Source organism: Sapajus apella, unplaced genomic scaffold (assembly GCF_009761245.1).
Source record: "Sapajus apella isolate SASKATOON/1434 unplaced genomic scaffold, GSC_monkey_1.0 scaffold494, whole genome shotgun sequence".
Taxonomy (NCBI): Eukaryota; Metazoa; Chordata; class Mammalia; order Primates; family Cebidae; genus Sapajus; species Sapajus apella.
This window is the reverse complement of record NW_022437424.1, coordinates 1-54,112: the sequence shown is the minus strand read 5'-3', so window position 1 is coordinate 54,112 and position 54,112 is coordinate 1. Positions and strand designations below refer to the sequence as shown.

The 54,112-nt window shown below is 41.9% G+C and overlaps 1 protein-coding gene and 1 long non-coding RNA gene across 2 annotated transcripts; one reads left to right on the top strand and one right to left on the bottom strand.

The window, feature by feature from the left end:
* Window positions 1-1,043: 1,043 nt before the first annotated feature.
* Window positions 1,044-12,791, bottom strand: LOC116546004. Its single transcript, XR_004266550.1, has 4 exons — window positions 12,781-12,791; window positions 8,627-8,631; window positions 1,654-1,663; window positions 1,044-1,505 (listed from the first exon to the last, which is right to left on the bottom strand). It is a non-coding gene; the product is annotated as an uncharacterized LOC116546004 (long non-coding RNA).
* A 3,952-nt stretch (window positions 12,792-16,743) lies between these two features.
* On the top strand, window positions 16,744-38,302 carry LOC116546003 (serine/threonine-protein phosphatase with EF-hands 1-like). Its single transcript, XM_032272376.1, has 7 exons — window positions 16,744-16,890; window positions 17,995-18,204; window positions 20,510-20,652; window positions 29,823-29,929; window positions 34,147-34,310; window positions 36,316-36,400; window positions 37,652-38,302. Exons 1-7 carry the CDS (start codon window positions 16,744-16,746, stop codon window positions 37,897-37,899), a joined length of 1,104 nt encoding a protein of 367 aa, XP_032128267.1. The 3' UTR covers window positions 37,900-38,302.
* Window positions 38,303-54,112: the final 15,810 nt, after the last annotated feature.

Here is a 54,112-nt window from a genome sequence, read left to right as displayed (position 1 = left end):
TCTTTATTTATCAAAATATAAGGGTATCCATGTATAAGGCTGGCTGCAAACTCCTTCACAAATAAAAATACACCCCATAAGTACACATAACAGACCCCTTTTCCACTTCTATTGTTCATAGAGGCATAAGCAAGAAAAAATAATTCTAAGATGAGAATTTCATGATAGTAGAAATTTTAATCTGTAAATTTGGGAAAAGCTATTCACATAAAAGATGCCATTTTCTTCTTGGGAGATATTTCCCTGGTTAGTTTTACCCCATGGGTTCCAATGGGTACATAGTTCTAAAAGTGCAGAGGGACCCTTTTCGGTTGCGAGACCATGAATCCAAAGCCCAGGGTCTTGAAGTTTTGTTTTAGTGTGGATGCCAAGGACAGTCTTTCTTTGATGTTTCCAGAAGATCCAAACCATGAAAAGCTTTTTTACCTCATGAAAATACACTGTAGCATAACAATATACTGTTATAACATCAGCCCTCTTGCATGGGAAAGCTTTTAAACAACCAGAAAACATGCATTGAAAATAACAATTTAATCAAATCCCTTTATAAAATGTTTAAATAGCCCATCAGGTGACCAAATGTACCTGAAGCTTTGTTTTCCCAGGAGTATGGAATCAAGTATTGGTTATAAACTATTTTAAACAATTTGTAAGTCATTACACCAATGTATTCAATTTGGATTATTTTATTTTTGTCATGATGATTTCCATGGAATGCAGATTTTTTTGAGATGGAGTTTTGCTTTTGTTGTCCAGGCTGGAGTGCAATGGCGTGATCTCAGCTTACTGCAACGTCCGCCTCCCGGGTTCAAGCAATTCTCCTGCCTCAGCCTCCCGAGTAGTTGGTATTACAGGGATGTGCCACCATGCCAGGCTAATTTTTTGTATTTTTAGTAGAGATGGGATTTCACCATGTTGGCCAGGATGGTCTTGAACTTCTGACCTCAGTGATCCACCTGCCTTGGGCTCCCAAAGTGCTGGGATTATACAAGCTTGGGAGAAAAGAAAAAAAAAAAAAAAAGAACTCAGGAAGGATGAGGTGGCCATCTTGGTTCTCCATGAGTCCATGCTTCATTAACATTAGACTTATATCTTCTTGTATACCAGTTGTTTTTCCAAATTAGGTGCATAGCACTGACAAGAAAATTTCGTTATTTTTGTGGTTTACAATAACTTAGCATAATAACCATAATTATAATTGATAGCATATAGACATTAGAATTTTATAAATTCCATACAATTTAGGAATATATATATTAATATTACTCACAAAAATATAACCTGAAGAAGGTTGAACACATTTTGGCAATCCCATGTACCTGAAGATGTCAAATAATCCTGCTTACCTCCTTTTTGGACGTTTTCAGGAGCCCTCTGATTCATTAAAAAAGCCAGTCATTAGGAAAGACAATTTTGAAACTGAAGTTTGATTTTGGAATTCCAGATTACCATAAATTACTTACTTTGCCAAAATGATGACTGAGAAATTTTAAAGAAGTAAAAACCTAGGCCGGGTGCAGTGGTTCACGCCTGTAATCCCACACTTTGGGAGGCTGAGATGGGTGGATCACCTGAGGTCAGAAGTTCAAGACCACCAGCCTGGCCAACATGGTGAAAACCCCATCTCTTAAAAAAAAAAAAAAAAGTAAAAACCTTTTATAACCTTTTACCAAAAACAAAACAACAACAAAAAAAAAACCTCACATTCTACTGTTGTCACACATCTTGCACATACCCAGCACTTTGGGAGGCCGAGATGGGTGGATCACCTGAAGTCAGGAGTTTGAGACCAGCCTGGCCAACATGGTGACACCCCATCTCTAAAAAAAAAAAAAACTGTTTCTAGTAGTCTTAATTGCATGTTACAATGAGGACTCTTAGCAGTTTTAACTTTAATGTAAAACCTGGTGAATTGTGTTCTGATAAGGTTTGACTGTTTCCAGCATAGCTTAGGGGCGTGGCCAACTCCACACATCCCCAGGCCTTACCTGGCTGGAAAGCAGGCAAGTTAAACAATTTCAAAAGTCAAAGAAGCAGTTTATAACCTTAAAGTATTTGGCAAACTTAATATTTGAACATAATTTAAATCACATGTTTACATTTGGAAGACAATTGTATTTCACCAATGATCTTTAAAACCATCTTTATTTCCCAAAGATTACTCAAGTCACATGAACTAAATAAAATGCATTACGTTTTTCACTTTTCTGACTAAATATTGGACTTAGGCTCTTATTATTATTAAGCCAATTAATTAAAAAAAAAACTTTACAGAGGAGATATACAGTGACTTTTACTTTATATTTAACCAGTTTGTGCAGAGAGAAAGAGGCCAGAGACTGGTAAAAAGTTTTTACCCTTGGCCAGGCATGGTGGCTCACACCTGTAATCCAAGCACTTTGGAGGCCAAGGCAGGCAGATCACCTGAGGTTGGGAGTTTGAGACCAGCCTGACCAACATGGAGAAACCCCATTTCTACTAAAAATACAAAATTAGCCGGGTGTGATGGCGCATGCCTGTAATCCCAGCTACTCAGAAGGCTAAGGCAGGAGAATCACTTGAACCTGGGAGGTGGAGGTTGGGGTGAGCTAAGATGGAGCCATTGCACTCCAGCCTGGGCAACAAGAGTGAAATTTCATCTCAAAAAAAAAAAAAAGCTGGTGTGCTCCATTAATTCCTGTAGGCCCAAGAAAGTTAGCTTAGGAGTTCCAGGTAAATGGAATGAATGATGACTTGCTGGAAGTGAACATAGAACAAAATAAAAGCCTTACACTAGGAACTAAAAAACATCATGGTTTTATATATGTATCCACACACAAGCAAAGCCACAAGAGAATAAACAGCAAACAAAAACAAGCAAGAAACCAACCCGAAATTTTCCTACTCAATTTATCCTGGAGGTTATAGTGTTACCTAGGGCCCCCAAAAACCCACATAATGAATATTTCATCCCTGATGTAAAATTAAGTATCCTTAAGTTCACTAATATTATTATACATTCTGTACAATTAAGAAACTCACTTTAGACACATGACCAATAAGCACTCCAGCACCATCCACAAGAAACAGTAAACAGTGTGAAGCAGTGCAGGCATGTATGTGAAATGTAGCTCCACACTAAATCCAGCTTCATGCTTAACTCTATTAAAAAAAAAAAAGAATTGCCAAACTGCTGGTGCATTTTTACAATACTTCTTATTTTACTTTAATCAAGACTAAAAGCTTTAACTATGGGCCAGGCATGGTGGCTCATGCCTGTAATCCCAGCACTTTGGGAGGCTGAGGAGGGCGGATCACGTGGTCAAGAGAGCGAGACCATCCTGGCCAACATGATGAAATCCCATCTCTACTAAAAATACAAAAATTAGCTGGGCGTGGCGGTGCATGCCTGTAGTCCCAGCTACTCCGGAGACTGAGGCAGGGGAATCATGTGAACCTGGGAGGTGGAGGCTGCAGTGAGTTGAGATTGCATCACTGCACTCCAGCCCGGGCAACAGAGCAAGACTCGTCTCAAAATTAAAAAAAAAAAAAAAAAAAAAAAGAGCTTTAACTATGAAAATGTAAATTACCCAAATGCCTCCAATTCTCTATCAGGTTTTAAAGGATATTTTATTATTTAAACTTTTCCACATCTTTCTCCCCTACTTAATGATTCCTTACTACATTGTTTCCTAAATAACGTTTTTAAATCTGTAATTTGAACTTTTAGATAACTTCTGGATTACACAAAATTATTTATTTTTTTCACTAATAACCCTTTCTGGCACATTTTGTATACTGAATCACATGTTAACTAGAATTTTATCCTTGGTAATCTAAAACTCTAGTGAAACCTTAAAAGGCAAGAAATCCTGAACTATTAGATATGGGCATTTATAGATAAGAACAATTCCACATTTTAGAAACATATTTCCCCATATTACAACCCTTTCTTAATTGGAAATGACCCAGAAATTAAATGAGTGTCAAAAATAACTTTAAGATTTTAATTTACACAAAACATTTACCTAAAACATTTATCTCATTCACTGTAAGCATGATTTTTACTTTTTTTTTTTTTTTTTTGAGACAGAGTCTTGCTCTTGTTGCCCAGGCTGGAGTGCAATGGTGCAATCTCAGCTCACTGCAACCTCCGCCTCCTGGGTTCAAGCGATTCTCCTGCCTCAGTCCCCCAAGTAGCTGGGATTACAGGCATGTGCCACCACGCCTGACTAATTTTGTATTTTTAGTAGCGGTGGGGTTTCTCCATTGTTGACCAGGCTGGTCTTGAGCTCCCAATCTCAGGTGATCTGCCCACCTTGGCTTCCCAAAGGGCTGGGATTACAGGCATGAGCCACCCGCACCTGGCCAACTTTTACTTTTAACAAGGGAGACAGTAGACATCAATCAACATATGTAAAATGAACATTGGTTTGGCTTAGATCACAGGTGGGAGACAAACTGTTGCCTTATTTTGAGTTTCTGATTAGCCTTTCCAAAGGAAGCAATCAGTTATGAGACTTTGAATAGAATGGGAGCCAGGCTGGCCCTCAGCAACTCCCAGCTTGAATTAACACTGACATTTTAAAATATCTAGCAAAGACAAACATAAAATTTAGACAAAATGTATGCTGACAATTCTGAAGGCCTATTTTTATTCCACCAATAATTTTAAAGCTAGATTCTTTAGTAAAGTTATACTTAAGTCACATGAACTTGAAGTGCTTAGACTTACCTAATTTATGAGTGCACTTTTACTTATAAGCCAATTTAGTAGACACAACACATTACAATAAGAGTACATACAAATAAACACATTTAGACATGTATACACCCACATAACAAAGATCCAGTAGCTTGGAACCTTAGCCATGAGACAGCAATATAGCTTGCTGGTTTTACTTTGCCCCAATAGATAATTCAAGGAAGGCTGTGAACCAAAATTTCGGGTAAAGCAGTTTCCATGGCAGTTTGATTTTTTTAAAACCTTCCCAGACTCCTAGGAGCACTGGGGCCAAGCAGTACCAAAGGAGGGCACCACACGTTAACCAGGCCCCTTGCTTAGAACAGCAGCACAAAAGCCTGGATACATGCAATGCCACCTCACTTTCCCATTAGACCGGTACACTTCAGATTCTAAACAATTTTGGGCCAAGCAGCATTGCAACTGCAAGAGAAGAGTCTAAGGAGGGTTTAATACGAGACTCAGGGCCAGACACGGTGGCTCACACCTGTAATCCCAGCGTTTTGGGAGGCTGAGGCGGGTGGATCCTAAGGTCAGAGATTCAAGACCAGCCTGGCCAAAATGTTGAAACCCCATCTCTACTAAAAAGAAACTATAAAAATTAGCCAGGTGCGGTGGCAGGCTCCTGTATTCCCAGCTACTTGGGAGGCTGAGGCAGGAGAATTGCTTGAACCCAGGTGGCAGAGGTTGCAGTGAGCTGAGATCCTGCCACTACACTCCAGCCTTGGCCACAGAATAAGACTCCATCTCAAAAAAAAAAAAAAATACTACATCTCAGAACCTCTGCCAAGGGCATCCCCTTTGGGCAGGTTGAGGTCCTCAGGATCCCCGGGAGCGCCCTCCTGTGGAGTCCAACCTTAGAGTTCCAGACATCTCTGGCACTACTTAGGTGGGCACTGGTGCCACTTTGCATGTGTTCCCTCCAGAGCCTGCTATGAACGTTGTAAGAATAGCCATGAACTGTGGTAAGAACTGGATGCTGGATAGGCCTTTTTGTTCCTTAGCCAGTAGACTATGATTAGGGAAGAATTAAGAATAGGAAAAGAAGGTTTAAGTCTCCTGAATCAAGTGTGAGTTTGCTCTGAGCTGCAATGCAGGTAAGAATGAGGGACTATGTGCAGAAAATATTTTTTAAAAAGAAAAAAAAGTCCTTCTCCCTTCCAGGCAAGGCAGTTATTCCCATTCCTTCAGGCAGTATGGCAGTACTGGGGAGTGACCCTTGCCAGTTGCCCTTAATTTGCAAGGAACTATTAAGAAACAGCTGCTCAAAGACTGAAATACAATGAGAGAAATAAAAAAATGAAAAGACCCTGGTCCCTTAAGCAGACCAGCAGTGGCAGTCAGGCCTCTCCACGTAGACACCCCTTAGTTTCACTGACTTCCATGAGTCCCGGGTTGGAAAGGAAGAGAGAGAGAGAGAGAGAGAGGGAGAAAAGAAAATGAGTCCCAAACTTTGGGCTTACCTCCTCTTCCTGGCTGGCTCACCAAAATATATTAACTGTGATGGGTGTCCAGATTCTTAGTGTTCTTGAACAAGGAATTGGACAAAACACACAAACAAAGCAAGGAAGGAATGAGGGGTTTTATTGAAATGACGGTACACTCCACAGTGCTGGGAGCAGACCAAGCACAGGAGCTCAAAGTCCCAGTTACTGAATTCTGGGGAGTTTAAATATCCCCTAGAGGATTCCATTGGTTACTTGGGGTACACCCTATGTAAATGGAGAGGATGAAGTAAAGTTACAAAGTGATTTGCAGTGTAAGCCCTATTGAGAAGAGGTTTCCTGTTATAGCAGAAGTGTGAATTGGCCTTGTGTTCCCTGCCTCCAGACCCTATTTTCATGCCTCGTAATCTTTATCATTTCCTTCCTTCTGCTTGTTTTAGGTTTACTTTGCTCTTCTTTTTTTAGTTTCTTTAGGAGGTAATATTATTGATTTAAGATCTTTTTTATTTTTTAATAAAGATACAAATTTCCCTCTAAGTACTGCTTTAGCTCCATCCCTTAAGTTTGCGATGTTATTAAACAATTGCTGCTGACTTAAAAAAGAGTTTTGCTATGTTGGGCTTTTATTTTCAATAGTATATTCTAAATATCCTTGTGATTTCTTTAACTTATCTGTTATTTAGTAGTGTTATTTAATTTCTACATATTTATGAATTCCCCATATTTCTTTCTTTTATTGATTTCAAATTTAATTTGATTGTGGTCAGGGAACACATGCTTTGCCTGATTCAAATTCCTTTTAAACTTTTTTCTTTTTTTGGTAAATCCTTTTAAAATTTGTTGAGGCTTTTTTTGTGGCCTAGCATATGGTTTATCCTGGAGAATGCTCCATGTGCACTTTAGAAGACTATATATTTCACTCTTATTGGGTGGAGTGTTTTATATATGTCTCTGAACATATTTATAATAGTTGCTTTGAAATCTTTGTCTGCTAAGTCAACGTCTAGTCCCTTCAAAAGCAGTTTTTATTGCCTGCTTCCCCCATATGAGTCAGTTTTTTCTTTGCTTGTCTTGTAATCTTACATTGTAGTAACCCTAGGTAGTTAATCCCATGCCCCTCTGGGGCTTGTTGTTATTGTTTTTTGTTTGTTTGCTGAGTGACTTGTCTGGACTAGTTCAGTGAAATCTATTCCCCTTCAGCGTGCCGCCTCTGATGTCACTCTTCACAGAGTGTTGCCTTGGGCATGCATGCATGCCCACCAGGACCACCAGGGTTGCTGTGGTTTTAATTGGGCTCTCTTTGACCTTCTCTTTCCCTGATCTCTCCTTTAAGCTTCTGACCCATCTGCCTCCATTGAAGTAGTCCCAGCTGTTAGCCTTCCCTAATTGCTAGCTGATTGCTCGATTGTTTTTTATCAATGCCCTGGCCCACAGATTGCTCTACAGTCGGATCAAATAAAGTTAGACCCCTTAGCAGGGGCAGGGCTTTGACCATGTTGGAGGCTTACTCCGACCTCCCCGAAGGCTCTTTTCTCATCTCTCCTTTCCCTGATTCAGTCTGTTAAATTTCTTTTAGCTGGTGTACTGTTGTTACTAGCATCTCAGCGGGACCATCCTCCTCATAAATGCTTACTCCCAACATCTCCATTGTTTTCAATAGTGCCTTTATGCATGAACTTCCTTATACTCAGTGCCCAATAAGGCCAGTCCCCTTTAGGCAGAGTGGCAGTGCTCTGTTCTTGACCTGCCTTTGCCCCTGGGCCAAACCTCTGTGCCGTTGCACTGCAGCTTGGAGCAGGGGCAGTGGCCCACTTCTACTCAAGTGACCGCCTCGTTCCACAAGTGGGGTGGTGGGCAGGGATAATAGCCCCTGGTCTTCTTGGCTGGACCTTCCTGGCATGACACCTCCTCATGGCTGCACAAGCATGGATGCAGTTGGGGTCTAGCATTTGCAGGCTGCCATACCTACCATAGGGCTGCTGCCCAATGAGTGAGGGAAGTGAACCCCAGTCCTTTCTGTTGTGCTTGCCTGGAATCCAGCTTCTGTAATGCAGAGCTGGGGGGCATGAGGGATGACCATCAGCTTGCTCCTTCTGAGGCAAAACCGTAGCCCTCTGCTGGGAGCTGGGGGAAGGAGGAGACCCGTCTTGGATGCGTCCACTTGAAGTAGAGCATCCTTCACACTGATCCATGAAGGGAGTTAGAGTAGATCACGGCTCACATGCCACAGACTCTCTCTGTTGGTATCAAAATTTAGTAAGTTTTCTTAAATGTTTCTCCACATGCTGTATGCCATTAGGACAATGTCCAGTGGCTTTAACAGTTTTTAATTTTTTTAAGTGATGTTCTGCTAGGTGTGGTGGCTCACGCCTGTAATCCCAGCACTTTAGGAGGCTGAGGTGGGTGGATTGTTTGAGCCCAGGAGTTGGAGACCAGCCTTGGCAACCTGACGAAACACCATCTCTACAAAAAGTACAAAAATAGGGCCAGGCACGGTGGCTCACGCCTGTAATCCCAGCTACTCGGGAGGCTGAGGCAGGAGAATCGCTTGAAGCCAGGAGGCAGACGTTGCAGTGACTTGAGATCGTGTCATTGCACTCCAGCCTGGGCAACAAGAGCGAAAGTCCGTATAAAAAAAAAAAAAAAGCACAAAAATTAGCTGGGCTTGGTGGTGCATGCCTGTAGTCCCAGCTACTCGGGAGGCCAAAGCAGGAGCATGGCTTGAACCCAGGAGGCGGAGGCTGCAGTGAACTGAGATCACACCACTGCACTCCAGCCTGGGCAGCACAGTGGGACTCTGTCTTAAAAAAAAAAGATGTTCACAAGTTAAATAGTTATTTCACTGGAGAGAGGGTCTGCCAAGCCCCTAAGACTGCCGTTCCTGTCATTACGTTTGTCATTTTGAGAACGGTACTGAGTACATCTATAAACAAGGATGTAAAGGCAATAAGCCATGTACTCATCTTTGTGACAGTGTGCATATCCTGGAGCTGCGTGTCTGGAGCCTCTGGCAGCTTCGGGCATGTAGTAAGATCTATAAATATTCCTCCCATTCATTCATCCATTATGTATTGATCACTCCTGAGTACTCTTGCTCATTTATCTTGGTGAAATTTGGCGTTTTTCTAAATTTCCAGTCCTACATTTTAACTGCTTTCCTGTCAGTTTTTACCCCATATGGCAGGGATGAGTTCTTAAGAATAACAGCATGTGTATTATCTCATTAAATCCTCAAAGCAACCTGATGACGTGGGCAATATTATTCCTTTTTCCTAAGAGAGGCCACTGAAGCTCACATAAGTTGAATAACTTGCTAAATGATGGGTCTGGATTTGATTCCAAATTTGTTGGACTCTAAACTTCTCACTGTTAAACTGCTAGGTCATACCATGTTTCCCACTGTAGGAAAAGATGTTACAGAACACTGGGGCTTTTTTTTCGTTTTTTTGTTTGTTTTTTGGAGATGGAGTCTCGTTTGTTGCCCAGGTGGGAGTGCAATAGTGCAATCTTGGCTCACCACAACTTCCACCTCCCAGGTTCAAGCAATTCTTCTGTCTCAGCCTCCAGAGTAGCTGGGATTACAGGCACATGCCACCACGCCCTGCTAATTTTTGTATTTTCAGTAGAGATTCAATTTCACCCTATTGGTCAGGCTGGCCTTGAACTCCTGATCTCCACTCCAGGGTGTGGTGGTGCATGCCTATAGTCAGCCTGCCTCAGCCTCCCAAAGTGCTGGGATTATAGGCATGAGCCACCACGCCTGGCCCAGAACACTGTTTTTCAACTTTTTAGATAAGAATGTTATGACCTCTTAGAAAGGTCTTTTGTAGACTTTTCTTCAGGTTTCCAGTTCTGAAAGAGTTGAAATAAGATTATTGGAAATGGACTAATGCTTAATGATAAAATTGTTCTTCCTGTAGATAGAATCATAACCATAATAAGTAGCTTTCTTTTTCAGATATAAATACTCATACTTACATTTTCATACCTGTGCTCACAAGTACACATAGACACATGCCCACATGATGTCGGTTACATCTGTAGCTGGAAAACGTAATTAACAATTACCAAACAGTGGTGAATTTCTTCCTTCCCTTCAGTAACGGTTAAAGAAATCTCTGTTTCTTGATTTGGCACCCTTATACCTTGATTGCTGAAAATGTTGACTAAAATGTGATTTCTGGTATAAAACATACCTTAATCAATGAGGACAGAGAGAGGCGGGGAGAGGGACAGAGGGAGAAATGGAATTCATCATTGGCTGTGCATCCAAAATATTTAAAAAGCAAGTAAGCATGAGAGGCAAGCAAGTAGGAAAGTATGCCTCCTTAAACCTTGGGATTTGGCATCCAAATCCCAAAGACTGAAGGTTAGAACAAGCTCTTCTAGGATCATGGTGAATAAAGAAAATAATGCTAAAGAAATTGGAGTTGCACAAAAAAAAAATTGTGGCCTCTGGAAGCCTAGATGAGGTAGAGCATTAAGAAGTGGGAGAGAAATAAATAAATATAAATATAAATAAATAAAAGAAAAGAAGTGGGAAAGAGGAGACTGGGGCTCGTTATTCTGCAGTGGAACCTCCCGCTCCCACAACGATAGAGACACAGCAACTTGCAGACCCCACATACATGATTGGAGTTGGCGTTGGGTAAAATGGGCCAGAGCCTCATTTCTGATGTTTAATCATTTCAGTTGTGCCCCTAATTTTCTTTCCTCAGCTCCTGGTACATAGTGGATAAACACACACATAAGTTATGCTACAGCAGAAATTTCCAGATAAAAAGAGAGCTCATAATTACTTTCATTTCTTAATATCTGTGAGCTATTTTGTATAAAGATCATATACTCTTTATTTTGTCTTGTAGTCATGGAAATTCATCATTCTTGGCAGAGTGCTATAGTTTAAATTTTCCCTTATGTTCACTGAAATGTGGGGATATATTTAATCAGAGTTAAGTCACTGTACAGAGATGAATAGTCTTTAAGACAGACTTACAAGGCGAGAGAGGCCAGAGAGGTTTCAAAAATAATTTTAATTATTTATAGCCTGAATGACTCCCTTCTCTTTATTCATTCATTTAACATGTATTTATTGAGCACCTATTATGTATCAGACACTGTTCTAGACTTCTGGGAAATGTCAATGACCAAATAAAGATGTCAATGACCAAATTACCTTGCAGAGCTTACATTTGAGGGGGAGGAGTTAGATGATAAACAATATGATAATAAGTAAATGATATGATAAGTGATAAGTTCTGTGGGAAAAATCAAAACTAGAGCAGAGTTAGGGAGAACAGGAAAACTGGATTTGGGAACAAAATTGCAATTTTTTATTTTTTTGAGACAGGGTCTCACTCCTGTAGACCAGGTGGGAGTGCAGTAGTACAATTATGGCTCATTGCAACCCTGACCCCTGGGCTCAAGTGATTCTCCCACCTCATTTTTTGATTTTTTGTAGAGACGAGGTCTCACTATATTGCCCAGACTGGTGTTGAACTCCTGGGCTCAAGGGATCCTTCCGCCTCTGCCTCCCAAAGTGCTGGGATTATAGGCATGAGCCATGGCGCCCAGCCAAAATTTCAATTTTAAGTAACTCAGTCAGCTGCATTGAGGAGGCTCCCAAGAGGGAAATGACTTGATTGAGGTCTCTTGGCTAGTCAGGGAGCAGTAGAGTAGGATTTGATCCTGAAGTTGAATCGAATGTCCTTGCCTTTTCTGAAGGGATACATGAGAGTGTTAGGCGGTCTCAGGAAGGACTTGACCTACTTTAGTTAGCCCTCATTCAATGAGGCCTAGAGGGTAGACAGGGAGCAGGAGGAAGGCATCTAAAGAAATCTGGCTGGGCACGGTGGCTCATACCTGTAATCCCAGCACTTTGGGAGACCAAGGCGGGTGGATCACGAGGTCAGGAGTTCAAGACCAGCCTGGCCAACATGGTGAAACCCCGACTCTACTAAAAATACAAAAAAATAGCTGGGCGTGGTGGCAGGCCCCAGTAATCCCAGCTACTGTGGAGGCAGAGAATTGCTTGAACCCAGGAGGAAGAGGTTGCAGTGATCCGAGATTGCACCACTGCACTCCAGCCTGTGTGACAGAGTGAGACTCTGTCTCAGAAAAGAAGAAAAGAAAGAAAGAAATCTAAGAAATCGAGGTACTTGGCTGGAAGGTTTGGGCTGAGCATAGCTTATAAAATGACATGGTCTAGCTGGGCATGGTGGCACTTGCCTGTAATCCCAGCTACTCAGGAGGCTAAAGCAGGAGAATTGCTCGAACCCAGGAGGCGTAAGTTGCAGTGAGCTGAGATCGCACCATTGCACTCCAGCCTGGGTGACAATGAACGAAACTCCGTCTCAAAAAATTAATTTATTTAAATAAAATGACATTGTCAAAAGCTGGAAGGGAGGACATATAACTAAGGGAAAATACTAAAGGATAGTGAGTCTATAGTATTGTTTTAGAAGAAAATCATTCGGATACACCTTCCAGAGCTATTAACTCTCCCTCAAAGCACACTTTTGGAGACTGGATTACTTAGAACTGCAGACGTGCACAAGGTACTTCTTGAAGGATTTATTTTAGATTGAGGAGATTTAAAAGGCTGACACACACATAGATTTTTGTTGACCAGGTTATATAAAAGCTGTAATTCAGTAAAACGTTCCCATTTTTTGGTTTGAAAATTTTCAGGAAAGACTGCTGTAAAGAATTAATTAGTTACTTGGTATATTCTCTGTAGTTTTTGGCAAAAAAAAGAAAAAAAAACTAAACAAAAAAAAGAATTAGTCTTTCATGCAGTGATCACCCCAAGGCACCTGCAGTTCAGAGGATAATGTGTAGCTGAGATGAAAGAGATGGTTTCTACTGAGGAATTTGTCTGACCAACAAAGGGGCCTTTATGCACGTTTGTGAGATTTGGAATTAATCTTACAGTACCACTACGATCTAGGTAAACCTAGCCAAGTAAATGATTTCTAGACAGAAAAAAGAAATCCAGAACTCATGGAATACATTCTGAAGGACAAGGTCAGTTCTTAAAAACTGTTACGCCTTATGACTTAGAATCAAATAAAAATGAGTGTTAGATATCTCTTCCTCATTTCTTTGATGATGACTAAGGCCTGAATGTGTTAAGCAATTTGACCAAGGTGACTTGGGTAATTACTTAAAGTGCGAACTCCTTGGCCAGTGCTTATTGTAGTTTAACAGAGTCCCATCATACATACATTGAATTTCTGTAAATTTCAATTATTGCATATGGCAAAAAAGGAGAAAAATACTAGAAAATTTTATTTTCATATAGTTTATCACATATATAAAATATTCATATATCCATATTATCTATATAATATATATAAAATATTCACATATCCATATGATTTTTTTTTTGTTTTCTTTACACATGTCCTTTAAACCAATGCAGTACACATATCCATATGATTGTATAGGGTTGTATACATACAATCATGTACAGTCAACCCTCCGTATCCACGCATTCTGTGTTGTGGATTCAACCAACCACAGACTGAAAATATTTGGAAAAAAAACCCAAGAAAACAATATAACAATACAATATAATATAAATTTTAAAATATGGTATAACAGCTATTTACATAGCACTTGCATTATAGTAGGCATTATAAGTAATTTAGAGGTGATTTAAAGTACACATGCTCTTTGACTTATGGGTTTATCTGGACATGATTCCATCATGTCAAGGAGCTTATTGAATGCTGGTTGCTTTTGCACCATTGTGAAACTGAAAATCAGGGACAGTTTGTAGACAGGAGGATGTGTGTGGGTTATATGCAAATACTATGCCATTTTATACAAGGGACTTAAGCATCCACAGACTTTAGCATCCTGGATGTAGGAGGTGGTCCTGGAACCAGTCCCCCTTGGATACTGAGGGGTGACTGTATACATTAAGTGTAACTTAAGAGGTTTCCTAGGGGTAATTTTGGCTATAAATGATTTGCATCCCATGTAGAAATTGAAAACTTAATCCCCTCCTAATAAAGCACAATACCTTGATTTCCATATTCCGTCCATCATTATATTACAGGTCAAACCATGTCCCTCAAACATGACATCATGTTGTAAGAGCCAGATTTGACTCAGTTTAAAATGCATGTGTGATTTTTGTCATAAACACCAGCAAAGTAAAGGGGTTCCATCATATTTATTCATAGAGTAGGGTTGTGCTAATTTTGAATTCAGTGGGGAGAAAGGAGCCCCCTGGGCTGACCCTTATTTGGGTGATTTTAACTGTCACTTCAATCATCAAAAGCTCTGCAGGTGTCTGATGCGGGGCCTGTGCAAGGTTTCTCTTTTCTCTAGCTCTGACCAGGTGCTTACCATTCCAGGATAGCTCTCCTGCCAGTTCTGCTCTCCTCTCCACCTCACTGCCCTTTTCCTCACTTATTTCTAGCTCCTCTTCCATACCAGTCTTATAAATGGGCATACAATCATGTGCAGCAGTTTCTGGTCCTCTTCTCCGACCTGAGTAGGACCCACTAGAATAACGGCACAACTTCACATGCATGCTTTTTCATGCACTCAAAAGAAACGTGGAAAATATAGACCATTAGAATCAGTCTGTTAGAACTTTGAGATACTTTACAGGTCAGCTGGCCCAAATGCCTGGTTCTAAAGATCTCAAAAGTGAGACCCAGAGAGGATTTTCAAGGTAGTATAACTTTAATGGCAGAGAGAGTTTCTCTCACTACTCTTTTAGCTCTTACAGAAGTTTCAATAAAGAAACATTAAAGCCTGGTGTGGTGGCTCACATCTGTAATGCCAGCACTTTGGGAGGCCCAGGTGGGAGGATCACCTGAGGTCAGGAGTTCGAGACCAGCCTGGCCACCATGTGAAACCCTGTCTCTACCAAAAGTACAAAAAATTAGCTAGATGTTGTGGCACGCTTTTTCTTTTTCTTTTTATTATTTTTGTTATTTATTATTTTTTTTATTGCATTTTAGGTTTTGGGGTACATGCAAGGTTGTTGCATAGGTACACACATGACAGTGTGATGTGCTGCCTTCCTCCCCATCACCTATATCTGGCATTTCTCCCCATACTATCTCTCCCCAACTCTCCACCCCCCACTGTCCCTCCCCTATTTCCCCCCAGCAGACCCCAGTGTGTGATGCTCCCCTCCCTGTGTCCATGTGTTCTCATTGTTCCACACCCACCTATGAGTGAGAACATGCGGTGTTTGATTTTCTGTTCTTGTGTCAGTTTGCTGAGAATGATGATTTCCAGGTTCATCCATGTCCCTACAAAGGACACGAACTCATCATTTTTTATGGGCTGCATAGTATTGCATGGTGTATATGTGCCACATTTTCCCTGTCCAGTCTATCATCGATGGGCATTTGGGTTGCTTCCAGGTCTTTGCTATTGTAAACAGTGCTGCAATGAACATTCGGGTGCATGTGTCCTTATAGTAGAACAATTGATAATCCTTTAGATATATACCCAGTAATGGGATTGCTGGGTCAAATGGAATTTCTATTTCTAGGTCCTTGAGGAATCGCCACACTGTCTTCCACAATGGTTGAACTAATTTACACTCCCACCAACAGTGTAAAAGTGTTCCTATTTCTCCACATCCTCTCCAGCATCTGTTGTCTCCAGGTTTTTTAATGATCGCCATTCTAACTGGCATGAGATGGTATCTCAATGTAGTCTTGATTTGCATTTCTCTGATGACCAGCGATGATGAGCATTTTTTCATATTTGTTGGCCTCATGTATGTCTTCTTTTGTAAAGTGTCTGTTCATGTCCTTTACCCACTTTTGAATGGGCTTGTTTGTTTTTTTTCTTGTAAATCTGTTTTAGTTCTTTGTAGATTCTAGATATCAGCCCTTTGTTGGATGGGTACATTACAAAAAATTTTTCCCATTCTGTTGGTTGCCGATTCACTCTAATGACTGTTTCTTTTGCTGTGCAGAAGCTGTGGAGTTTGATTAGGTCCCATTTGTCTATTTTGGCTTTTGTTGCCAATTGTAGCACGCCTTTTCAATCACAGCTATTTGGGAGGCTGAGGCAGGAAAACCACTTGAACCTGGGAGGGAGAGGTTGCAGTGAGCTGAGATCATGCCACTGCACTCCAGTCTGGGCAACAGAGCGAGACTCTGTCACAAAAAATAAAAGAAGAAACATTACAGATAAATGAGAACCACAAAGAGGAAGCTTCCAATTTTTATGAAAAATATTATTTTGGTTTTTTTTTTTTTGAGATGGTGTCTTGCTCTGTTACCCAGGCTGCAGTGCAGTGGCATGAACATGGCTCACTGCAGCCTCAACATCCTGGGCTCAAGCAGTCCTCTCACCTCAGCCTCCCAAGTAGCTGGGAACACATGTGTGCACCACCACACCTGGCTAATGTTTATTTTTTAATTTTTTGTAGAGATAGGGTTTCGCCATGTTTACCCAGGCTGCTCTTGAACTCCTGGGCTCAAGTAATCCTCGTGACTCAGCTCCGAAAGTGCTGGGATTACAGGCATAAGCCACTGTAATATGGTGGCAGAAAAATGTTCTTAAAAATTTGGATCTTTAGTCCTGGACATCATGTCACCTGCATTTGCCTCTCCGGGGCCCCAAAGGAAATGTTACACTAATACAACACTTGTGGATTTAGAACACATTGTGGAAACTAGTCAGTTGCTAAATGTATTGCTGAAGCTGAGAATGTACTTATCATGGAGGGGGCAAAAGGTGAAGGAGATGCTTTAGGAGACACCCTCAGATGAACAGGTTTCCACATTTGTGTTGGGAAACAGCAAGGGCTTCCTCAGGCTTGTGCTTGAGAGGACAAAAATCTGGCTGAGAGCCACAGCAGGAGCTCTACCTTACCTCTTTGAATATGTTAAGACACTTCTAATGTGTGGTCATTGTGGAGAGTTAATTTCTCCCCTGAATGTGACAGTGAAGTTCTTATTTATTTATTTATTTATTTATTCATTTTGAGATCGAGTCTTGGTTGCCCAGGCTGGAGTACAATAGCGCGATTTCGGCTCACTGCAACCTCTGCCTCCTGGGTTCAAACAATTCTCCTGCCTCAGCCTCCTAAGCAGCAGGGATTGCAGACGTGTGCTACCACGCCTGGCTAATTCTTTGTATTTTTAGTAGAGATGGGGTTTCACCATGTTGGTCAGGCCCGTCTCAAAGTTTTGACCTCGTGGTCTGCCAATCTTTGCCTCCCAAAGTACTGTGATTACAGGCATTAGCCACCGCGCCCAGCATGGCAATTAAGTTCTTTTAAGAGAAAAGAACCTTGTAGCTTCCACAATTGTCAAACAATTGTGATGGAATTTTTAAAGCGGGGGACAAGAGCTGATTCTTGGTTATTGCTATTGCTGTATTGACTGTTCATGGAGGAGATGAGTATGAAACAGTGCTGTTTTTTGTTTTTTGTTTTGTTTTTTTTTTGAGACAGGGTCTCCATCTGTCACCCAGGCTGGAGTGCAGTGGAGTGATCATGGCTCACTGCAGCCTTGACCTCCCAGGCTCAAGCGATGCTCCCAGCTCATCTCCCTACTAGCTGAGACTACAGGCGTGTACCACCATGCCCGCCTAAGTTTTGTATTTTTTGTAGAGATGAAGTCTCACCATGTTGCCCGGGGTGGGGTTGAACTCCTGGCCTCAAGTAATCCTCCCACCCTGGCCTCCCAAAGTGCTGGGATTACAGATGTGAGCCACCATGCCAAGCCTGAAACAATTTTTAAGGAAGAATGAGAAGTACTTTGGGATACCTTGGGTTAATATTTCTGGCAAATAAGTTGGAATCTAGAAAGATATACTCTCATTTGTAAGTTATAGCCAAATCTGGTTTCTTGTTCCAAGGTTATTGATATTCTGTGGAGTGATCCCAGAGGCAAAAAAGGCTGTTTTCCAAATACGGGTCGAGGAGGGGGCTGCTATTTTGGACCAGATGTTACTTCCAAGATTCTTAATAAATTCCAGTTGAAGATGATCATCAGGTCTCATGAATGTAAGCCCGAAGGGTATGAAATCTGTCATGGTGGGAAGGTAAGCTAGAATTGTTGCTGACATTCCAATGGACATCCTTCCCCCAAGCACAGTCTTTCCTTCACAGAGTATGTCTGACCTAGAAGCCCTTGAGAAAATGTCTCCCCTAGCACCAAACAGAAACCAGAGAAGGCGGGGTCCATCTAGGTTGTCTGAAGGGGCCTTACTGTCCCTTGTCCTAAAAGATATTTGGTTCATTTCCCTGATCTTCCATAATCCCAGAAATTCTTTTTTTGAGGCAGAGTCTCGCTCTGTCACCCAGGCTGGAGTGCAGTGGCATGATCTCGGCTCACTGCAACCTCTGCCTCCTGGGTTCACATGACTCTTGTGCCTCAGCCACCCAAATAGCTGGAATTACAGGTATGCGCCACTATGCCCAGCTAATTTTTATAATTTTAGTAGAGACTAGGTTTCACCGTGTTAGCCAGGTTGGTCTTGAACTCCTGACCTCAGGTGATCTGCCCACCTCAGCCTCCCAAAGTGCTGGGATTACAGGCATGAGCCACTGTGCCCGGTCCCAAAAACAGAAATTCTGATACATGGCAGTAAGAAGACACACAGAAAGGCTTGGTTCTTTACTACTTGTAAGGCAGCTGTCCCATACAGTGCGGTTGAGAATGTCCTTTTCCTCACAGAGTGCATAAAAGGCAGCAGTGAATCCAGTTTGCTCTTGCACTTTTTACATGTTCTCTGTGCTGGGCCCAAAACACAAAACACACTTGCCTTCAGCTCCCTGAGTAGGGACCTCCAACAGGTTGCTCACTGTAGTCAGTTTAGCTGCAGCCGCTAAAATGGAATGTGTGGTGTTCCTTCCTGGTGTCTGATAAGGCTAAAAGAGGTGAGGACCAAGGAGTTGGTTTCTTATTTCAAGTTTTTCTGGGATGCACTCTTTTCTTTTTCTTTTTTTTCCTTTTTTTTTTGTTTGATATGGGAATCTCACTCTGTCGTCCAGGCTAGAGTGCAATGATGTGATCTCGGCTCACTGCAACCTCCGCCTCCCACATTCAAGTGATTCTCATGCCTCATGCTCCCAAGTAGCTGGGATTGCAGGTGCCTGACACCACGTCCAGCTAATTTTTGTATTTTTGGTAGGGACAAGGTTTCATCATGTTGGCCAGGGTGGTCTCAAACTCCTGAGCTCAGGTGATCTGTCTCAGCCTCCCAAAGTGCTGGGATTACAGGTGTGAGCCACAACACCCGGCCTGGGATGTACCTTTTTCTATAGTGAACAGCAATAAAGAAAAATGGATACCAAGTTATGTGGCATTTCCTGCTGTGTCAGCACTTTGCTTTTCTGAACTCTATTAATTCATTTTCAGCTCATACTAACATTGCAAGATGAGTAAGGCAAGTATCATTTAGCGTTTCTTTGTAATAAGAAAATAGAAAACAGCAGTGGCTTGTCTGAAGTGACATTCTCATTGGGATAGAACGGGGCCTAAGCCAGGTTCCCCATAACCCACAAATATTGTCCTCCCATATTCTACCATAGCCCCAAGGCTGGTTCCTTCACAAGATAGTGGTTATGGTCCCTTATTCTAATCACTGCACCTCTGCCCTTAAAGCACTGACTTTCTGGGGCCCTGAACCCTCTAAATCACTCAGCTCCAACCAGAAGAAAAAAACTGATACTAGACAAATTTTGTTCTGAATACTCAAGTATTACAAGGCAAGAAGATAGGGGATTTATCCCTTGGAAAAAGAATTTGCAAAATCAGGCCGGGTGCAGTGGCTCACACCTGTAATCCTAGCACTTTGGGAGACTGAGGCAGGCAGATCACAAGGTCAGGAGTTTGAAACCAGTCTGATCAACATGGTGAAACCCTGTCTCTACTGAAAATACAAAAATTAGCCGGGCATGGTAGGGCACGCCTGTAATCCCAGCTACTCAGGAGGCTGAGGCAAGAGAATCGCTTGATCCCAGGAGGCGGAGATTGCAATGAGCTGAGATCGCACCACTGCACTCCAGCCTGTGTGACAGAGCGAGACTGCGTCTCAAAAAAAAAAGCAAACTCAGACATTAAAGAGGATTCTGAGATTTGGCACTAAAATTGTACACAGGATTACAGGGCATGCACTGAGGGTGTTGGTTGAGTGGCCAGGCATCAGTGCTCCTGGGGACACAGTAGTAGCCTTGCTTTCCTCCGATTCAGTCACAGGAAATCACATCAGACGTGGATGATTTGCAGAGATTATGAACTTTCTTTGATGTTTACTTTTTAAGAATTGAGCTATTTCTGACTTTTTTGAATGACCTTTTGAGAATTAATTTTGCATGAACCTGACCCTCTTTTTCTTTAACCAGGTTGTGACTATATTTTCTGCTTCTAATTATTACGAAGAAGACAGCAATCGAGGAGCTTACGTCAAACTATGTTCTGGTACAAATCCTCGATTTTTCCAGTACCAAGTAACTGATGCAACGTGCTTTCAACCTCTTCACCAAAGGTGGGTATACTCTACAGAGAATACCGAGCACTGGTATCATGGACCCATTAGAACCAGTCCCAAATCACTAAGAGCAGCCACATGAGTGAAGACAGCCATTTATAGGTTGCTCATTAGTATCAACAAAATGGAAATTGTTTCAGACACCAAGGGGTGAATGCACTCATATTTGAAACAAAAAGGAGCAATTTTAAATTCATACATCCTTTTTTTTTTCTGAGACTGAGTCTCACTGTCGCCACGCTGGAGTGCAGTGGCGCGATCTCGGCTCACTGCAACGTCCCGTCTCCTGGGTTCAAGTGATTCTCCTGTGTCAACCTCCTGAGTAGCTGGGACTACAGGCAGGTGCCACCACACTAGCTAATTTTTTGTATTTTTAGTAAAGATCGAGTTTCACCATGTTAGCCAGCATGGTCTCGATCTTCTGACCTTGTGATCCGCCTGCCTCGGCCTCCCAAAGTGCTGGGATTACAGGCATGATCCACCGCACCCAGCCCATACATCTTTTTAGATAGATAAGGCAGTTAGTCCCCAGAAACATAACTGAATGCAAAGAAAAGAAGATTCCCACACCCACTCAGTCCCCTAACCTACAACCTTCTCTTACCCACAAAGAGCCCTGTCTGGTTTTGCCCCAGAAGTATGTGACTCTAATAGTGTCTCTCTCCATGTGATGGCATTCATAGCTTATCTTCCTATCTTCCGTTTCTCCTTTTAACATTATCTTTTTAAGATTTTTTTTTTTGAGACAGAGTCTCACTCTGTGGCCCAGGCTAGAGTGCAGTAGCGTGATGTTGGCTCACTGCAACTTCCTCCTCCCCAGTTCAAGCAATTCTTCTGTCTCAGCCTCCCCAGTGGCTGGGATTACAGAAGTGTGCCACCACGCCCAGCTGATTTTGGTATTTTTAGTAGAGACAGGGTTTCACCATGTTGGCCAGGCTGGTATTGAACTCCTGACCCCATGTGATCAGCCCGCCTCAGCCTCCCAAAGTGCTGGGATTACAGGTGTGAGCCACTGCGCCTGGCCTAAGATTTTTTACATTATAAAACTAACGTGTTAGTTAACAACTGGAAAAAAAAAAAAAAAAGCAAAGAAGAATAAAGAAAACATTAATGATCTCCTCTCCCTTCTCAATTATCCTTTTCCCCAGAGGTAATTAAAACTAGCAGCTAACTAGTTTTAATTACTAGACTAAAACTAGACCTAACTCATTCATTAGAATTGTCCCTTCCATCCTCTTATTGCTCCTACAAAAATAGACAAGCAATTATTCAGTCATTGAATTTAAAAAACCTTTGAGTACTACCATGTGTCAGGTACTGTTCTAGGCATATATAATACAAGATAGGCCAAAGTCCCCTCATTGAACACATATCTCAGAGTGAAGAGAAAGATGATAAACAATGTATATACTTTTTTGTTTTTTGAGAAGGAGTCTTCCTCTGTCACCCAGGCTGGAGTGCAATGGCATGATCTTGGCTCACTGCAACCTCTGCCTCCTGGGTTCAATCCTCCTGGATTCTCCTCCCTCAGCCTCTCGAGTAGCTGGGACTATAGGAGTGTGCCACTATGCTCGGCTAATTTTTGTATTTTTAGTAGAGATGGAGTTTCCCCTTGTTGGCCAGGCTGATCTTGAACTCTTGACCTCAGGTGATTTGCCCACCTCAGCCTCTCAAAGTGCTGAGATTACAGGTGTGAGCCACTGCGCCCAGCCTGTACATATACATTTTTTTAAAAGAAAGATAGAATCACACTGCACACTGTATTCTGCACCTGAATTTTCCCCTAAAAATTATATCATGAACATCACCCCAAGTTAGTAAAGATAGACCTAACTCATTCTTTTTAGTACATGCATAATATTCTGTAGTATACATGTACCATAACAATTATGGAGCAACTAAATCTTGTCCAGTTGCTAGACATCCAGATTGGTTCCAGGGTTCTGCATTTAAAAACAAGGCTATAACTAGCATTCCTACATATAAGGAACGCATACAACTTAACAGCAAAAAAAACAAATAATCCAATTTTTAAAATGGGCAAAGAACCTGAATAGACATTTTCCCAAAAAAGACATACAAATGGCCAACAGGTTTATGAAAAGGTGCTCAGTGTCACTCATCATCAGGGAAATGCAAATCAAAACCACAATGAGATACCATCTCACACCGGTTAGAATGGCTGTTAAGAAAAAGGTAAGTGTTGGCCAGAGTGCGGAGAAAGGGAACGCTTGTACTCTCTTGCTAGGAATGTGGATTATTACAGCCATTATAGAAAACAGTACAGAGATTCCTCAAAAAGTTAAAAATAGAAGTACCACATGGTCCAGCAATCCCACTACTGGGATTATGTATGCAAAGGAAATGAAATCAGTATCTCGAAGAGATATTTGCACTCCCATGCTCAGTGTGGCATTATTCATGATAGTCAAGATATGGTAACAACCCAAGTGTCTAGCAAGACAGAGAAAGAAAATGTGACTGATGTAGGTGAGTGGATTTATATATTATATTTACACTATATATATTGTATATATCACATCTGCCTATCTATCTATCTATCTATCTATCATCTATCTATCTAATCATTCCTTGATATTTGTAGGGAATTGGTTCCAGAAGCCCTCTCGGATACCAAAATCCCTACAGGCTCAAGTCCTTTATATAAAAATAGCATAAAGCCTATGCGGATCCTTCCATATACTTTAAATCATCTCTACATTACTTATAACACTGAATGCAATGTAAATACTCTGTCAATAGTTGTTATACTGTATTGTTTAGGGAATAATGACAAGAAAAAGTCTGTACGTGTTAAGTATAGGCACAACCATCTGTTTAAAAAATAAAATTGGCCAAGCACAGTGGCTCATGCTTGTAGTCCCAGCACTTTGGGAGGCCGAGGCAGGAGGATCACCTGAGCCCAGGAGTTCAAGACTACCTGGGCAACATGGTAAGAACCCGTCTCTACAAAAAAATACAAAAATTAGCTGGACGTGGTGGTGCACTCCTGTAATCCCAGCTACTCTGGAGGCTGAGGCAGGAGAACCGCTTGAGCCTGGGTGGTCAAGGTTGCAGTGAGCCAAGATCATGCCACCGTACTCCAGGCTGGGCAACAGAGTGAGATCCTGTCTCAAAAAAAAAAAAAAAATCCATGGATGAGAAACCCACAGATACAGAGGACTGATGGTACATGCACAATGGAATATTATTCCAACATAAAAAAGAAATCCTGACATTTATGACAACATGGGTGAACCTGGAAGGCATTTTGCTAAGTGAAATAAGTCAGACAAATACTGTATGACATCACTTATATATGGAATCTAAAAAAGTTGAACTCATAGAAACAGAGAGTAGTATGTGGTTGCCAGAGGCTGAGAGGTGGAGGATAGCTGGAGACGTTGGTCAAAGAGCACAAACTTTCAGTTATAAGATGAATAAGTTCTGGGGATCTAACATACTGCATGGAGACCATAGCTAATAGGAATGTACTGTATACCTGAGGGGTCGGGGGAGAAGAGAACAAAAATAAAAACAAAAAAACAAATGGATCAGGTGCAGTGGCTCACGCCTGTAATCCCAGCACTTTGGGAGGCCAAGGCGGGCGGATCACGAGGTCAAGAGATCAAGACCATCCTGGCCAACATGGTGAAACCCCATCTCTACTAAAAACAGATTAGCCCGGCGTTGTGGCGCACACCTATAGTCCCAGCTACTTGGGAGGCTGAGGCAGGAGAATCACTTGAACCCAGGAGGTGAAGGTTGCAGTGAGTCGAGATCGTGCCATTGTACTCCAACCTGGCAACAGAGTGAGACTCTGTCTCAAAAAAACAAAAATAAAAACAAATGAACAAAAAAAGAATGTATTGTACACCTAAAATTTGCTAGGAGAGTAGATCTCAAATGTTCTCACTATACGTACACGTTAACTATGTTAGGTGACAGATGTATTAACTGACTCGATTGTGGTAATCATTCCATAATATATATTTCTGTATATCAAATCATCACATTGTATACCTTAAATATATATAATTTTATTTGCCAGTTATAAATGTGTTATAGTTTTATGTCAATAAAGCTGAAAGAAATTCCTCTCTGTGTGTACGTATATCCATAAGTTTTAGTGACTTTTTAAATATAAGATTTTAAAATGTAGAATTTATGAAATTTATATGTTTAAAATCTTAATAGCTACTTCAAAAAGGTTATAACAGTGGGCAATCTGAAAATAACATACCATATTTATTTATAATTTTATTATAATTTTTGGAGTTTTACCTTTGTTTAGAAAATTTCTCTGTCTCTGTCTCTCACACACACATACCTCAAATTCTGAAATTTAACAGCTACATTGAGATGTAATTTACATATCACAAAGTTTACTCATTTACAATTCAATGACAGTATATTTACAGAGTTGTGCAGCTATCACCATTATTTAACTTTTGAACATTTTTCCCATCCCAAAAAGAAAACTTATAGCCATTGAATAGTCATTTCCCAGTCACCTCCTCCCATCACAGCCCTAGGCAACCACTAATCTATTTTCTGTCTCTGTGGATTTGCCTATTCTTGGCATTTCATATAAATGAGATCACACAACATGTGGTCTTTTATGGCTGGCTTCTTTCACTCAGCATAATGTTTTTGAGGTTATTCATGCTGTATTCTATATCAGTACTTCATTCCTTTTTTATGGGTGAATAATATTCCATTTTATGGATAGACCACATTTTGTTTATTCTTGAGTTGAAAGACATTTAGGGTGTTTTCACTTTTTGGCTATTATAAACAACGGTGTTATGAACATTCATAGGCAAGTTTTTGTGTGTACATGTTTCAGTTCTCTTGAGTAAATACTTGATCATGGAATTGCTGGGTTATATGGTAACTCTGTGTTTAACATTTTGAGGAACTTGTAAACTTTTTTCCCAAGGGGCTGAATAATTTACCATTTTCAGCATCAGTGTGTGAGGATTCCAAGTGTTCTACATCATTGCCGGCCCTTGTGATGATCTCTCTCTCTCTCTCTTTTTTTTTTTGAGACAGAGTTTCACTCTTGTTGCCAGGTTGGAGTGTAGTGGCGTAATCTTGGCTCACTGCAACCTCCACCTCCCAGGTTCAAGAGATTCTCCTGCCTCAGCCTCCTGAGTAGCTAAGATTACAGGTGTCCACCACCACGCCCAGCTAATTTTTGCATTTTTAGTACAGATGGGGTTTCACCATGTTGGCCAGGCTGGTCTCAAACTCCTGACCTCAGGTGATCCACCCACTTTGGCCTCCCAGAGTACTGGGATTACAGGCATGAGCTACTGCGCCCAGCCAAGCTAATTTTTGTGCATTGTGTGATGGAAGGGTTCGGCTTTATTATTTTACATGTGGATATCCAGTTGTCCCAGAACCATGACTTGAAGACTATTCTTTCCCTCTTGGCACTATTGTCAAAAATCTGTTGACCATAATGTACAGGTTTGTTTCTGGCCTTTAAATTGTATGATATTTGTCTATGTCTATGTCTATCCTATTGTGAGTACCACACTGTCCTAATTATTGTAACTTTACAAACTTACTACAGTTTTAAAACTGGTAAATGTGAGTTAAACTTTGTACTTTTTTTTTTTTTTTTTTTGAGATGGAATTTCACTCTTGTTACCCAGACTGGAGTGCAATGGTGCAATCTCGGCTCACTGCAACCTCCGCCTCCTGGGTTCAAGCAATTCTCCTGGTGTCCCCTCTTTCACTCTTGATTTTAGAAATTTAAGTCTTTTTTCTTTTTTTCTTGGACATTATTAAGGTTTGACAATTTTGTTGATTTTTCAAAGAACCAATTTTTATTTTGTTGATTTTTCTTTATTATCTTTCCGTTCTCTATTTCATTTCTTAACTGCTCTTTTCTTTATTATTTCCTTTTATCTGCTTATGTTGGGTTCAGCTTACTCTTTTTTCCAATTTTTTATTTTATTATTATTATTTTTATTTTTGAGATGGAGTTTTGCTCTTGTTGTCCAGGCCGGAGTGCAATGGCACGATCTCGGCTCACTGCAACCTCTGCCTCTTGGGTTCAAGCGATTCTCCTGCTTCAGCCTCCCGAGTAGCTGGGATTACATGCCCAGCTAATTTTGTATTTTTAGTAGAGATGGGGTTTCACCATGTTGGTCAGGCTGGCCTCAAGTGATCCACCCAGCTCGGTCTCCCAGAGATTACAGGCGTGAGCCACCGTATCCAGCCTTTTTCTACTTTTTTTAAAGTGGAAGATTATGTTATTGATTAGAGATCTTTTTTCTTTTTTAATATAGGCATCTACAGCTATACATTTTCCTCTAAGCACTACTTTAGTGTATGCCATATGTTTTGGTATGTCGTATTTTCATTTTCACTCATCTTAAAGTATTTTCTGATTTCTCCTCTGATTTCTTCTTTGACCTATTGGTTAAGATTTTGCTGTTTAATTTCCTTATATTTGTGACTTGCTCAAATTTCTTTCTGTTGTTAATTTTTAATTTATTTCTTTTTTTTTTTTTTTTTTTTTTTTTTTAAAAGGGGTTTTCACTTTTTTTACCCAGGTTGGGGGCAATTGGGGGGTTTCCGGCCCACCGCACCCCCCCCCCCTTGGGTTCAGGCAATTCTCCTGCCTCAGCCTCCTGAGTCGCTGGGATTACAGGCACGTGCCACCATGCCCAGCTAATTTTTTGTAGTTTTAGTAGAGACGGGGTTTCACCGTGTTGACCAGGATGGTCTCGATCTCTCGACCTCGTGATCCACCCGCCTCGGCCTCCCAAAGTGCTGGGATTACAGGCTTGAGCCACCGCGCCCGGCCAAATTTTAATTTATTTCTTTCCCAAATTACTTTCTGTTATTAATATACTTCTTTCAATAAATTCCTATTTTTTTCAAAGTAAAGATACTTTGATCTTAATCCTTTTAAACCTATTAAGGCTTATATTATGGCCTAGCATAAAGTCTACTGTGGAGAATGTTTCACATATACTATAGAAGAATATAATTCTCAGGCCAGGCACAGTGGCTCACACCTGTAATCCCAGCATTTTGTGAGCCCAAGTCAGGAGGATCACAAGATCAGGAGTTCAAGACCAGCCTGGCCAATATAATGAAACCCTATCTCTACTAAAAATACAAAAATTAGCTGGGCATGATGGTGCATGCTTATAGTCCCAGCTACTCAGGAGGCTGAGGCAGGAGAATCGCTTGAACCCGGGAGGCGGAGGTTGCAGGGAGACAAGATAGTGCTACTGCACTCCAGCCTGGGTGACAGAGTGAAGACTTCATCTCAAAAAAAAAAAAAATGTAATTCTCTTGTTGTTGGGTAGAATGTTTTAAATACATCTGTGAGGTCTAGTTAATTTGAGTGCTGTTCAAGTCTTCTAAGTCCGTGTTGATTTTCTACCTAGTTGTTTCATCCATTACTGAAAGTCGACTATCGAAGCCTCTATATTATTGTTGAATTGTCTGTGTCTCCCTTCAGTTCTGTCCATTTTTGCTTCATGTAGTTTTGGGCTCTGTTTTTAGGTTCTCGTGTGTTTATAATTATTTTATCTTCTTTTTTTTTTTTTTTTTTTTTTTTTTTTTTTTGAGATGGAGTTTCGCTCTTGTTGCCCAGGCTGGAGGGCAATGGCATGATCTCGGCTCACCACAACCTCCACCTTCCAGGTTCAAGAGATTTTCCTGCCTCACCATGTCCGACTAATTTTGTATTTTTAGTAGAGACGAGGTTTCTCCATGCTGGTCATGTTGGTCTCGAACTCCCAACCTCAGGTGATCCACCTGCCTTGGCCTCCCAAAGTGCTGGGATTACAGGCATGAGCCACCAAGTCCGACTGTTTTATCTTCTTGATGGACTGTTTTATCATTATAAGATATCCCTCCTTGTCTCTGGTAACAATTTTTGTCTTTTTTTTTTTTTTTTTTTTTTTGATATGGAGTTTCACTCTTGTTGCCCAGGCTGGAGGCTGGAGTGCAATGGCACAATCTCGGCTCACTGCAACCTCTGCCTCCCGGGTTCAAGCGATTCTCCTGCCTCAGCCTCCCAAGTAGCTGGGATTACAGGTATGTGCTACCACGCCTGGCTAATTTTGTATTTTTGGTAGAGACAGGGTTTTTCCATGTTGGTCAGGCTGGTGTTGAACTCCTGACCTCAGGTGATCTGCCCGCCTCAGCCTCCCAAAGTGCTGGGGTTACAGGTGTGAGCCACCACGCCTGGCAACAATTTTTGTCTTAAAGTCCATTTTGTCGCTATTGGTATGGCCGCTCCAAGTTGTCATGCTTGCTGTTTGCATGGTATTTTTTTTGCATCCTTTTCCTTTTAAACTCTTTGTATCTTTAAAACTGAAGTGTTCTCCTGTAGACAACGTATAGTTGGATCTTGTTTTGTTGTTTTTATGCAGTTTCACAATCTCTGCCTCTTAATTTGATTATTTAATCCATTCTCATATGATTTTATTACTGATATGCTTGAATTTACTACATCTACCATTTTGCCATATGTGTGTGTGTGTTTGTGTGTGTGTACACAAAAAAAATAAAAAGAGGAACAAAATAGTCATTATGTATGTGTGTGTATGATTACTTTGTTCCTCTGTTCCTCCTTTATTTGAAAATTTATTTTTGTAAATGATCTGAGGTGGAGGTTGAAGTCCAGGTTGTTAGCTAACTATGCTAGCGCTCTTTTTAAAAACTGTCATTTTCTACTGAATTGCAATACCTCTGTATTATATATGTTATTCTCATACATAGTTTGATATATTTATGAAATTTCTATTATGTTCTATTCATGTATCAGTCTTCTCTTGTCAATATCTGTTGTTTTATCTCAGTAATTTAATGATACATTTAAATATCTGGTATAGTAAGTTCTTCTTTATTTTCCTTCTTTTCAAATGATTGTTCATGTGAATTTTTGGCATTCAAAAGAAAATACTATTTGTAATCCTTTTAAAACTTCACAAAATGCATGTGTGCATGCACACATACATATACATTCACATATAGATACATATGCATATGTTTACCATCTAGTAGTGATATGTGTGAATCTAGGCAACTCATTTAAAGTAAAAATTCATAAATAGTAATGTGCACATTAAAATGAAACAAAACAGGATGATTTATGTTACTTTCACCTAATTATTTTTTTCTTTACATAGAGTGAGTACTATGGAAAACAGTGCCATCAAGATATTAAGAGAGAGAATGATTTCACGAAAAACTGACCTCATTCATGCTTTCCAACATCAAGACCGCAGAAAATCAGGTAATAAAATTGTGTAACACTTACCGTTTCTTAACACACCAAGTTACATACAGATCACTTTTCATTTTCTTTGCTTCCTTAGGATGTCAGTTCTCCATTTTTACTAAGAAGGAAGAATAGAGATAAAAAATATATAATCCATTATTTGTGCAAAAAAAGGCACATTTATTCCTTTTAGCAAGCTATTTTCAATTTGGAAAACTAACACCAACCCTGAATTAAACTTCTATTCTGATAGTATGCTAGACTAGACATTCTGGGGGGCTTTCCTATTAACAGACAGCTAGATCCTGGAGGATGCAGAATTTAATGCATTTACCAGCCTCATAGTAAGGTGACTCTTCCAGCTGCATCTTCACTCTCCATGAAAGATGATTTGAAACCACATGTGTGAGCATGGAGCAACAAGAAAACACAAAAGGCTAGATTGTCCTGGGGCCCAATGCTGATATTGGTATAGCAATCAATCCTGAGACTAAATTATAATATAGTAGAAAGATGGAAAAGCTGCATTTGAGACCTCCATTATCATGCTTGCACCCTCAAAGTGGCTAAAGTTGTCCTAGGTCTGTAATGCTCCCTGGCTCCTGGCAAGCAAATGCAAATTTATCTTTGAGGGAAGCATCCCCAGTTTTGGCCACTTGTATATCCAGAGATTAAGATCAACTCACATGAGCTCACAATAAAAAATTACCAAACAAGGACACAAACTACCGTGAGTGAAAGTCAGCAGAAACAACAGTTAGTTCCCTGAGGACATCAGATATTAGAATTATCAAATAAAAAATATGTTCATAGGAACTATGAAATCATAAACATGCATTTGGGAATGATTTGAAGAAGAAAGAAAAAAAAAGAGATATGAACAGTAAAACAAGAAGTTTACATACACCTACTCAGGGTACTGGGAGGAGAGAATAGAATGTAAGAGACCATATATTTGACATGGTAATGGCTGAGACATTTCCAGAATTGATAAAAGACTCAAATTCATAGAGAGGAACAGTGATTCACAAGTAGAATAAATAAAGTTAAATCCACACCTACACACATTTGTGGTGAAACTCCAGAGCACCAGTGGCAAAGAAAAACATCGTTGAAAAGCAGGCAGAGAGGAAACACATATTGCTACAAAGAGATAACAATTAGACTGATAGATTTCTCAACAGTTGCAAAATTAGACTGTAGAATCATATACACAAAACATTAGAAGTTAAATTTAGAAAAAGATATGCCATGAAAACACTAACAAAAATAAAGCTAAGATAGATTTATTAGTGTCAGGCGAAGTAGACTCTAAGGAAGTATATATTACTAGAAATGAAAAAGAACATTTTGTAATGATAAAATATTAATTATGCCAATTGAATCCATTCTAAATGTGTATGTACCTATTAATATAGCTTCAAAAATATTCAAAACAAGAACTGACAGAAGAAAAAATAGAAGTAAAAACATCTACCACCATAGTGGGAGGTTTTAATACTCCTCTCTCAGGAACGAAAAAAACCAGCTAAAAGATTAGCATACTTTTTTCTTAAAAGATGACATAGAACTCAGCACCCAACATTTCAGAATGCATATTCTTATCAAGCACAAATGGATCATTTACAAAAAGTGACCAAACACTGGAACATACAGTGAATCTCAATGGGTTTTGAAGTACGGGAAACATTACAAAATAAATGATCTGACATAGTGACTTGAGCTACAACTCAATAATATAAGATAGTCATAAAATTGCCTTTTGGTTTGGAAATGAGAAGTAAACATAAATAATCCTTGGCTCAAAGAGAATCACAGTGAAAATTAGAATGCTGAAACTAAATGACAATGAAAATGCAACTTATTAGAATTTACGGGATGCAAATTAGAAAGGCACTGATGATAACCTTAAATGTAAAAGATGAAGTTATAATTAACAAAGTTTAAAAAAGTGTTTTTTGTTGTTGTTTTGTTGTTTTTGAGATGGAGTCTCCCTCTGTCACCTAGGCTGGAGTGTAGTGGTGCAGTCTTGGCTCACTGCAACCTCTGCCTCCTGGGTTCAACCGCTTCTCCTGCCTCAGCCTCCCCGAGTAGCTTGGACTACAGGTACACACCACCATACCCAGCTAATTTTTTTTGTATTTTTAGTAGAGATTAGATTTCACCATGTTGGCCAGGCTGATCTCAAACTCTTGACCTCAGGTTATCTGCCTGCCTTGGCCTCCCAAAGTGCTGGGGTTACAGGTGTGAGCCACTGCGCCTAGCCAAAAAATGGTTCTTTGATAAAACTGTTGAAGTTGATGAAACCATGGTGAGACAGAGAGAAAGAGAAAACAAATAACCAATGCAATTGTAGGGAGGAGCTTCTGTCTAAGGTTGAGAGAGAGGAGCCATGGAAGGAACAAACTTGGAAGAAATCCCTAATCCCAATAAGAGATGAGATCACGCCCTCATTGGTGAGGATGTGGCTGTGGTCCGCTGGGGAGGGCAGAAGTTCACTGAGGTGCCTCAAGTTAGAGTTGAGTCTCTAGCTAGTGGGCCAGGACTGGAGAGGACAGAGCCACCCACTGGGGTGCCAGCAACACCTTAGGCTGTGCTACACTGCGTCACCTACACACTGATGACACGTGCTGTGGTATCAGGGAAATTTGCTAGAAGGTGGGTGCCACTGCATTTCCCACACACCTCTGGTAACCATGCTGTGCTATAGAAACAAAAAGCAGGGTACACCAGAACCAGAAAGAAAAGCCTTTTCTTTGCTGTTCTTTGCAGTATTCTTCCTGCACTGTCTACTAACAAAGCCTAACGTTATAGGAGCTGCCAAAGAAGCAATGATTACAGGGTCCAGTTCTAGTATCACAAAATGTGGCAAGAAAAAAATAAGAAGAAGAATAATTTTGGAGCTAAATGGGAATAAATTGATAGCTGGGGTAGTCAGCAGTTAGCTTTTAGATAAGAAAAATCTTAAAAGATACCATTCACAATAGATAATCAAGTACTCAGGAGAAACCTAATGAATGAGGTATGAGAGCTCTAAGATATTATTAAGATAAATCAAAGGGGACTGAAATAAGTGGGTAGGTATTACTGTGTTCGAGGACTAGAAGGGTTGAAGTTGTCAAGATACAAATTCCTCCCAAATTGAGCTATAGGTTGAATGCAATCTCAGTCAAAATCCCAAAGTGGGGATTTTTCGGTAGATCTTGAGAATCTGCATCTAAAACTCATGTGGAATTACCAAAGGCCCAAAATAGCCAAGATGTTCTTGAAAAAAAAGAATAAGGTGGGAAGACTTTCTTTATTATAGATCAAGATCTGTTATAAAAGTACAGTAATTAGAATGGTATGGAATCAGCACACAGATACCCATATAGACAATGGAAGCAAATAGAGAATCCTGAAACAGATTCATGCAGTTATAGACACTCGAAGGCACTACTGCTGAGCAGTGGGCAAAGGAGTCTTCAATAAACGATTCTGGGCCAAATGGATATTCATCTAAAAATAGAAACAGCCTACATGTAATAAAGATATTTGTGTTTGGAAAAATTACATATATTAGGAGGAAAAGAATATTAGTTGTGAAATGACAGGTAAATAATACATCTTTTATTCTTTGTATTCTTTTCTGTTTTCAAATCTTCTATAATAAGCATACCTAGGCCAGGCACAGTGGCTCACACCTGTAATCCCAGCACTTTGGGAGCCGAGGCGGGCGGATCACTTGAGGTCAGGAGTTCAAGACCAGCCTGGCCAACATGGTGAAACCCCATCTCTACTAAAAATACAAAAAAAAAAAAGCCGGGTATGGTAGCGTGCACGTGTAACCCCACGTACTTGGAGGCTGAGGCAGGAGAATCGCTTGAACCCAGGAAGTGGACATTGCAGTGAGCCAAGATGGCACCACTGCACCCCAGCCTGGGCAACAAGAGCCAGACTCCTCCAAAAAAATAAATAAATAGGCATACCTTACTTTGTTAATCAGAAAAATGAAAAACAAATAATCTAACACCCAAAGTCTGATTTCTTACAGGTGACAGGAAGGACATGATCTGTGGAATACTAAAGATATTCTTGAGTTATTTCTCCTTCAGGACTACAGGGCCTGGAAGCGTAAATTATGACAGAGAGCAGCTGGCCCCATGCTGCCCTGGCTCTCCCAAGGAGGTTGCATTCTTTAAAATCATATCATAAACAAATCATTTGGGCTTTGTTGTTGTTGTTGTTGTTAGGAAAACTTCCTGTGAGCCAGTGGGCTTTTTGCATGGAGAGCATTTTGGGACTGAACTTACCGTGGAGATCCCTGAGTTCGAATCTGGTAATCATAGACCAAAATGGAAACGTTGAATACATGTCCAGCTTCCGGAATATCCACATTGAAAAACCTATAAAAGAGGCAAGTGAAACATAGCCCCAGCTAAAACCTGGCCAGGGCGAAACATAAGTTAGTCCTTTGAAAAGCTGGGAGTGGCCAGGTACAGTGGCTCATGCCTGTAATCCCAGCACTTTGGGAGGCCGATGCAGGCAGATCATGAGGTCAGGAGCTTGAGACCAGCCTGACCAACAAGGTGAAACCCCATGTCTGTCTACTAAAAATACAAAAATCAGCGAGGCATGGTGGCACATGCCTGTAATCCCAGCTACTTAGGAGGCTGAGGCAAGAGAATCCTTTTAACCCGGGAGGCAGAGGTTGCAGTGAGCCGAGATGGTGCCACTGCCTGGGCAATAGAACGAGACTCCCTCTCAAAACAAAAAAAAAAAGAAGAAAGGAAAAGAAAAAAAAGAAAAGCTGGGAGTGGAATAATCTAATAGATGGAGTTACAGTCTTAGGAAAGGCTGAAGGGGAATCTCCCAGGTACACTGTGGTCTGTTCAGCAAATTTCTGTGTTCCTAGGATAAGAAAAAAGAAAAAAAAAAAAAAAAAAGAAAAGGAAAACCTTCAACAAACAAGTCCACATCAAATACTGGATTTTTGTTTTTTTAAGACAGAGTCTCACTCTGTCATTCAGGCTGGAGTGCAGTGGTGCGATCTTGGCTCACTGCAACCTCTGACTGCCAGGTTCAAAGGATTCTCCTGCCTCAGCCTCCCGAGTGGCTGGGACTACAGCTGCATGCCACCACACCCGGCTAATGTTTTGTATTTTTAGTAGAGATGGTGTTTCACCATGTTAGCCAGGATGGTCTTGATCTCCTGACCTTGTGATCTGCCCACCTCGGCCTCCCAAAGTGCTGGGACTACAGGTATGAGCCACTGCACCTGGCTTGGATTTTTAAGTGCTGTCTAGCAGAAGGGTAGATCTGACATCTATGCTTTTTGTTTGTTTGTTTTTTGAAGCAGAGTCTTGCTCTGTTGCCCAGGCTGGAGTGCAGTGGTACAATCTCAGTTCACTGCAACTTCTCCCTCCCAGGCTTAAGCGACTCTCCTGCCTCAGCCTCCTGAGTAACTGAGATTACAGGTGCCTGCCACCATACTCAGCTAATTTTTTATTTTTAGTGGAGATGGGGTTTCACTGTGTTGTCCAGGCTGGTCTTGAACTCTTAACCTCAAGTGATCTGCCTGCCTCGGCCTCCCAAAGTGCTGGGATTACAGGCATGATCCCCTGCGCCTGGTCTGACATCCATGCTTTTATACAACATACCATTTAGAATATTTAAGAATATTTAACCCTTGTTAAATTTGAGTGTACAGACTTGCTGACATGACCCAGAATATGTCTGAAAGATTTTTGAAATGTAGAATCTCTTGTTAGAATGTGAATATCAGGGAGATTTATCGGATCCCTGTACTTATTACTTAACAATTCATCAGCAGTGAGATATAACACTGAGCTGAAAGGGAGCTGGTTGGACCCAGGACTTGGGTGATCATTTGCAGGGAAGATGAGAAGGTAAGAGCAGAGAGAAGGGAAGTAAAGGTAGGTTAGAGACTAAAATATCCCCAGGAAGGAGGCTTTTGACTTCACTTCAGAGGCAGTTTACCATGGTGACTAAGATCACAGGCCGTGGCTTCAGGCAGCCAAAATTTAAATCCCACTTCCCAGCTCTGTGACCCCTGGGAAAGTTCCTTTATCTCCCTTTTTTCAAAATTGTAAAATGGACATAATAATAGTTCTGTTCTTGTTCCTTCTTGTTGTAGAGGACCAAATGAAATAATCCACATGAACTTCTCTGTAAATGGTGGCTCTTGTTAGTTACCGCTGCCTTATTTGCTTTGGACTTGTCCCCTGAGGATCACAGACTGAATGAAGAGGGTGGGGCCTCCACGGGAAGGCTGGCCTTCTCAGATTTGTCTAAATCACATCATTTGAATTGGTGATGATGTTTTGTGTTTGTTACATTTGCTAAAAGCGATCTGTGTCATGAATTCGATAGTTCTAACACTTGGAAAATCTTTATTGTAGGCTAATTCTGCTCTAGTTGAAACTCTGTACAGATACCGATCTGACCTGGAAATCATATTTAATGCCATTGACTCTGATCACTCAGGTAAATAAATGAACTTTGATGAGTTCATTTAAAAAACATATTTGTGTGTGTGTGTATATTGGAGATACAAAGTGAGTACACTTGGATTGAGCCCTATAATTAATATGGTTTGACCCCTTCATTGGTAAGATGGGCCTTGCTTATGCATGCTGTTTAATGAAAATCGTAGGAGCCCATTGTTTTGGACTCAGCTCCTGCCCTAGGCCTCAACAGGCTAGACTACAGGTCAAAATGGGGGTAGCAGTAGTAGAAAGCAGAAGCTAGTCTGGTTCTCTGAAATCAGAACTCTGTTTTTATCTATTTCATTCTTCATTTAACATGATAAAACTTGAGGGGAAAAACAAACTTGTTTAATATTATTGTTATTTCAGTTTGGCTGCAGTCTCTGTATTCAAGATGATAGAGTCCTACAGAAGCCTATGTAGCCATCAGTCAAACTGGAATAACTCTTTATATAAATCACCAGTACAAATGAAGAGGTGATTTGCTATCCATTTCAGTATCTCATTCCTAGAATTCTGATTCTGTTTTGGGGATTAAGGGCTATGAAAACTCATTTTCTGCCTTTAGCTTTGATGTACAATTACTAATTTTCAAATTTTTAAAAACTCATCAGATAATTCCCTACTGCAGAGACCTTTGAACACCAAAAAGATCAATGATCAACGCATTAAATTATTGCCTATAAAAAAGGCAGCGCCATTGTTTGTAATCCTCTTATTGACTCCCAGGGCCTCTTCTCCCTCTTCATTGATGTCACTTTCCTCTCTGCCCTCCTCCTGTGCACCTTACCCTTCTATTTTAGATCCTATCATTTCTATATCACATCTAGTCCCACAGTCCACAACCCCATCCCCATTTCTTCACTGTTTGCTGGTTCTGGCTTTAGAATAAGTTCAGGATCCCTTAGGAGTTGAAAGTGACATATTGTTTCTTACATTTATTTTTATTTTTTTATTTTTCTTTTTAAAGACAGGGTTTCACCATGTTGGTCAGACTGGTCTTGAACTCCTGACCTCAGGTGATCCGCCCACCTCCGCCTCCCAAAGTGCTGAGATTACAGGCGTGAGCCACCACGCCTGGCCCGTTGTTACATTTATAATCTTACTCTTCCATATCCTTCAGTATCTTCATGGTCAGGCATTTTAGTGAGTTTCTAATTGGGACTATTCAATCAGTGTGGCTTCTGCAACCCCTGCCTTAGGTGGGTCTTAAAATGAACACTCATAACCTTCTCTTATATTCTTTTAGGGTTGATCTCCATGGAAGAATTTCATGCCATGTGGAAACTTTTTAGTTCTCACTACAATCTTCATATTGATAATTCCCAAGTCAATAAGATTGCCAACATGATGGACCTGAACAGAGACGGAAGCATTGACTTTACTGAGTTTTTAAAGGCTTTCTATGTAGTACATAAATATGAGACAATGGTGAAACCTGAAGCCACCAACCTTGCTGAACAACACAAATCAGAGCTTCCCTCAGGCCCGTTGTAAACAGCTGGGCCGAAATCACAAGCACAGTCCTTTCCAGCACCCCTGAAATTCATAGTTGGTAGCAGAGAAAAACAGATCCCAATTCAGTCCACAAGCAGATGCATAGTATGGGTTTTGGAAGTCCTTGGCAAGCTGCTATTGATAAGATTAGGTTAAATGTCAGTAATAGGATTTAGGTCCAGCATTAGTACCCACATATTGCCAGTGAGAAACTGGGTTTGAACCTAGTGTTGTTCTCCTGAGTGCCACCTAACCAGCAGCCCAGAGAGGTTTGAGAACATCTTGAAAGGAACCCGCACAGCATAAGAGAAAACTACTAAGCGCAACATCTGTGAGTTACAGAGAGAGAGGGGAGGAATACCAGGTCGTTAATGGAATAAAGCATTTCCATCTTAAACTGTGATCTTCTGTGGAGATTTTACTTTATTTTATTTTATTTTATTTTATTTTATTAAGATGGGGTTTCACCATGATGGCCAGGCTGGTGTTGAACTCCTGACCTCAGGTGATCCACCCACCTTGGCATCCCAAAGTGCTAAGATTACAGGCGTGAGCCACCATGCCCAGCCTCTGTGGAGATTTTATAAGCCAGTGATCCTCAATTAATGGATCCACCCTTCAGGGATGAGAGCCATGTTGGATTCTTGGGGGGAATCTGTGGGAGTGAATTGTTTGAAAAAGCATATTTGTGTGTATGTGTATGTTGGAGATACAAAGTGAGTACACTTGGATTGAGCCCTATACTTAATATGGTTTGACACCTTCACAGGTAAGATGGGGCCTTGCTTATGCATGCTGTTAAATTAAAATCTTAGGAGCCCATTGCTTTGGACTCAGCTACTGTCCTATGCCCCAACAGACTAGACTACAAGTCAAAATGGGGTCACCCATGTTGAGGTGCTATGTCACCAAACTGAAAATGAGTTGTTATCTGACCTACTCGGAAGTCAGGAGATAAAAACAGCCTGATTTCCCAAACAGGCCAGCTTCAGTTGGCATAATAATACAGCTCCCTCTGCCTTACAACAAGAAGTCACCTGAAGTAACCTGGTGGGAACCAGTCAATGATTTGTCTATTATTATTTCCTTGCTTCTGTCTTACAAGGAAGGTAACTCTGAAATGACCAGTCTGCTTTCTGTGCTTTGGTTCTGCTTTCTTCAGTTTTTCTGTCTATAAAAGCAACCTGTTCTGGTCAACTTATCAGCACACTGTATTTTTATGGAAGGAAGTATTACCTGATTCTAGACCCACAAACAAAGCCAGTTAAGATATTTAAATGTTACCTTTTGACTAATCTGGTGGCCATGCCATCAAAGGGACCGTAAGGAGACTACTGATTACTTTTTTTTTTTTTGAGATGGAGTTTTGCTCTTATTGCCCAGGTTGGTATGCAGTGGTGCTCGGGTTCAAGTGATTCTCCTGCCTCAGCCTCCCAAGTAGCTGGGATTACAGGCACGTGCCACCACTCCTGGCTAATTTTTGTATTTTTAGTAGAGATGGGCTTTTACCATGTTGGCCAAGCTAGTCTTGAACTCCTGACCTCAGGCGATCCACCCGCCTCAGACTCCAAAAGTGCTAGGATTATAGGCATGAGCCACGATGCCTGGCCTCTACTAATTAGTCTTAAGGACCTCTTGAGGAATGCAGGAGAGGTGCTGCTGACTCCTTTGAGGTCCTCTGTCTTCCTCACAGAGTCCTGGGTGTTGTAAATAAGTTCCTTTTGGACCAGACTCTGTTCTTTTTGCATTGAGAATCCTGAATTTTTTGGCTTTCAAATCCAAGGCAAATGCCATGAGTGAGCATTTGACCTCAGGGTACTGCTATGATTTGAATATGGTGTGACCCTCTGAAACTCATACTAAAATTTTATTGCCATTGTGGCCATGTTGGGAGGTGGGGTCTTTAAGAAGTGATTAAGTCTGGCTGGGTGCGATGGCTTACACCTGTAATCTCAGCACTTTGGGAGGCGGAGGCCGGCAGATCACCCGAGGTTGGAAGTTCTAGAGCAGCGTGACCAACATGGAGAAACCCTGTCTCTACCAAAAATAAAAAATTAACTGGGCGTGTTAGCATGTGCCTGTAATCCCAACTACTACTTTGCGAGGCTGAAGCAGGAGAATCCTTTGCACTTAGGAGATGGAGGTTGCGGTGAGCCAAGATCATGCCATTGCACTCCAGCCTGAGCAACAAGAGCAAAACTCCATTTAAAAAAAAAAAAAGTGATTAGGTCTTTAAGAGGGATTAGTGGCCGGGCATGGTGGCTCACACCTGTAATCCCAGCACTTTGGGAGGCTGAGGTGGGCGGATCACAATGTCACGAGGTCAGGAGATCCAGACCATCCTAGCTAACACGGTTAAAACCCATCTCTACTAAAAACACAAAAAATTAGCTGGATCTGGTGGCATGCGCCTGTATTCCCAGCTACTTGGGAAGGCTGAGGCAGGAGAATCGCTTTAACCTGGGAGGTGAAGGTTGCAGTGAGCTGAGATCATGCCATTGCACTCTAGCCTGGGCAACAGAATGAGACTCTGTCAAAAAAAAAAAAGAGGAATTGGTGCCTTTCTCATGGGAACCAGTTAGTGATTGAAAAAGTTCAGCCCCCTTTTCTCTGGTGTGTGAGTGCCCTCTCCCCTACCTTTCACTTTCCGCCGTGCTGTAAAACAGCATGAGGGCCTCATTGGATGCAGCCACCCAATCTTGGACTTCCCAGCCATGAGCTAAATAAACCACCATTCTTTATAAATTACCCAGCCTCACGTATTCTGTTATAGCAACACAAAACAGACTATGACAGATATCAAGGGTTTGTGCCATGAGAGGACACGTGACTTTTGGGTTTGCAGTGGATGTCACCTGCAAGGGCTGTGTTTTAGAGGTAACTGACAGTAGTTGCAGTAGCTGATTGTTACTGTTGGAGTGAGCCTGGCTTTCAGAATTCACAGCTATCTATCCACTTTATTTCTTCTCTTCTTATGTGCTGAGATAAGAAAAATCATTAGCTTGGCTGGGTGTGGTGGCTTGTACCTGTAACTTTAGCACTTTGGGAGGCCTAGGCGGGCAGATCATGAGATCAGGAGTTTGAGACCAGCGTGGCTAACATGGTAAAACCCCGTCTCTACTAAAAATACAAAAATTAGCTGGATGTGGTGGTGCGTGCCTGTAATCCCAACTACTCAGGAGGCCGAGGCAGGAGAATCACTTGAACCCGGGAGGTGGAGGTTGCAGTGAGCCAAGACCGTGCCATTGCACTCCAGCCTGGGTGATAGAGTGAGACTCGTATCTCAAGAAAAAGAAAAGAAAAAATTAGCCCGGTGTGGTGGCACACACCTGTAATCCCAGCTACTCGGGAGGCCGAGGCAGGAGAACTTCTGCAACCCAGGAGGCGGAGGCTGCAGTGAGCCGAGACTGCACCACTGCACTCCAGCCTGGGGGACAGAGTGAGACTCTGTCTCAAAAAAAAAAAAAAAAAAAAAGTAAAAGAAAAAAAGTCATTAGCTAAATTGGTTAAGGGGATTTCAGAGCCAAAGCCAACTGGCTCTGAGAGACCCAAGTTCCAACATAAAAATAGGATCCTTAACTTCGAAAGAACTGAGTCCGCTTGGCTTTAGGGTACCCCTGTGTTAGTGGTTCTTTCCCTCCCATGCACAGCTATTGGTTTCCTATTTGTTATGTTTTTGTGTCCTGAGAACTTGGTCAACCAACCAAAGGTTGAGAGTTGCCAAGAATATGGCTAGACAGAAATGTGGGTTGCACCCTGTTTGTGAATAGCGTACTGACTGTTATATCTAAATCTTCCTTTCTTTTCGCTGTCTTTAGTACTCTGGATTTTGATCTAGAAAGATTAATAAAAAACATAATGGACACCCCAAGTTCTAATGCATGCAAATATAGTCCCCCTTTAGGGACTCTAGCCAGCTATATGTTCAAATATTATGGTTCATTCTTGTGGACATTTTTAAACCTATGGGCGGATTATACCAAGGGCTTGGCCAGGCGTGGTAGCTCATGCCTGTAATCCCAGCGCTGTGGGAGGCCAAGGTGTGTGGATCACTTGAGGTCAGGAGTTTGAGAGCAGCTTGACCAACATGGTGAAACGCTGTCTCTAATAAAAATACAAAATTAGCCGGGCATGGCAGCACACACCTGTAATCCCAGCTACTTGGGAGGCTGAGGCAGGGGAATCACTTGAACCCAGGAGTCAGAGGTCCCAGTGACCTGAAATCATACCATTGCACTCCAGCCTGGGCAACAAGAGTGAAACTCCTTCACACACACACACACACACACACTCAAAAACCAAAAAAAAGATTAAACCAAGGACCATTTGGAGCTCCAGTGGCCTTTTTGTGGACTGTTCGAACCTCCCAAGTGTGTTGTTTGTTTTTGTTTTGAGAGGGACTCTTGCCCTGTCACCCAGGCTGGAGTTCAGTGGTGCAATCTCAGCTCACTGCAATGTCCACCTCCTGAGTTCAAGCGATTCTCCTGCCTCAGCCTCCCAAGTAGCTGGGATTACAGGTGCACACCACCATGCCTGGCTAATTTTTTTTGTATCTTTGGTAGAGATGGGGTTTCACCATGTTGGCCAGGCTGGTCTCGAACTCCTGAACTTGTGATCTACCTGCCTTGGCCTCACAAAGTTCTGGGATTATAGGCATGAGGCACCGCACCTGGCCTGTTTTTATTCTTAGAAGTAAATTAGAAGACTGTAGCTATAGGGTTAAAGTCTGAATGGGATGTATGTAATTGATTAGCGTGTAGAGGCTTCTAAGCTCTCGTTCTCTCTGTCCTCCCCTGCCTACTTAGAATCTGCTGACTTTTTTGCTTGGTTACCTGCCCAGGATTCCAAAATAGCCTTTTTAAAAGATTCATTGCAAAGAGCTAATGAAAGGCTAGAAATGGAAGATATCCCCCACACCAAGGATGGTAAAACTGATGTAATTCCTACTGCTGCTCTCTAGCCTACTTTGCCTGAATATTTAGACTATTCATACTCTGATTTGCCTTTCTTCTGTGGAAACAAAAAAAAAAAACAAAACCTGAAACAGTTAAACAGTTTCCTTGTAGCATAAAACCACCTGAAAATTTAGGAGATAATCCTGGAGTGATTTACATTCCCTGGATAAAAACAGCTCAGGGCCATAGTTTTAAAATTTTGCAAACCCAGGAAAGACCTTTAAAAGTTTTCTGAAGGCTGGGCACGGTGGCTCACCCCTGTAATCCCAACACTTTGGGAGGCCAAGGTGGGTGGATCACGAGGTCTGGAGTTCGAGAGCAGCCTGGCCAAGATAGTGAAACCCTGTCTCTACTAAAAATACAAAAACATTAGCCGGCACAGTGGCAGGTGCCTATAATCTCAGCTACTTGACAGGCTGAGGCAGGAGAATCACTTGAACCCGGGAGGCGGAAGTTGCAGTGAGCCAAGATGGTGCGACTGCATTCTAGCCTCGGTGACATCAAGACTCCATCTCAAAAAAAAAAAAAAGTTTTCTGAAAAATTCAGCTTTTTTTTTTTTTTTTTTTTTTGAGACTGAGTCATGCTGTTGTTGCCCAGGCTGGAGTGCAATGGCACAATCTCAGCTCACTGCAACCTCTGCCTCCTGGGTTCAAGCGATTCTCCTGCCTCAGCCTCCTGAGTAGCTGGGATTACAGGTGCCCACCACTACACTCGGCTAATTTTTGTACTTTTAGTAGAGACAGGATTTCGCCATGTTGGCCAGGCTAGTCTTGAACTCCTGACCTTGTGATCCACCCACCTTCGCCTCCCAAAGTACTGGGGTTACAGGGGTGAGCCACCGTGCCCAGCCAGAATTCACAGTCTTAATTATAACTTAAGATCCCAGGATACCTCATCTATACCAACTAATACATATACATATTGGTGGGATCTGGAAAGCCCAAAAATGGATGAAAGAGGCAGAATGGTATTTTCCTAAGAGTGATATCAGTGACCTGACAAGCCCCACCTGGTCCATTTACGGGTCAGACAAATGCTGAAAGATTGCAAATGACCCCTAGGAGAGCCATTTCCAAAGTACTTCAGCTCTGTGGCAACCAACAACCTAGATGACTTGTGGGCCTGCCCCAGGGCGTGCCAGTAAGCAACCCCTAGAACTGCAGTTTCCAAGACATTGTTGTAATTTGTCCAAATGATCAAAACATTGATAAAGGGACCGCTCCCAAAGAATTTGAGAGGAGCCCCTGAAAACAGGCTGCCTACCTCTGATAACCTCCTTGTTAACCACCAAGACTGGCAGGCCTCTGATGACAGCTCTGATAAGTTTCTACTGGTTATTTTTTGCCATGTTTGTTAAAAAGCTCTACCCTGAAGGCAATGATGTAAGTAAGGAACAAGATTTTGAAATTCTTTGTAAAAGAAATTTGTGTCTGTAAAGGAAATCTTCGTTTGTAAGGGTACCTCCGCCTCTGCACCTAGACCGTTAGGAACTTTTACAATGAGAAAGGCATTGGCTTAAAAGCTTGCATAACAAACTACCTTTGCTTAAGGTGCTTTTCCTGACCAACTTGTCCTTTATCTAAGCCCTTCTTTATCTTGGCAAGTAACGGTGTTTGTATCTAAGTTCTGTGCCTTTGAGATGTACATTTTCTACCTTGTTTCACTGAAGAGTCTTCCCTTTGGAAGCACAAATTTGTGGTTGTCTGGCTAACAAATTTCTCAGGGCAATGGAATGAGTGGTTGAAGAATTGATGGCCTGAAGGGGAAGAGAAAAACTATTTCAAAGTTGACAAATGAATCTTAATGAAAGCATTAAGATCTGCTTTTGTGTGTCTGTATGTCTGCATATCTATGTGTTAAGTGTATGTGATATTTTTATAGCAAAATACATAAAAAAGCTATTTAATTGGCTTAAAGAAAAAGTATTTAAAGTCACTAAATATAAAGCAAGCATATTTTCCCCCTAGATTTACTAGTCAAACAAGCTCGTTATCTCCTAGATGTATAATAAAGCTATAAAGCCGCCCAGAAGAGTCAAATACGTGATGAAAAAATATCTTGATACCTATCAGTCACGGTGGTAAGAGAAGGGCTGGGCTTCTGGCCAGACCCCATCCATCAGCCCGGAACCTCAGCCCTAAGTGAAAACAGCTGACCCCATTTTTCCACCCAAATGTTGCCTTTTTTGGCCTGCCCTGCCCCTATCCTGTACCCATAAAAGACTTCAGCTGGCAGAGCAACACAAGTGGCTGAGTGGCGAGCAGAGAAGCAACTGAGCATCAGAAACTATGGATAGATGCCACTAACTTCAGATGGTGCAAGAAGGGCCCAGCCGGAGACAGCCGGGCTTCTGGGAAATAATACCTTCCCATCCCCTTTCAGGCCTCCCTGTCTGCTGAGAGCCACCCACCTCTCAATAAAGTCTTCTTCATCTATCACCTTTCAAACAGTTCATGTGACCTGATTCTTCCTGGACCCTGGAGAAGAACCCGGGTTCCAAGAGAGCAGGGTCTGTCACCCTGACCCTCCACTGAGCTGGCTGGCACTTTGCCATCCCGGATGGCAGTGCTGAAAGGGCATTGGTTGTAACATGCTTGGACGCTACGGCAGGGCCCACGCAGAGCCTGCTCCCACCAGGGAAGGGTGACCAGTCGGTTCCAGCATTCATTTGCTCCGGTTCCTTCACTCGCTTGCTTGCACGCTGCCACGCTCCCTCCCTCGAAGAGTGAAATGAGCCACTCCGGTTCCCGCGCACCAAGGAGTTCAAGAGAACTATCCAGTCTCAATGGGAGGGGAAAAAAGCAGGGTGGAAGAACCATGTTTAACCCATTAGTCTTTTTGCTTCTGTAATATTTTAAATACTTTCCTGATTTTTTGAAAAATAATGAGATGATGGCTAACTTTATTTAATGAACAACTCAAGCATAATTGTTAAAAATGAGTAAATGGGATACAAATGGATAACAACTTTTCAGTTTTGAAAACCTTTTACAGTAACTTAAAGTCCTGTTATTAAGTGATATTCATGAAATGTCTGAGTCATTTTCAATTAAGTTAGAATACTGAAACATTCATTTGAACATAACTTTAAACTTATTTTTGGCTTCTTAAATTTTAAAGAAAGACTAAATATAGCCAGGTACCGTGGCTCACCTGTAATCCCAGCACTTTGGGAGGGTGAGGCAGGTGGACCATGAGGTCAAGAGTTCGAGATCAGTCTGGCCAAGATGGTGAACCCTCACCTCCACTAAAAATACAAAAATTAGCTGGGTGTGGTGGTGGGTGCCTATAATCTCAGCTACTCAGGAGGCTGAGGCAGGAGAATCACTTGAATCCAGGAGGTGGAGGTTGCAGTGAGCTGAGATTGCACCACTGCACTCCAGCCTGGGCAACAGAGCAATACTCTGTCTCAAAACAAAAAAGGCTAAATATATTTTGGTCTGTTTAAGGAAAAGAGAGCTGCAGAAAAATAAATATATTTTGGTCTGTTAATATGAAAAATTGTACTTTGAGAAAGTGCATATTCTGGAAATTATGAAACTTAATTTGTAGAATACTGATTCACAATTGCTAAGGATTAAAAATTCTAATATAATTAAAACTATAAAGGAAACAATTATATATATGCGAACTATATAAAGAAAGTAAGATGTGTTTTGGTGAGGAAAAAATAAAAGACATGAGGATACTTTTTTCTTAAAAAGAATAATTTCACCTAATTTGGAGGTTGTTTAAAAGTTGTTTCAAAATAAGGATTTAGAAAGGAAATAGAAACAAGGTAGGAAGGAACCAGTAAGAGAGATGCGAAGAAAATTCTAAGTATGAAAATGTATGTTTAGTTTTTAAAAAGGTTGAAAAGGGAAAAAGTAATACTTTTTGTATGAAGATGAATTTTTGTGATCAAAATAAGGGAAAAAGGAAAGTCAATTTTTGTCATAAAGTAGAATGATTGGCTGTTCCAATATGAAAAAGAAGGAAGTATAGAACAAAACTGAAAGTTTAAGCAAGTTGTACAAGATTTGAGCAAGTTCTAAGAGGTCTGAGCAAGTTGTAGAAGGTGTGTAGGAGATAAATCCTATGAAGAGAATTTTATAGGCCAGGCGCAGTGGCTCACACCTGTAATCCCAGCATTTTGGGAGGCCAAGGAGGGCTGATCACTTGAGGTCAGGAATTCAAGACCAGCCTGGCCAACAGGGTGAAACCCTGTCTCCACTAAAAATAAAAAATTAGCCAGATGTGGTGGTGCATGCCTGTAGTCCCAGCTACTCAGGAGGCTGAGGCACGAGAATCACTTGAACCCAGGAGGCAGAGGCTGCAGTGAGCCAAGATTGCACCATTGCACTTCAGCCTGGGCAACAGAGCAAGACCCTATCTCAAAAAATGAAAAAAAAAGATTTTTGTATGTGATCAAATTGGAAAAAATTAGAAGTGAATTATTTATAGGATTTTCTAAAAAGCTTTGAGATCAAAAGTACACTAATACAAAACAAAAATTTACTCCCCTGTGTTAAAACAAGGTTTTCTTGGTGTATTCATCTGCTTTTTTTTCTTTTTTTTTTTACCACAGACCTTTTTTTTGCATTAAATGTGTAAAAAGTAGTCCTTATTTTACAGACTCAAAATCAGACAAATGAGGATATATAATCACCCCAAAACCCACTGTGGACACAATCTATGTTACATTCAAGGTTTGCATATTCACATAATACTTACTGCAAAGTAAATATAAAATAAACTCTCATCATCTTAGTTCAGACCACAAATGATATAATTTCAAATAAAAGACAGATTTAAAAACAAAAAACAAAAACCAGAAGTCTCCCAAGTACCAATTCACTATTTTGTGAAAAAATATAGAAAGACTAATTATAAGAGTTCTGGCCAGGCACAGTGGCTCACACCTATAATCCCAACACTTTGGGAGGCCTAGCAGGGTGGATCACAAAGTCAGGAGTTTGAGACCAGCCTGGCCAACATGGTGAAACCCCGTCTCTACTAAAAATACAAAAATTAGCTGGACATGGTGGCACGTGCCTGTGATCCCAGCTAGTCAGGAGGCTGAGTCAGGAGAATTGCTTGAACCCGGGAGGTGGAGGTTGCAGTGAGCCGAGATTGCACCACTGTACTCCAGCCTGGGTGACAGAATAAGACTCTGTCTCAAAAGAAAAAAAGTTCCATTCAGGTTTAGTCAGTAAGATATGTTCTTTATTTTGTTTTGAGAGACAGGGTCTCACTCTGTCATCCGGGCCAGAATGCAGTGGTGCAATTATAGCTCACTGCAGCCTCGAACTCCTGGGCTCAAGAAATCCTCCTACCTCAGCCTCCTAAAGCACTGGGATTACAGGCATGAGCCACCACACTCAGTCTAGTAAGAGATGTTTTTGTTACTGAAATGCAACTAAAGTTTTAGATTTTAATCACTAAGATAACAGTACTTCTGGTTTATAATTGACCTTAAAATAATGGATACTAATATACATATATTTTGACATTTTTTAAAGTCTTCAATACTTAAATAATACAATTCTGAAAGTATATGTGCCTGGCCATTCATTCAAGAAACTTGATTTACTTATTTATATTTTTTAAATTTTAATATTTTTTTTTTTGAGACGGAGTTTCGCTCTTGTTACCCAGGCTGGAGTGCAATGGCGTGATCTCGGCTCACTGCAACCTCCGCCTCCTGGGTTCAAGCAATTCTCCTGCCTCAGCCTCCCGAGTAGCTGGGATTACAGGCACGCGCCACCATGCCCAGCTAATTTTTGTATTTTTAGTAGAGACGGGGTTTCACCTTGTTGACCAGGATGGTCTCAATCTCTTGACCTTGTGATCCACCCACCTTGGCCTCCCAAAGTGCTGGGATTATAGGCGTGAGCCACCGCGCCCGGCCCAAACTTGGTTTATTTTTATACAGGCCACAGAGGTTCAATAAACCAAAATTCTATATCTCTTGCCTGCCTGCTAGGGTTCAGTCATAAATCTGACTACATGAAAAACAGCAGTTCAGAATTTATTTCATAAAATTAATCCCAAGTTACTGGGTAGCTTTTAAAGTATTTTATTGCTTACAATACAGCTCACTAGATAGTCTGTACCAGTGGTTCCTGACATCAGCATTATCTGGATAACTCTTTAAAAAAACATACAGGATCCACATCATCACTAATTACACTAAGAATCGAGAATGTCTGTTGTTAATGTTCCCAGGTGATAATGATATGCAACGTAGTGTGGGAAACCCTGACCTCCCACTAAGCCTGTGGGTCTCAATTTTTCAGGTACACTGGAATCACTGGGGGAAACTTTAAAAGCAAAGCAGAACAACCTCCGTTTCCTAGGTTCAAGAAGTTCTCTGGCTTCAGCCTCCCAAGTAGGTGGGATTACAGGCATGTGCCATGATGCTCAACTAATTTTGTATTTTCAGTAGAAACAGGGGTTTGCCATGTTGGTCAGGCTGGTCTCGAACTCCTCACCTCAAGTGATTCACCTGGCTCATCCTCCCAAAGTGCTGGGATTACAGGCATGAGCCACTGCGCCCAGGCTAGATGTAATGTTCTTTGAACCCAAAAGCTTCAGAAGCAGTGACAACAACACTACAAAGCAGGACTATCTGGTTAGTAGAATCTATCTGGCATCTTGCTCACCTGAACTACACCTAAAGTGCTGTTATGTCCTGTGCGTGCACTTTTCCATTATGTTCTTCACAAAGGCTCACCTCTCTTCCGGGGTAGATGTGATTTAAGGAGCTGACATTTCTCCTTAACTAAGCAATGAAAAGACAGTTACTAAAAATCAGCATTGTATTGCCAGAAAGGCAAGCCAGTTCATAAAATAAGAACTGGAGGCCAGGCGCAGTGGCTCACACCTGTAATCCCAACACTGGGAGGCTGAGGCGGGCGGATCATGAGGTCAGGAGTTCGAGACCAGCCTGGCCAACATGGCGAAACCCCATCTCTACTAAAAATACCAAAATTAGCTGGGTGTGGTGGCAGGTGTCTATAATCTCAGCTACTGAGGAGGCTGAGGCAGGAGAATCGCTTGAACCCAGGAGGCAGAGGTTGTAGCTGAGATCGCACCACTGCGCTCCAGACTAGGCAGCAGAGCAAGACTCCATCTCAAAAACAAAAATAACTGGAACATTTCAAATCTATATTAAGAAGCTAAAAAAATCATATGAATTTTTAACCACTTAGAGTCTAGACTTGTAATCATCAGATCATTTTCCAGTTTATAAATGATTCAAGGTCAAAATAATACATTTTAAAATTAAACACAACTTGAAAAACTTATGAATATAAAAAACTAAGCGATATGATGTCTCCTACTTAGGAAGAAAGGCACGGAGACACAGTGATCCTGGAATAAGGATTTCAAGATAGGACATCATGGTATAAGGCACGCCCTCAAGTTCAGGCTACACTTAAGTCATCTTAGTCCACACAGGGGACAGGAGAAGACACACAAACACAACTCTTCATATATATATTTTGACATTTTTTAAAGTATCTGAGCCGGTCTGGCAGTTAAGCATTTTTCTCTTTCAAACTCCTCTCATTGCCACTCTTTTCCAGACTCTTCTTTTTGCCTCCTTTCCGTTTAAGTGCTTTTTTTTTTTGAGACAGAGTCTTGCACTGTCACCCCGGCTGGAGTACAATGGCACAATCTCGGCTCACTGCAATCTCCACCCCCCAGGTTCAAGTGATTCTTCTGCCTGCAAAGTAGCTGGAATTACAGGCATGCACCACCACACCTGGCTAATTTTTGTATTTTTAGTAGAGATGGGGTTTCACCATGTTGGCCAGGCTGGTCTCGAACTCCTGACCTCAGGTGATCCACCCACCTCGGCCTCCCAAAGTGCTGGGATTACAGGCATAAGCCACCATACCCAGCTCCTCTTTATTTTTTTCAGTAAAATAAAAATTATAACTAGGATCTTGCTATTTTGCCCAGGCTGGTCTCAAATTCCTGGGGTCAAGTGAATATCCTCCCTCAGCCTCCCAAAGTGCTGGGATTGCAGGCATGAGCCACTGTGCCCAGCTGCCTCTTTTTACTTTTTTTTTTTTTTTTTTTTTTGAGACGGAGTCTCATTCTGTCACCCAGGCTGGAGTACAGTAAATATACTATCAAATAGGGCCAGATGCAGTGGGTCACGCCTGTAACCCCAGCACTTTGGGAGGTTAAGGTGGGAGGATTGCTTGATTCCCCAGTGGTGCGATCTCGGCTCACTGCAACCTCTACCTCCCAGGTTCAAGGGATTATCCTGCCTCAGTCTCCTGAGTAGCTAGGATTACAGGCACATGTTACCACGCCTGGCTAATTTTTGTATTTTTAGTAGAGATAGGGTTTCACCATGTTGGCCAGGCTGGTCTCAAATTGCTGGCCTCAAGCGATCCACATGCCTCAGCCTCCTAAACTGCTGAGATTACAAGTATGAGCCATCGCTACTGGTCCTCTTTTTCCTCTTGATGTTAAATGTTACTTCAATGTGGAGCCTGGGTGCGGTGGCTCATGCCTGTAATCCCAGCACTTTAAGAAGCCAAGACAGGTGGATCATTTGCGGTCAGGAGTTGGAGACCAGCCTGGCCAACATGGTGAAAACCCATCTCTACTAAAAATGTGCAGGTTGCAGTGAGCCAAGATCATGCCACTGCACTTCAGCTTGGACAACAGAGACTCCGTCTCAAAAAAAAAAACATGTTGTGGAATATTTAACCTATAACATTTCTATATTGATTATATGTATTAAGTTTAGTATCATGGGCCAGGTGGGGTGGCTCACGCCTTTAACCCCAGCACTTTGGGAGGTTAAGGTGGGAGGATTGTTTGATTTCAGGAGTTTGTGAAGAGCCTGGGCAACATAGTGAGACGCCATCTCTGTTTTTAAAATAACAATAATAGAAAAAAAAAAAGGGAAAAAATGTATACTATTGTATTCAGTTTGCAATATTGACTGACCTTTGGAGAGGCTTGAGCCTGTGTGCTCATGTCTCTGAGCACAGGCTGACCAGAAGGTAATAAGGAAAACTGCCTCTTTAGGAAATCCACGTAGAAAGCCCAACACTGTGGAAAGACGAAAACGTGCGTGGACCTAGTTATTTCTGACCTTGAACGGCTCCTGACACCTCCTATAAACTTTATTTAACAAATCTTTCAAGTACAGCCTGGCTGGGCGCAGTGGCTCCTGCCTGTAATCCCAGCACTTTGGGAAGCTGAGGCAGGAGGATTACTTGAGCTCAGGAGTTTGAGACCAGCCTGGGCAACCTAGCTACCAAAAAAATACAGAAAATTAGCCAGGTGCGGTGGTGCACACCTATAGTCCCAGCTACTCAGGAAGCTGAGGTGGGAGAATCACCTGAGCCTGGGGAGGTCGAGGCTGCCCTGAGCTGTGATCGCAGCATTGCACTCCAGCCTGGGTGACAGAGTCAGGCCCTGCCTCCAAAAAAATAAAAGTATGGCCTTCCTAAATTGGAATTGGCTCGACAATGTCCATTTTTTCTGATGTAATTTCTGTTAAGTCATCAGTAAAATTTCTTATGCCTGGATTTACTTAAAAGAGCCTCTTGGCCAGGCGCGATGGGTCACGCCTGTAATCCCAGCACTTTGGGAGGCCGAGGCGGGTGGATCACGAGGTCAAGAGATCGAGACCATCCTGGTCAACATGGTGAAACCCCGTCTCTACTAAAAATACAAAAAATTAGCTGGGCATGGTGGCGCGTGCCTGTAATCCCAGCTACTCAGGAGGCTGAGGCAGGAGAACTGCCTGAACCCAGGAGGCGGAGGTTGCGGTGAGCCGAGATCGTGCCATAGCACTCCAGCCTGGGTAACAAGAGCGAAACTCCGTCTCAAAAAAAAAAAAAAAAAAAAAAAAAGCCTCTTGTGAACTCTGTCCCCTCCCCCCCATTCCTACGTGCTGTGAGGAAGGCATGTCGCCCAGTGATTCCGAGTGGTGGCTCTGTGCCTGTGTGCACTGCCTCCTGCCTCCAGCAAGCACACACAGTGTGTCCGTCAAGCTAACGGCCAGAGGAGCAACCCGCTGTTCTTTTTTTTGAGACAAAGTCTTGCTCTGTCGCCGAGGCTGGAGTGCAATGGTGTGATCTCGGCTCACTGCAACCTCCTTCTCCCAGGTTCAAGTAATTCTCCTGCCTCAGCCTCCTGAGTAGCTGAGATTACAGGCACCCGCCACCATGCCTGGCTAATTTTTGTACTTTTAGTAGAGATGAGGTTTCACTATGTTGGCCAGGCTGGTCTCAAACTCCTGACCTCATGATCCGCCCACCTCGACCTCCCAAAGTGCCACCACGACCAGTCCCCACCGCTCTTTTAAAAGAGTGTGACCTTTAAAACTCTTTTAACAATCAGCAGCCCACTGTGTGCCAACGCCGAAGTCTGAGCATCTCTGGGGGTGGAGAGTGAGGCAGCAGACTGCGTGGGACGGCCCAGGTGCACGTTGTCAATTCTCTGAATCAGAAAGTGAATTGACGATGCGTGTGAGGGAAGAGAATAAAAACCCGACCCAGGTCTGGGAGCCAGCTCTGCAGGCGTCTGTGGGCTCTGCCGGGGCGGCCGGCTCTCACCTTTCCGCCTGCAGTGCTGGGCAAGAATGCAGGAGTCCTGCCCTGCCTTTCCCGGGGCCAGAGGCCTGCAGGGTACCCCCCAACCGTGGGCAGCATGACTGGGACCTCCACAGCCCCTCTCAGGTAGGCCGCCCTTCCAATACTGAAGACTTATCACCCACGACCACCGTCTCCAGGCCTCCACTCCGCTGGGGACCCACATCCTCCTGCGGCTCTCATGGGACCTGTGCAGGTCGCTTTTTCAGGACTGAATTGAAACCGCTTTTGCAAAATTTATGACTGAGGAAATTAGGACAGTCAAAGAGATCAGGCCTAACCGACTCCATCTTGCTTCTAACCTTTAAGCTATCCTTATTCATTTCTGGGAGTAGGTTGAACTGACAACTTTGGGATGGAATTCAGTTTGAGGACTAAACTCTGATTTTTTTCCTTGTTTTTTTCCTTGCTTCCCTCCTTCCCTCCTTCTTTCTCTCACTCTATCACCGGGGATAGAGGGCTCACTGCAACCTCCGCCTCCCAGGTTCAAGCAATTCTCCTGCCTCAGCCTCCTGAGTAGCTGGGACTACAGGTGCCCACCATCGCGCCCAGCTAATTTTTGTATTTTAGTAGAGACGGGGTTTCACCATGTTGACCAGGCTGGTCTCAAACTCCTGATCTTGTGATCTGCCCACCTCGGCCTCCCA

What these genes read in the sequence shown, in the direction of transcription:
- LOC116546003 (XM_032272376.1), top strand. Translation starts at nt 16,744, where the DNA reads ATGTCACCTGCATTTGCCTCTCCGGGGCCCCAAAGGAAATGTTACACT. An exon ending in TATCATGGAGGGGGCAAAAG is followed by an intron (nt 16,891 to 17,994) that starts GTGAAGGAGATG and finishes TGTAAGTTATAG; the next exon opens with CCAAATCTGGTTTCTTGTTC. An exon ending in AAATCTGTCATGGTGGGAAG is followed by an intron (nt 18,205 to 20,509) that starts GTAAGCTAGAAT and finishes TTCTTTAACCAG; the next exon opens with GTTGTGACTATATTTTCTGC.